A 69,017-nucleotide genomic window follows, 5' to 3' on the forward strand; every position below is an offset into this window, starting at 1 on the left:
TACAATTGCTCATAGTATTTTCTTAAAATTATTTGTGATTCTGTGGTGTCCATTGTCACTTCTCTTTCATTTCTAATTTTATTTGTGTCCTCTATCTTTTTTCTTGATGAATCTGGTTAAAAGTTTATCAATTTCATTTACCTTTTCAGAGAACTAGCTCTTAGCTCTTGGTTTCACTGCCCCCCCCCCTTTTTTTTTTTTTTTTGCCTCTATTTCATTTATTTCCACACTGATCTTTATTACTTCCTTCTTTTTACTCACTTTGGACTTTGTGTGCTGTTCTTTTTCCAGTTCCCTTAAGTGTAAAATTAGACTGAGGTTTTTCTTGTTTCTTTCGGTAGGCCTGCATTGCTATGAATTCCCTTCAATGACTGCTTTTGCTGTGTCCCACAAATTTTGGGTCATTGTGTTTTCATTTTCATTTGTCTCAAAGTAACTTTCGATTTCTTCCTTTATCTCATTGTTATCCCATTCATTGTTTAGAAGCGTGTTATTTAGCCTCCATGTGTCTGTGTGGTCTTCAGTTTTGTTTGTTTGTTCTAACTGATTTCTTGTTTCATACCATTGTGGTCAGAGAAGATGCTTGATATGATTTCCATCTCCTTAAATTTATTGCGAGTTGTTTTGTGGCCTGACATGTGGTCTATCTTGGAAAATGTTCCATGTGCACTTGAAAAGAATGTATGTTCTGCTGCTTTGAAGTGAAATGCTCTAAAACAATTCCATCTGGTCTAGTATGTCATTTAAGGCCTCCGGGCAAATAGCCCCCTGGGCTACTTGGTTTAAAATTATTCAGCTACAGTGTCTCTTGAAGAAATTGGTTTTATAACCCACAGGGCATTCTACAGGATTCATCACCATCAAGTACCACTGTCCTCACATTTCTAGATACTTAAGATCCCCAATTACTAATTTTCTTAAAGACCTTCATTGTTTTCTACTAAAAAGCACGTTACCTCTTTACATAGAATTTCAATCCAAACTTCATGTCAATGTATCATTTCTTGCATCCTTTCCTTCGGGATGCAGCTGCTATTACAAAAAGACTTATTATCTTTTGTAATTTTTCTTCTCCAGATATTTTCAGAGTGATTAGAATGGTATCAAGAAGCAAATCTGAACCATGAAGTGAACAACTTATTAGAGTCACGGAATAGTTGTGTATCATGATTTCTCTTGTTGCATTTATTGTATTTACACCATTGATCATCAAACATATCAGATCCTTAATATTCAAGGGATGTTATAATAAAATCGGTGGCTGTTTCACAAAGAAAAAAAATCTGTCACTTTGTGAGTGTTAAACAATTGCAACAATTAATAGAAACAAAAGCCTGATAACAAAAACAAAAACACACATAATTTGAGGTGTCAGAGTCTAAGAAAAGCAAGGAAGATTGGCACAGTGGTGAGGCTCATATCAGATTGTTGAAGCCCAGGGAAGTTGAGGCAGGTGCCCATGGCTGGGGGTAAAAGGGGTGTGTTGATGGGTAATGGCAAACCAGCTAGGGATGTCAGAGTCTGGGTAGTGTGAGCAGAATAGTCTCATGGGAGACTGCAGCAGCAGTGGGAGAAGGGATACATACAGAGCAACTAATCTAATAAAATGGGAGCCAGGTTTCTCACTGTTGGAGAAGGGAGTTACAAATACATAAAAGGAAAAAAATAGAATAAACTTTGTGGTATTGGATTGAAATTGAAGGTAAAGATGTGAACTCAAGATTTTTAATATAAACAGATATGGAAATATAGATGTAAATGTGAGGATAGACAGACAGACAAATATTCCCTACCTCTGTCCACTAAGAGGACCTCAGAACAGCAATACCCCAATATCAAAGAGAACAAGTAGTCTCCAGATCTTGACTTCTAGATACTTTTCTCCACTGGTCCAGGGTTCCTTGGAATAATGGGTGATTTCAGCACAAGGAAAGTACATGAGCCTAGAAGATCTTATTGCTCAAGTAAGGAAGTGCTTAAAGAATATTGGAGAAAAAAAGAATAGTAGGGATATGTCAAAAGAACACAGAAGCCATTTTGAAGTGGTTTCCAATGGATAAATATGGGATAATGTGAGCATTGAAATAAATAATTATAGTAATGGATTATAACCCATTGAATGAAATAGGAATCCATAAGTTCACACTGAATACATAAATTGATTAAAATTGTGATGAGGAATGGGATACTTACATAGTTTTAAAGTACCTCTCCATGAAACACCTATTAATTACAAAAGGGAAAAGAATAATGTTACTCTGGAAAAGCCCTAGCAGATATCATTTAATTCCAATGATCAAAGTAAACATAAATAATGGGGCAAACTACAATAATGAGCCACCAGATATGATGTAATGAGAACAATTCAATGTCTGTAATATTCTGGGAAAATATTCTTAACTCGACTATAACCATAGGAAATATCAGACAACCCCAAATTGAGGAAGAGTCTACAAAGTAATCTTCAAAAGCATCGAGGTCATTGTGGCAGACAAACCCTAAGGTAAATACCAATAACCCATGTCCTTTGGTATTTATGCCTTTGTGTAATCCTATCCCTTGAGTTTGGGCAGGACCAAAAGGGTATGACAAAGGTGATGGGATGTCACTCTCAGGATTACTTTATGATACATGTAAGACTCCATTTTGCTAGCAGAGGTGTTAGACTTAGCCTCACTGTCCTTGAAGAAGTAAGCTTTCATGAAATAAGTGGTCCTGTTGGAGAAGCCCACATGGCAAGGAAATGCAGGAGCTAAGGGTGGTTTCCAGCAATAAACTGAGGCCTCGGTTCTGCAGCAGCAAGAAAATGAATTTTGCCAACAATCTGTGAGAGCTAAGAAGCAGATCATTGCCCAGTCAAACCTATGATGAGGCAAAAACACTGGCTGACACGTGGATTACAGCCTAGTCAGACCTGAAGCAGAGAATCCAGCTAAGCCATGTCTATACACCTGACCTCCAGAAACTGAGATAGTAAATGTGTGTTGTTTCAAGCTGCTAAATGTGTGGAAATATTTTATGTAGCATAGAAAAGTAATGCCATCATTAAAGTCAATGAAAGACAAGAAACTCTTCCTGACAAAAGGGGACAAAAGAAATATGACAACCATACAACTAAACTATAGAACAACAACCATCTCTGAGAATTGCCTGAAGTCCAGCTGAACAAAAGTCCTATAACTAAGGATATACAGAAGAAGCCATGTCGAGACTGGTAGGAGGGACAGAGATGCAGAACAGGTTGTTCCCATACCCACATGTGGCAGTTAAAAATAGGGAGATATATCTTGGCTGAAGAAGTCCCCACTGAGGAACAAGGGGTCCCAGCCCCACATTAGGCTCTTGAGGCCAGAGTTCCAGTGCTGGGAAGAGAAGTCCCCACAACTTCTGGCTGTGAAAACCAGAGGAGATAGTGACTGAGTGAGACAGAAGGAGGCTAGAGTCCCAGGTATTCCTCTCAAAAGGCCTGTGCACAGACTTTTGCCGATGGACTCACTTGTTCTGAGCTCCAGCACTGGGGTAGCAACTTGAAAGGTGCCGGGGACATATGCTCATACATGGAGAACCTGAATTATATGGCGTCAGAACAAAAGCTGGAGGGGCAACTTTCTCCCAAACAGAATTGCTTGCAGAAGCCACTGTTCCTTTGTTGAGCCCTCTCATCTCCCAGCATTCAGACACAGGCAGATACCATACCTGAGTCTCCATCAACCCAGCTAACACACTTCACTTTCCCTGGTGATTCTCTGAAACCCTGTCTTACCCAACTTGTGGGCCCACACAAAAGCCGCTTCCAGTGGCTTTTTCATACAAATGGCCTATCTTGGCTCATGCTGCAGACTTTCCGAAAATCTTTCAAAGGTTCACAAACCCCAACAGGCAGCATGTGTCCTTGGTGTGCCCCGTACCTCTTGTTGAGCAACCCTAAGCCTGGAATTAGCAGCAGCCAGCCTCAGTTGGGCTTGGCCTCTCTCCAAGCCCAGCATAGGTGGTGGCTCTCTATGGATTGCTTTGTGGCTCATGCCACATAGCTCCAGGCAGGGCACAGGCTGTGGCTGAACTTGGCCTGTACCAGAGCCCCTCCCAGGAGGCCTCAAGGCCAGCAGGCTTAGTGGTCAGACTGTGCTGGAACACCACCAAGCCATCTCCACAGATCACACTCCCAAAGGGAGGTCTGGGCAGGCACCAGAGCCCTGCTAAAGCAAATCCTGTTCCATAGGAGCAGCCCCTGCACAACAGCTCCTGCACTGCAGTCACAGCCAGTCCTCATAACCAATCAGTCCAAAGGTAAATTCCTCTCAATGACACGCAAACAGCAATCAAGGCTCAAGTACAATGGGAGAGCAAACACAACCCACACAAGGGACACACCTTCAGCACCTGGCTCAAGTAACCAGGGAGACTGTGCCAATGGGCCCCACAGGATCCCTACCATATAAGGCCATTCTATTGGGAAACATAGCAGAGCTACCTAATACATAAACAAATGCAAAGAGGCAGCCAAAAAGGGGAGACAAAGAAACATGCCCCAAAAGAACACAATTCCAGAAAAAGAACAAAATAGAGACAAGCAATCTACCAGATGCAGAGCATAAAACACTAGTGATAAGGATGCTCAGTGATCTCTGTGAGAACTTCGATATGAAACATAAAAATGGAAATAGAAAACATAAAAAGAACCAGTTAGAAATGAAGAATACAGTAAGTGAAATAAAGAATATATTAGAGGGAATCAACAGTAGATTAGATAAAGCAGAGAATCAAATCAGTGATTTAAAAGATAAAGTAACACATACAGTAATCAAAACAGCATGGTACTGGCATAAAAACAGACACATAGATTAATGGAACAGAATAGAGGGCCCAGAAATAAATCCATGCCTATATGGTCATTTAATCTATGACAATGGAAGCAAGAATTTACAGTGGGGTAAAGACAGTCTATTCAATAAATGGTGCTGGGAAACCTGGACAGACACATGCAAAAAAATGAAGCTGGACCACCTCCTTACACCATATACAAGAATAAATTCAAAATGAATTAAAGACTTAAATGTAAGATCTGAAACCACAAAATTCTCTAGAAGAAAATATAGGAAGAAAGTTTACAGACACTATCTGGAGTAAGATTTTTACTGATATATCACCTCGGGCAAGGGGAGAGAAAAAATAAACATGTGGGATTACATCAAACTAAAAAGTTTTTTCACAGCAAAGGAAACCATCAATAAAACAAAAAGGAATCCTACTGAATGGGAGAAGATATTTGCCAATGATATATCCGATAAGGGGTCAATATCCAAAATTTATTAAAAATTCAGTCAAATCAACTCCAAAAAAGCAAACAACCCAATTGAAAAATGGGCAGAGGACATGAAGAGACATTTTTCTAAAGAGGACAAGCAGACATATGAAAAAATGCTCAACCTCACTAATCATTAGAGAAATGCAAATAAAAACCACAATGAGATACCACCTTACCCCAGTCAAAATGGCTATCATCAATAAATCAACAAACAACAAGTGCTGGTGAGGATGTGGAGAAAAGGGAACCCTTGTGCACCGTTGGTGGGATTGCAGATTGGTGTGGCCACTATGGAAAATAGTATGGAGGTATCTCAAAAAACTGAAAATGGAACTACTTTATGACCCAGCAATTCCACTCCTAGGTATCTATCCGGAGAAATCCAAAACTCTAATTCTAAAAAATGTATGCACCCCTATGTTTATTGCAGCAGTATACACAATAGCCAAGCCATGGAAACAACCGAAATGCCCATCGGTAGACGACTGGATTAAGAAACTCTGGTACATTTATACAATGGAGTATTATGCAGCCACAAAGAAGAATGAAATCTTACCATTTGCAACAATATGGATGGACCCAGAGAGCATTATGTTAAGTGAAATAAGTCAGACAGAGAAAGACAAATACCATATGATCTCACTTATATGTGGAATCTAAAGAAAAGAATAAATGAATGAACTAATCAGAAACAGTCTCAGAGACACAGAAGAAAAATTGAGAATTGCTAGATGGGAGGGGTGAGGATAAGGGGGAAGGTGAGGGGATTAGATAGCACAGTAGGTAACCACAAGATGGCCACAGGGATACGAAAGTCAATTTGGGGAATGTAATCAATAAGGTTGTAAAGATTTTGTAGGGTATCCGATGGACACTTGTTTCATTAGGGAGACCACCTCAGGGATGATGTAGATGCCTGTTCACTGCACTGTACACCTGAAGCTGAAGCTGAACAATAACGAATGTCAACTACAATTTTATATATAGTTACAAAAAGTGGAGAACAGCATTAGGAATAGAGACAATGGAAATGTAATGGCTGTGTGTGATGTCAGAGGGATAGTAGATAGGGGGCAGGGGGTTATCACTGTGTGAGGGATATAAATGATAAATGTCTAACTATTACATTGTTGTGTACACATGAAACTAATTTTAAAAAGAAAGAAAGAAAGAAAGGGCACCCTGAAATAAATAAATAAATAAATAAATAAATAAATAAATAAATAAATAAATATAAAAAGTAAAAGATATAGTAGCACAAAACACCCAATCAGAACAGCAAAAAGAAAAAAATAATTTAAAAAAATAATGAGGATAGTTTAAGGGGCCTCTGGGACAACATCAAGCATACCAACATCCACATCATAGGGGTACCAGAAGGAGAAGAGAGAGAGAGCAAGGGATTCAACTAGTTTGGGATTCTCTGCACTTCTTGGGCTTGTATATCTATTTCCTTCATCAGGTTACGGAAGTTTGTAATCATTATTTCCTAAACCTACTCATATTTCAGGAAATAATGATTACAAACTTCCCTAACCTGGTGAAGGAAATAGATATACAAGCCCAAGAAGTGCAGAGAATCCCAAACTAGTTGAATCCAAAGAAGCCCACACATCATAATTAAAATGGCAAAGGTTAGACAAAGAAAGAATCCTAAAAGCAGCAAGAGAAATGCAGTTAGTTACGCACAAGAGAGCTCCCATAATACTGTCAGGTGATTTCTCAACAGAAACTTTGCAGGCCAAAAGGGAATGACATGAAATATTCAAAGTGATGAAAAGCAGGACCTACAACCAAGATTACTCTACCCAGCAAAGCTATCAGTCAGAATTGAAGGACATATAAAGAGCTTCCCAGACAAGAAAAATCTAAAGGAGTTCATCACCACCAAACCAGTATTACAAGGAATATTAGGGGGACTTTTTTAAGATGAAAACAACAACAACATCAACAACAATATATATATATATGTATGAATAATAAAATGACGTTAACTACATATCTATCAACAATTACTTTAAATGTAAATGGATTAAATTCTCCAATCAAAAGACAGAGTGGCTGAATGGATAAGAAAACAAGACCCTTACATATGCTGCCTACAAGAGACTCACTTCAGATTGAAAGAAACACAGACTGAAAGTAAAGGGATGGAAAGTGATATTTCATGAAAATGAAAACAAACAAACCAAAAGATGGGATAGCAATATTTGTACCAAACAAAATAAACTTTAAAACAAAAACTACAACAAGATACAAAGAAGTCCCCTGAAATCCCACCGCTGGGTATTTATTCAAAGAAACCCAAAACACTATTTCAAAGAGACATGTGCATCCATATGTTCATTGCAACATTTTTTATAGTAGCCAAGATATGGAGGCAACTTGGGTGTCCATTAATGTATGAGTGGATAAAAAAAAAAAATCAGTACATAATATATAATGGAAATTACTCAGCCATAAAAAAGAATTAAATCTTGTCATCTGCAACAACATGGATGAACCTGGAGGGTATTGTGCTAAGTGGAATAACTCAGACAGAGAAAGATAAATGCCATATAATGTCACTTAAATGTGGAATCTAAAGAACAAAATAAATGAACAAACAAAACAGAAACAAACTCATAGATATAGAGAACATTTTGATGGTTGCCAAAAAGGAAGGGAGTTGGGCGGAATGGGTAAAAAAGGCGAAGAGATTAAGAAGTACAAATTGGTAGTTATAAAACAGTCATGGGGATGTAAAGTAAAGCATAGGGAAGATAGACAATAATATTGTAATAACTATGTATGGTGTCAGATGGGTACTAGATTTATCAGGGGGATCACCTCATAAGTCATATAAATGTCTAATCATTATGTTGTACATCTGAATCTAATATAATATTGTATGTGTACTATAATAAAAAAACAAAAAAATTATTACCAAAAAAAACCAAAACTCCACAGACTCCCTGGTCCCACCCCCAAAGCTTCTCATTTAATTGGTCTGGATGGATCTTAGGCACTGATATTTTGTAAAAGCTCCTTACCTGTATTTCACATGCAGCTAGGGCTGAGAATCACTGTGCTAGACTTTATTTTTTAAACATGGAAAAAACAATAATCCTGTCTTCAAAAAGGTCACTACTCTTGGAAACTGGGGGAATGGCCGGGGGCTGAATCCACAGATGTGGATCAAAGGGCCTCAGCTGTTGAAGAGCCAAGGAAACGAGGCTTGGCAGATAGTATCCACTTACCCTAGTTCAACATGTTTTAAGTGCATTTTAAAAACAATCTTAGAATTTCAGGCTACGGTTATATTAATAAGGTTGTAAGACAGGAAAAGGAACCAAAAGAAAAAAGAAAAAAAAGAAATGAGAAATTGCAGAACTCTAATTTTTTAAAATAAATTTTGGGTTTTTTTTTTTTTTTTTTTTAAAGAGGAAGTTCTCGTTCACTGGTTCCTTTTTCACTTTTGGGAAGCCTTCTACTCCACTTATTTCGTGAGATTGTCAGTTACTGCTGGGGAACATGAATAGTTATTAGGAGCCCTCTGCGGTGCTCTTCCAGGGTCTGAGACCTTTCCTTCCAGGGTCTGAGACCAGCATCATGCCTCCTTTCCTAAACCCCTCAGAGGGTGAGAGCACGGAGCTGAAGACCCGCCTGCCGCCCAGCTTTGGAGGCCCAGGGCAGGTCAGCCTTCGCTCTGCAGGCCTCTTCTGAGGGAACCAACAGAGCAGCAGTCTAGAGGAAGGGTTTCCTTTGCTTACTGAGAGGGATCTTCCTAGAAACTTTCTGCAAGGCACAAAGTGTCCCTCTTACTGTGCAAAGGTGAGGTGTGGTTAGAGTATGCAAATTTAGTGCAGAGATGGGTGGCACCAACAGGGCCTTCAAAATAAGAGGCACTTACTAATGGTTGATCTGCAGTCACACTGCTGCAGACCCTACGATAGCTGAATAATCCTATTTCATTTTTATAATATCACAAAGTCCTGTTGAAATCACTGCTAGATAATAAAATATGACTTTATTATAAATGGTAATAAGCTCACTGATCTTCGAGGAGCACTGTTAGTGATTATGCTTGATTGTTTCCACTAAAACTCCCAGGTGGGGTCTTGCTTACGGACGGTACTTTCCTTTCTCTTTTACTATGGAAACCTTTAATATCCACTTTTGTTCCACAATTGGGTGAGAAATCTAGAACTAAAATTTAGCTCTCAAAGATCTTCTTGGGACTCCCTTGCTTCTCAAATCAGAGAAAACAAGTGCAACATAATAAGGAAGTAAATCCAGTGAGGTGTGGGCCAGCTGTCAAGGAGTGAGGGCAGCCTGGGACACAGGGACACGTCTGGGAAAGCCAAGGCAGCAGCCATGCAGCAGAGCTCTGCAAAGGCCCAACCTGCAGCGCTGGAGGGAGAAATTAAAGAATGACTGTATTGTGAAAGTCGGGGTGGGGAGAATATTCCATCATAAGGATCTGGAGCCAATAGGGCAAAGTCCAAGTAATGCAATACCGGAGACTATCAGCAAAGTGAGTCACGCTCGCTGGTACGAGGAAATGAGTTTTCTTACAAGCTGCCTCTCACTCTTTCTGGAGCCTGGCACCTCCGATACAAAGGTAATTAAATGGGGGCCATCTGTAATATAACTCAACCCTGAAGAAAACACTCTTTCAGCACACTAAGCTGCAGACTGCTCTTCGTGGTCTGAAAGATCTGATGGCATATTAGGTGTTTCAGTAGTGCCCTTAAGTCCAGACAGAAGGCGTCACTCCTCTGTGCCCTATGCCCTAGAGGGCCTGGCATATCACAGACCTACACAAATGCATTTATCCAAGAACACACAGGGGCCTCTGTCCAATGCTCAGGAGCAGCACCGCGCACCCACAACCATAAACATCTGATTTCACAATTCACATCATTCGGGCCCCCAAAAATGCCTCTCCGTATCTCTTGCTTCATGACTTCAAAACAAAAGAGAAACACACTGAATTCTGTGCTAGTTTGTGGATAGTACCTCTGTTGAAATCAGAGACAAACACTGATTAAGGTGGGGAGTGTATGAATGGCAGAAGTGCTTAGGTTAGAAAAAAGACAAATTAATTAACTTGTCAAATCCTTCCTCTCAGATAAATAAATGCAATAGATACTTGCATAATGAAATATAGCTTCCCAGGAGTGCCATGCATCTATTTTCCTGCTTCTCTTCATATCCCAAATCTTAGTTCCAGAGGTACTTATGAATTAGATCAGTTTTTTAATATTCAACATAGTTTTTAAGAACTATGTTGCAATATTGAACATTCCATGTTAGCCTTAAATTTGTGTATATTTATTGTGATTGGCCTTTTGGCACTTAGATGAAATGTGAGAAGTGTAAAAACTCAACATGAAAATTCTTAAGGTTCTATTAAATGTATAAAAAATAAATTAAAATAATTCAAAACTTTAAATAATTTTTAAAATTTTTACATTTATTGTAATTTGCATGTTTCCTTTCCATTATGTTAGATAAATTTGATAATATTAAAAGTTTAATAAATATCTTGTTAATTTTTAAAAGATACATGAAAAATAATTTTATTTAAAAATTTTTACATTTCTTTTAATTTAAATTTTAGATTAAAATGTGTCTAAATTTTGTACTCTTTACATGTAACTGTGTTTGGTACTTAGTATTCATTTTCTATTGCTACTGTAACAAATAACCACAACTCAGTGGCTTAAAACAATACAAATTCATTATCTTACCATCCGGTAGGCCAGAAATCCAACATGGCTAGATTCAAAGACTGGATTCTTTCTGGAGGCTCTAGGGGAGAATCCATCCCTTCCCTTTTCCAGCATCTAGAGGCTGCCTGCATTCCTTGGCTCCTGGTGTCCTCTTTGCCTTCAAGGCCAGCACTAGCAGTTTGATTTCGCACATCACATCTTTCTGACACTTACTCCATGGCCTCATCCCTCTCTCTCTCTCTCTCTCTCTTTCTCTATCTCTCTCTCTTTCTCTCTCTCTCTGCAACAGAAAAAGGTTCTCCACTTTTAAGCATTGATAATTAGATTGCACCCACCTGGATAATATGGGATAATCACCCATCTGAAGGTCCTTAACCTTAATCACCTACGCAAAATCCCTTTTGCCATGTAAAAGGGTCCAAGGTTTTGTCCAAGGAGATCTTTAAGGGGTAATTATTGTACCTACCACAGTCACTGAGAATTAATACAAATCAAGATTATAATAGCAATAAAATATTATATGAATATGAAGCTCAAAAAGAAAGAAAAGAGGAAAAAAAAGAAACTGAAAAACTTTAGAGACAACAGCCTGCTTAAGTGTTAAAAAACTGAAAATAATGGGAATGAAGAGACATTTGTTGAGCATGACACACTGAAAATTTGTGAAGAGGGCAATATAAATTATTTATATAATGGAGATTTAATTACTGATCAAAAAATATAAGCAAGAGGTCAGCCCGGTGGCTCAGATGGTTGGAGCTCCATGCACAGTGAGCTGTGCCCTCCACAACTAGATTGAAGACAGCAAACTGCCACTAAGCTGCCGGAGGAGCAGCCGGATGGCTCAGTTGATTAGAGGGCGAGCTCTTACCAAAAGGTTGCCAGTTCAATTCCTGCAGGGGATGGTGGGCTGCATCCCCTGCAACTAAAGATTGAAAAAAAAAAATACAGTGACTGAACTTGGAGCTGAGCTGCGCCCTCCACAACTAGATAGAAGGACAACAACTTGGAGCTGATGGGCCTTGGAAAAACAGACTGTTCCCCAATATTCCCCAATTCAAAAAAATATATATATATGGTGTGTCCTCATCCACCTTATTCACCTGATCTGGCACCTTGCGACTTCTGGTTCTTTCCCAAAGTCAAAATGACCACAAAAGCAATTTTCAATTGATTCAGGACATCAAGGCAGCCACAACAGCACAGGTAAAATGCTCACAAAAGAGGACTTCCAGAACTGCTTCAGAAAGTGGCAAGAATGATGGGATAAGTGTTTTCAAAGCGAGAGGGAGTATTTTGAAGGGCATTAATGGCAATGTGTCTTTTACTGTAATAAATTTTTTTATTTAACCATTCACTGTATTTTTTTATCACACCTTGTATGCCTTGGAGAAATAAATATATGTATGTATGTATGTATGTATGTATGCATCTATGTATGCATATAAAATACATGTATGCATATAAAATAGACCTAGGGAAGAATTTGTAACCTCTAGTTGACCTTCCTCTCTCTATATATACATATAACTCATTCTTTATAAAAGTTGCAGAGTATTCCAAAATATGGATGGGCCATAATGTATTTACTCATTCCCCTATTGATAGGCATTTAGATTTTTTCTAACTTTTTCGTAATTAAAAAACTATACTTCAATTAACATACATACATCTTTGTGCATCTTTACGTATGAGTATTTCTTTAGTATGGGTTCCCAGAAGTGCAATTGCAAAGAGGTCAAAGGGTTTTAATATTTTTCTTTTGTTAAGAACAGTTATAATCTTATAATGAACCAAAGGCTGTTAACAGTTTACATTCACATCAACAGTTAAGAGTGTCACTATTTTATTGATTCTTATCCTCACTTGTTATAGTCAATACTTTTAATTAATGCCAATCTGAGGAATGAAATATCCTATTGTGGTTTTAATTTACACTTTCCCAATTATTAGTGAGGTTGAACACTCTTTCTTTTGTTTTATGAATCATTGGCTTTTCTTCTGTGAATTACCTGTTGATAACCTCTGGTTTCCTTCTCTTGAGCTGTTATCTTTTTATTTTTTATTTATATGAACTCTTTATTTATTTGGGACATTAATTATTTATCATATATATACATATATACATATATATGTATATATGTATATATATACATATATACATATGTCAAATATTTTCTCCTGGACTAATGCTTTATCTTTGTTTATGGTATCTTTCATCCTCTGGATATTTTATCTTTAGGTTGCTTCACTCTTTACGTACATCTTAATCACATCTAAGTTACTTAATATCCTTAAAGCCAAGTTCTACATACACATTATTTCATTTGTATTCCCTGGGAAATACATTTTTAAAAAAGACTTTAAAACTTTGTTTATTCCTTTTTAGGTGATAATCAATCACTGGAGAATTTCACAAAATCATCTTTAAAAAATTCTTCATGTTAATAACGGGCATCAAGATGTTTCTTAGATCAGAGCAGGGGTTGGATAACATACTCAGGAGCAATGGACTGGATGGACGCAGAGCTATAGGTACTGAGAGAGACTCCAGTTAGATATGTAAATAGTTCCTGATGGTCATCAAGGCAGACCAGAGGAAACACGGGCTTGGGGCCATCTGAGATGAGGTGACAAAGTACAAAAAAAAAAAAAATGAGTTCCATATGGTGAATGCCAAGGCAGTACTGACAGGACCAGTCGAGCAGGTGGACTGGCACCCACCATCGGAGAGGTGTGTACCCCAGGGACAGGTTCAAGGCTACAGGTAGTCACGAGGGTGGAATGAGCGGGAACTATGTTCTGTACCAGTGCTTCTCAAACATGAACGTGCATACGGATCACCTGGGAATCTTGTCAAAACCCAGATTCTGATTAAGCGGGTCTGAGATGCAGCTGAAGATTCTACATTTCCCAAAAGGATCCCAGGTGATGCTGACACTTGCTGGTCCCTGAACCACAGTTTGAGCTGCAGGGTTCTAGAACACTTGTGTCACTGGGCACAGAGAAGGCCCACTTTTCAGATCAGTAGCAAACAGGATAAGAATTTGAAAAGTAATGTAATACAGTCGTCAGAGTATGAGGCAGCCACCGTCCCTCCGAGCTATATTCAGGATGGCTTCCTAAAATGAGGGTAGGGCTGATCCTGTGTATGGGGGTCCCTGGGCTTAGGCCATGGAAAGAACAGGACATCAGAGACTGGGAGATAATCAGCAGGGACTGTGGCATCGACTGCTTTTGAATTTGCACATAAAGCAGTAAACTGCTGCTACACGACATCCGAGATCTCAGCATCGTGGAGCCTTTACACATATTGCTACTTCCATTAATGGGGCCCTGAGTGGCTATTTCTACTTTTCCCTCCAGCTATCCTCATTTCGGCTTTTCACACCTTCATCAGAAGGTGGCCAGAGGAAATAAAATGTACTAGAATGAAAACATGCTCATTCGTCTACTTGTTGCCAACACTGGACAGGGAAGAAATTGAAAGTATTTCTATGGGAAAGATTTTCAAACTTCCTTGTGGTTTATTTAGGTAAACTAAAAGACCTAAGACCCACCTACAATATGAGCTCCCACTTTTCAAAAGAGAAAGAACTGTGCTTTAAAACAAAATGAAATTTAAAAAAAGAGAAAAGAAAGGCAAACATACTGAAGATGGTACATGTACCAAATTTTTGTATCCTATAAAATATGCAAGTCAATCATGATTAAGTTGCTTTCCGTAACATACAGGGTAGATTACAATCTACATAAATTTGCATTATTTTCTTACGAAAACAATCACCTCATGGCCCGTCAGGAATCACCTCATGGGTCACAGGCTCTGAGGATCTGAGGTCGAGGCTTCAGAACTTTGTTCTGAGATGTCTTGAGGCTCCTTGGAGGTTCCTTGTGGCCTAGAGAAGTGAATTTCCAGGTTCCAGCCCTTGTTTTAATGAAAACCACTCCACGTGCATCAGAATAATGAACAACATCAGGTTTAAAGAACGGTCAATGCAGAGTTTGGGAATCACTGATTCAGAGTTAAATTTTTGTGTATTATCTTTGGATGTGACTTATTCACACTATACCATCACCCATAAATACAGATAATACAGAGTTAACTATTAGTTTATTGAAGGGATGTTTTCAAATTACTTTATAAGGTAAACTTGGGCTGCAAATTACTTGGCTCAAAAACTAATACACAAACGCTGAGAGCAGTGTAATAGGAATAATATATACACACTAATGAAGCATCTTGAAGGGGAAGAGCCTCAGGTAGTCTGAGAGGTTGGGCATTCAAGTGTAACGATCCTGGCTTTGACTGTTCTTGTTAAACACAATTTCATTGCGGAGCATCCACAAATCAGCGTCCAGGAGTATGAAGAGTTTCAATAGTAAGAATGAAATGCTATACATAATGGGAGTAAATGAGACACTATAGGAAATGATATGTACTTTCACATCTTATTGTTTGTGGGAAGAGACCAAGAATGCATGGGATAAAATACTAGGCCAACGACAATGACTGATGTTTTCCAGACTCACCTTCATAACCAGCCACAAGGTCAAAAAAGAAAGGTTCTAATAGTAAAACGATCAAAGTACAGGAACTGCAAAGGTGAACCTGGAAGTTTCTCCGCCTTCTCTTTTTCTGCAGTACAACAGCCTAAACAGTAAGTTGGCAGAAGGGTAATGTTTATGAGGTTTTCTTAAGGTATCATTTTCCAATTAAAATGTATTTCGCAAAAGACCTACATCCTTGCCAGCCTTTTGGGAGAACAATTGAGTCAGCCTCTACTCCAATAGCAACAATAAGTGAAGTTGTCACTGTCAGAACCAGCTGAGCATTCGTGAGATATTTTATTTTGACTTTACCTGATGATTATTTGTTTCGTGCCTATCCAGCCATCAGACTGTTCAGACTGTACGTTTGAAGACAACTGGACCAACTCTGTATTCACCATTGTGTTCTCATTACCAACACGGTGCCTGGCACGTGGTCATCCCATAAATATTTGTTGAGAGCACGACGTACTTACGAGAACATCTGACCTCTAAGTCCAAGTTCAAGGTCCCTAATAACTTCAGCTGCAAGGCTCCTTCTCCTTTTGGTCCTCTCTTATACATTTCCTTGGCCTGTTATTTATGCCTCCTCCCTACCCCTAGGTTTGTTTAAGGGCAGGATTTTTATTTTTAAGGAGGGCGCAGTTCACAGTTGTCCATGCGGGGATCAAACCGGCAACCTTGGTGCTATCAGCACCATGCTCTAACCAACTGAGCTAACCGGCCACTGCCCAGGCCTCTTTATTTTTATGGGCATGTATACGCTTTGAAATACCTAAGACGATCCTCTGCAGATAACAGAGCCTCAATAAATATTAAACAAATCAATGAGATTACTAGGTATTCTCAGATGTTACAGCTGTTCTGAAGATATTTAACACATTGAAAATAAAACTACACTTAACTATGGAATCCTGGATAGAAACAGTGGTCCTTTTGTTATTTTTATTAATAAGAATAAGCACATATGTGTTATGAGTATGCACAATTTGTGATATGAGTCTGTTTTGCTTCCCTGCACATGCACCACAGGAATCCTGAGAAACAAACTGCCACCCCAAAGCTAGTATCTAACGTGGGTATTTTTAATCCTTGAGGTTTTTCAATAACTAAGCAATGTTTTTTCAAATGCAATAATAGTGATATGCAGACATATTTATTGTCCACTCACAAAGCCGTTCCTCAATATAATTACAATATGGCTCCCCGGATGTCATTGAAAACCAGGGTCTTCTTTTTAGGGTGGGTTAGCTGAAGGTCAGCATGACAGGGGGTAATGGGAAATCCGATTTCTCAAGGCCCCGTTAGCCTTGCATTCTGTGCTATAACCTTGCCAGGGCATTGCCAAGTCAACATATGCTTCTCACAAAACCACAAGGTCTTTTGAGTAACTCGTGCTGTTCTAAACACGTGTTCCCAGGAGTTTAATAAATATTATTTTTGCAACTTGTTTAGTGGCAAAATAATGAGTCCTTGGTGTATTCTTATCCTCTTCTTTGCTGTTAGCGCAGATAGGTTCAGAATCAAGGGCAGAAAGCAATCCTTTAAAAACTGTTAAAAGTCAAATATTTGGTAATGGTATGTGCATTCCAGAAAAGGCTATTATTTTAAATGATAAATTGTACCTTGTTGAGGAATTTCAAATACCATTTGAATATATTAATAACTGAAATGCTCCCAAGTTTACAAAGAGTTCTCAGTGAAATCACGACCTTGTATAGACAAGCACCCATGGAGGAACAATTTTAAAACCATCTCTTTTTTATTTCCTCATGGGATCTACAACAATGTTATAGATTGTTGTAGCATTAAAGCTGATGAATGGATCACAATGCAACTTTTCCAGCCTTTCTTCCTTTCATCTCTCCATATATCAATCTTCATGGGAATGACAGATTTTACGCTTTACCTCACTGTCCTCTGATTGCTTCCTTTGCTTCTTCCTTTGCCTAGTGAATCTCTGTTTACTTGAGGAAAAAGCCACGTCTTTGTATCCTGGTATTTTAATTTCACTTATGTCATAGATTTTAATTCAAGTTGCTATAAAGTCATCAATTATCAACTTTAATAATTACATTATAATTTATCATTTGGGTACATCATCAGTTATTTAACCATCTCTTATTGGACATAGCGTCATTTAAAAATTGTTGCTATTTGGATAATGGTTCAATGAACAATTTCATGCATACAACTTTTTCTGTTAAGTTATTTCCTAGGGATACATCTCAGGAATGTAATTATTTAAAAGGGTAATCACTCAGAAGGGAAATAATTCAGCATATAATCCTAATAAGACAAAACAAAATAAGTGGCCAATCTTAACCCAAAAAAAGTTTGTATTTACATTTGGATTTAGAGACCATTTGGTGGTTATATCTTCACCAAATTTTTACAGAGCCTATTTTTAACTAGCTAAGTGACTGTTTAAATCATTTAATCTCACTGAGTTTTAAATTCCTTTGCATTGGACAAGACTGGATTGTGTATTCCAGTGTTCCAGCTCTTCAGACTTAGATACAAACCAACGCACCATAAAAGTGAATTCATATGAGGCCCATTATTATTGTCTGGAAGGTCAACCCCCCTCAGGTGACCTCGTGTATACAATGACCAGAGACCAACCTCGATTCACTGATTGAAGAAGTACAATATATGCTGGAAATACCACTGAACTGCCAGGATCATCTGCCTCTGGATAAGAGTATTAATGGATAAAAGCTTACTGACAGAGCATATTGAAACACCCAATTACCTGGTGTTTGCTCAAACAAGGAATCAGCCGTCAAGATTTGTAAAAGAGATGATGGCCTTGGGAGGGGCTAACCTACTGGACCTCTTAACTGGAAGCAAATGGGCTCAAGAAAGAACCTTTCAGTGGGATGCAGCTATGGTTCAGATTTTTGGTCCAAAAGTAAATAATTCACAGGAATAACTAAGACTAAAAATGAAGGAGTATTAGTGAGAATTAATATAAGTCTGAAGAAAATTAATATTAAAGAAGCCTTATGGAAAACTAGTATTTACAAGGTCAGACAATTAAGTTCACAAATTCAGCCTAGAAAAAGTGCTACGTACCTCATTGCTGAATATCACTACGGTCACCTTCGAAGTACTCCCCTGGGGAAGCTATGCACCAAAGCCAACACCTAGTCCACCCTTCAAAGCAATTTTGCAACTCTTTCTGGAATGGCCATCAGAGCTGTCATCGTACTACCATTGATATCCTGAATGTCATCAAAATGTCTTCCTTTCAGTATTTCCTTTATCTTCAGGTAAGGAAAGAAGTCAGTGGGGGCCAGATCAGGTGAGTAGGGAGGGTGTTGCAATATAGTTATTTGTTTACTGGCTAAAAACTCCCTCACAGACAGTGCCGTGTGAGCTGGTGCATTGTCGTGATGCAGGAGCCGTGAATTGTTGGCGAGAAGTTCAGGTCGTTTTCATCTAACTTTTTCATGCAGCCTTTTCAGCACTCCCAAAGAGTAAGCTTGGTGAACTGTTTGTCCAGGTGGTACAAATTCATAATGAATAATCCCTCTGATATCAGAAAAGGTTAGCAACAGCGTTGCAGCAAGTTCACAAACTTAATTGTCAGACTTCATATACCCAATTCAAGTGCATCATATTATAAGGCAAAACACTCTGGTCCTGGCTTCTCCCTTCTTCCTATTTTTTGGTTCTTGGGGCCTCAGGTTCGATGTTAATCTTAAAATATGGGCACCTGGAAAATTGGAACAGTTGAAGATATTCAAACTCTAATAAATATACTGGTAGTAGTATATATCATGAAATATAACATAGAAACAAAGATCCCTACCCTCCCCCAGCCAAACTTTCTTGAAGATCTTTTTCTAGGCAATGGAATATAACATTAATGAGAAAAGACAGAACTTTGAGGAGATTGGGAAAGACAATGTGTGCAATATCTGGAAAAGGTTTGCATAAGTTACTTTGGTTCAGGTTTAAGATAAAAGTCTAATGTAGTCCTGCCTTGTCACCAGGCATAAGGTCGATAAAACCTTCAAAGATTCTTCAAGCCAGAAAGACCTCTGTCTTCTTATGTTATTCTGGGATCCTAAACTCTTCCACCTTTCATACTATTATTTTGTCATATATAATACTATACTCTTAATATTTCAACTATGATGATTCGTGTCCCAAAGACATTGCAAAATTCATGACTTCAGGTTTAGGGATTAATTTATAGAGTTTAGTCAGATTTTAGAGAGTTAGACTCCCTGATTTCTCTAACAATATTGTTTGTCCTTTTGTATATTAAGGATTCTTTTTCTGTCAAAGACAGTAGGAGGTAGATCAGAAGAGAACTTGATTTCAAAATATCTGGAATGTCGAACAGCCATAGCAGCATTTGGAGTCCCCATAGGAAGTGGCAAATGTATACCTATTATTTGAAGAACTGAGGATATAATACAAAATTAAATGGCCTCTGTTACCATTTATTCCTCAGAATGGCAAATTAGTGGCAGAACACTCTTTATAAATCCCTTCACAGAATCTACTGAAATAAGCTTGTGCTTCCTTAAACTGTGTCTTTTCAGTGGTCTTATTTCCTACTACCTTGGAGGAAATAAACTGCTTAAAAGATTAACAGAGACTATACACATTACAATTCTGTGGCAGAGACAATACTCTGTATTGACCAAACCACTCCCTTTTCTTCCTGGAAAAGAAGGATTACTCCCATCCCTTTCAGCACCAAGGACACTGCCTTAAACACAAAATACATTTTACATTCAATAAAAACTTGCAGAATGGTAAATTCATTAATAGATGCCAGCGTTAGCCACAGGCAAACTAACGAGGGCCCTGTTTTATTCCCTCTGGTGCCCAAGGCTCTGTGTTTCCTTTTTTCTATCCCCTATGAAAATCTACCCTCAAGGGAAAAAAAATTTCTTCCCTACTCTATACACTCAGGAATAAAAGTCATGTTTCTCAACCTATGTATGATAAAGGACCCATTGAAGACCAGTACTTTTGCAAAATGTAATACAAATTACTAAAAAATGAAATTTAAAAATCAAAGATGTACAAAATACAAGTCCTAAATTTCTTATTATTAGCTTTAAAAGACTTAAAATTGCATTCCAAAAGATAAAATCACAGCAAACATAATATAGGGAAAAAATAAGCATCGCAGACTGGCCCAATCTGCAGACTACACTTTGCCAAACACTGGCATAAATGACTAAGAAACAAAATCTTCCCCTGTGGCCATTTCCTTTTCCACTGACAAAATATGCAAGCAAAAGGAGAGCTGCCTTTGAATTAGAATGCCAGTCACTGACTAGCTAACGGCAAGGACATGTTGAGACAATGGCACTCCCCAGGGCCCCGAAGTCCATGTCCACGCCTGCGCTGAGGATGGGAGCTGGCCAGGGCATGGGCAGCAGGCATAGGTCCAGAGAGAAAAATGTCAGCAGCAGAAGCTTGACAGAATTTTCACACTTCAAACACAATAAACTCCCAAGCCCCCCATTTGAAGCAATGTGGGTACTGACTTGTATTTTTGCTTTCATTGAACTGGCTGTGACGTTAAGACCCTGTTGTCCAATTTACATTCCCACCAGTGAAATATCTTAGATGGAAAAGGACAAGAACCACATGATTTCACTCATCTGTAAGATAAAAAACAGAAAGCAATAAATGAACAAACAAAACAAACTAATAGTCAATAGACAACAGAAGCGTGGATACCAGAGGGGAAGGGGGTTTGGGGACAGGAGGAAGAGGGAAAAGGGGGTCAAATGTATGGTGATGGAAAGAGAACTGACTCTGGGTGAGCACACAACGTGATATATAGATGATGTATTACAGAATTCTACACTTGAAACTTATATAATGTTATTAGCCAAGGTCACCTCGATAAATTTAATAAGAATAAAAAGACGCTGCTGTCAAAATGCTATTAACATGTCAAAATCACAAAGGTTAAAAATGTGGAAATTTTTAAATGTAAAATTAAGCCAAGTTAAGCCATTCTGTTCAGTAGCGGGGGTACTTGCTTTCATATAGTGAGAAAGTTAACAGAGAACTAAGATTAACATCACCAATAAGAAACAGAAACAAGACTTTAAAATTAACTAAATAGGTCATTTAGGGACCAATTGAGAGATTCTTAATAAACGTTGTAAGATGTGTTAAACATTACGCTGTAGGGAGATAACATTTGTAACTTTAATGTGACAATTTTATGTGACGAGAAAAATCTTGGACTTTGACGTGTTGTTTATTGGCACAGTTTTAAAAATAAGTCCAGCATTCTGACTCTGAGACCTTTGCCTTGAATTAAATTGACGAGAAGGCCAGAAATAGTGCACATCAGTACAGTGCTCCTAAGTTTGTAGAATAGATCAGGTTTGTATTCTCCTCCTGCCTACCCCCATTTTAGCACCCCTGACAGACTAGAACCCCCCTCATCTGTCCCTATATACTTCAGGTCCTTCTGCCCGGTACTCTCCCGGGTTTCTGTCCCCACCCCACAACCTTCCCTCCCTTCAATTTTACAAGGTATTTCTATCCCAGTGGTTTGGTTTCAGCTTGTACAACTGTGTCTTTGCAGTTAGGAAATCACCCTGGAGAGCCTAGGCATCACGGTTGGGTCCCATGACCAGGAGACTTTGCTAAGACTTTGGCCAGTCTCTGCTAGGAAAATAAAAAAGAACAATGAAGGCAATTATTCCATTTATTTCAGCTATAAATCCTAGTTCGCCTGAGTAGCCTGAATGATGAGTATTCCGTGAAAATGCTCCTCTCAAGTGCAAAAGAATTACAAACAATGTGCACCTATTTCTTATAACACAGCTCCAAGAGTTCAAATCTAACCAAAAAAAAAAAAAAAAAAAAAAATATATATATATATATATATATATATATATATATATATGCTAATTGAATCATAATGTAAGTATGGAGAAAGGGAAGGAAATTTCCAGCACTAGGATGCTGTCGTGAGAGTAAGTTTGCTTAAGTAATATCATACTTAAACAAGGGTCACTGATAATGTTAGCAATCGATTAATATGTAATTACTAAGAGCTTACTATATACTCGGGAATAAAGTGTAAAGACAGAGGACTATGAAACTTCCAACTCCAGGAAGTTGTTTGCAATTTGGTCCAGGTGGAAAGATATGAAATAAGAAACTCCATGTTTGAGAGCTAAAGAATGTGGTACGGACTCTAAACCTGCACTGTTCAATACAGTGTTCACTAGTAATGTTGAGCACTTGAAATGTGGCTAGTCCAAATTAGGATGTGCTGTAAGAATAAACTATAAACCAGGTTTCTAAGGCTTAGAAAAAAATGAAGATATTTCATTAATAATTCTAAGTTAATTATATGTAGAAATAAAAATATTTGGAAATATTAGAACAAGTAAAATACGAGGTGTGATCAAAAATTACGGTGAATGCTGCTGCCAAGGGCCATACAACGGAAAGGCAGGGATCTTTAATATGGGAAGAGGCACACCGAACCTTAGTAACAGTGTGCGACAAGTTTCAATTTGTTCGGTGTAGTCAGTCAGGTGTGAGCTACGGTTGAGAGAAGGTGTGTTTTAAAGTGGGCTGTAAATCATCCTCCATCGTGACAATGCTCTGCATCACACATTGCTTTTGATATATGGCCATTTCTGTCAAATAAAAACATTATGGCGTGTCCTCACCCACCTTATTCACTGCATCTAGCACCATCTGACTTCAGGCTCTTCCCCAATCCCTCAAGTCAAAATGATACAGGACATAGAGGCAGCCAGGACAGCACAACGAAAGACACTCACAAAAGAGGACTTCCAGAACTGCTTCAGAAAGTGGCAGGAACAGTGGGATACGTGTGCCCAAAGCAAGGGGGAGTATTTTCAGGGGGATGAATGGCAATGTGTCTTTTAGTGTAATAAATTTTATTTAAACATTCACCATATTGTTCGATCACACCTCATATATTGTTAAAATTCATTTTACCTGTTTCTAGAAAATATAAAATTATATATATGGTTTGCATTTTATTTCTGTTAGATAACATGGCTTTCAAAAACTGTATTTCAGAGGAATGGGAGCTCAGAAGAGAATGGAGTAATCTGGGTCCCCTGGAGGAAACAGAGCTCGAATAGGTCTTACGAACTTGGACAGGCAGAGAGAGTAAAAGGCAAGTCAAATCTGGGAAATGCACTAAAGGAGCGAAAGTTGGGAAAGAAGATAAGAAAAGGGGCAGAGGGAGCAGAAGGTGCACTCTGGGGTGGATTACAGAGAACAGCCTGACAAGGATGGAGGAGGAAGACAGAGGGGATGCAAGGAGATAGAGTCTTTGAAGCCAGGCACAGGTGTGGGGATTCCTGAGAAGGCAGCCCTTGACAGGGTCTGAGTTAGGGAGATTTCAGATGAAAGCTGAAGGAAGAAAATTCTAGTACTGGATTATTTAAACCTCTCATCACATTAGAAAGTTCTTATATAAGCATTAAAATCAGATTTCCAACCACAACAAAATTGTACAGCTCAGGCACCCAATTCAGTAAGAAGTAACAGCACATTCTCACACATCCAATTAACCTTGGCCTTTAGTTCAAGTTTTGTTGTTGTTGCTGTTATTTTCAAATGCTATCATACAGAGGTGCCGCAAATCCTAATAGGGAGGGGAATAAAAGAATGGAAAGCATGAAGGAGGTTTGAAAAAGCTTTCAGATGATGCTATCTGAATTAACATTTCCCTTTCTTATCTATACAAGAATATGCCTTTTCTTGAAAGCTCTCTGCAATGAAATACTCATTGATACACATCAATTCATTTTAAATCAATTCCTTTTAAAACCAGTTTGTCTTCCTCTATCGCGCCCTTTATGTTGGTCCAGAAAGTGATTGTCACAAATATCTGGGTGAACAAGATTGTGAAATGTGGTCATAAAATAAGTGATTATTTCTAAACTCGGCTTTGTCACATTGTAACGCTCCACAAAGCACCTTTCCCTGGGCTACGTTTCATTTTAATTGATCCCATCAGCGCCACATCTCTATCCTTCACAATACCCTCTATTTTAAGAGAAGCCAATCAGGTTATGGGTTTGTTAGTAATAAAATTACCAAGGAGCAGTTTGTGGATGGTAAGAGCAATAGAAATTCTAAAGAGAAGTAGAAAGAGAAATAATGAGCGCCCTCCTCACTTCTTGGAAGTGAACAAATCTGAGCTCCCTGAAGCAACACTTAACCTACGGTATTAAACGGTAATGGACAAATATTAGGAATGCCGATGTCAGCTGTTAGACACTGTTGGCATCAAAGTGTCATTTAAAAGTTAAGTTCTCCCAAGTATTCTTTGTCAGGTTTCTTGCTACAGTATTCTTTTCATACGAGGACAGAACCGTAAATCCCAGAATAGTTTTGCTCTGGTTTTAATTATTTGTGTACTGGGTTGATCCCAGAGTGTGAGCTGGAAAAAAGGGAAGTGTCATAAATAGACCTTTGTGCCTCCCGATTCCCCACTGTGTCATTACTGGTAGCACTTCCCATTGCCGGAATGATTTGCAGAACCTAGTAAAGGAGCATTCTGCAAGCTGCACCAACTAAAGCACAGGCCTCACACATTTCAGCCTCACCCCTCTCTCCTTGGGTGTGTATCCACTAAACCTTTATAACATATCACAGAGTGAGGAAAGACAGAACAGCAGCTCTAACTACACAGGCAGCGCTTCTTCTCTGTGTAAACAAGATGAATTCGTTAGACTGGAAGGTGGTTTCTTTTGGAGGAGTGAGAAAGAGGTGACAGAATCAGAGAAGCCTGAGAGGGCTTCCTTTTAGGAGACTGTTACAGGATAGAAACTAAACTTAACGAGTATGATTTACGTGAAGTGACTTGGGGGAGCTCTTTTGAGGAAGAAGTCCATGTGGAACGGGAAGTATCTTGCAAGAGGGAGATTCTGGCAAGTGAAGAGGGCTTGGTGAAGGAGGCAGGAGCTACGTGTGGTCAAATACACAGGTCCAGCCTTCTTCCCTGCCGGCTTGGAGCAGGCAGGCAGTTTCCTCAATCCCAGTTTTGTTAACACAGCCCTTTTCAGTAGAGGGATCCTGGCACCACTGCCAAGAACGGGCATTTGCATTTGAGTGAACCACATTTGCCATACTTCAGGCTTAAAAGGAACCACCCATTTTCCTTTGCAGCTTTTCAGTAGAGGGATCCTGATGAGAGAGTGGGAGGCGGAGGGGGTGGGGGAAAGGAAGAAAAGGGAAGGGAAGAAGGAGAGGGAGAAGAAAAAGGCAAAGCTTCAAAGGAGAAGGAAAGATGAACAAGTTGATACAGTAAGGATATAATTATAAAAATAGTTGTCACCCTGAGTCCCTACACTTGAAATGTGCCGGGTATTATAAGTGCCATGTCTAACCCCCACGATAACCCTTTGTAGTGGGCATTATTATTTCCCTTTTTGTTGTTGTTGCTGAGGAGACTGGGACTCAGAGAAGCTACGTGATTTTCCCCAAACCAGAGAACTTATAAGTAGCAGAGCTGAGAACTCTGGTTCCCTGATTCCAACACCCAAATTCACTCTTCTAATCCATTACCAGAGTGGGAGATGGGTTTAAAGGTACGCATTTATTTATCTTTTATTTATGCGAAGTGATAGTCATTTTCTATTTACAGAAGTGATATAAAATCTTCCTTTAAAGTAAATTTACATTTCAAAAATTAACAGTGATTTTAAGAAATAGCTCAGATATTTGCAAGAGTATGTATGGCAAGGGACACTGCATGAAACAGTACATCCATTTACCGTAAGTCAAAGTGAAGCAGCTTGAAGTAAGTGATTTTTACTGACCACTCCCTAAATCTCACCCAAAAGAGGTAGTGCTCAAATTTAGACATACAAGGTGAAGAAACAGCTTCCTACACCAGCCACCGGCTTCTCTTCCACACTCTTAGGAAACTCCCTCTGTGTTAATCAAGCCCTCACTGGCCTTGGAGGGAGGTTTCTATTCTCTGTAAACTGAGACTGAGGTTGGGAAATTAAGAAGCATCTGTCTTGTACTTTATTATCTCAAGGTCAGGATCTGCACTTCTCATAGCGACAATTAGCTAACATATACAATTAGGCCATGCAGATGAACTAAGCGAAGTTAGAGGAGACATCCAGGAGCCAGTTTCCTTTCCCAGGTATCTTCCAGGAACAATGGTGGGGTTGTTATGCTGGTAGGAAGGAAGGCGCGATACTGGGACAAATGTTTGAGGGCAAGTGGAGTTTTTGTAGAACTCCTGAAATGACATGATGCACAAATGTCCCCCTTACCTCTAGAGGGTAGCCGGTTCCTACGTCCAGTAACACTGATGGACAGCAATGTAAATTTCTAGAGTGACTTCCTGACTTTTTTTTTTTTACTTATTTTTTATTTTTAGAGAAAACTCTATCAACTTACCTCTAGCCAATATCATCTGCTGATATCATCAGCAAATGACACTAACGTGATTCTTGAATCCTAAGATGCATCTTTCTCCCATATTTCTGAAACTGGACTATATACCTAACTGTCCATTTTGTTTTGTAGCTTAATTTATCCAGAGGGGAGTGGGGAGGCAGTGGGAGGGGATGAGGAGAGGGAGGGAGGGAGGTGGAGAGGGAGAAAGAAAGAAAGAAAAAAAAAAGACCCAACTGTACATTCATTGCGGTCTTTATTCTTCTTCATCGCATCTCATACCTGATTTCCCCTTAGAATTGAGTAAATATATTGCTCACGTGTGTTTATGGGCATTAGGGTGAGTCCTAATTTTAGAAGTCTGTCACCAAATAGAAGCCTCTCTTCGTATCTGTGGCTTTGAAGTCCTTTCTTTTTTAAACTATTAAGTACTACAACAGCTTTGTTAGGGAAAATGCATTTGAACAAAAGACCAAGCTGGTACAAAGAATAGAAAAACTAATCAAAAGAATGTGACTATGTCCCAAAGGTTAGAGTCACCTTACTATCAAGAAAGGCTAGAGCAAGGAGAACCAGATAATTCGGAAATTGAATATTCCAGGGCTCATTTATCTTTATTTTTAATAATTCCATTTGCGTGCATGTGTTAGATCACAAGGTCGTGATGTTACTCTTCACGCTGACTTCTCAAGTAAATCACAAACGAGTTTTTATGATAATGATTTATGGGGTTAGCTATTTAGATTCCCAACAGAGAGTTTCCTACAAAGGAACAATTATTTGACTTCTGAGATGTGACATCATTCATGAAACGAATGGTTTCCAGATGCTTTGATTAAAAAAAGATTAAAGAATATATGCAACATAAAATTCCAAAGCAGGTAAAACTAACCCTGTGAGCGGTCAAGAAAAATAGTGGTGAGAAGGGAGGGGGTCGTGATACCACCAAGGTGCCTCCTGGGGAGGGGCCGGCTGGCAATGTTCTCTTTCCTTGGCCTGGCTGGTGCTTACACAGGTGTGTTTACTTTGTGATAATTCACTGTGCCGTGTACCTAGGAATTGCGCCTTCTTCTGTATGTGTGCTCTAGTCTTCAATTTAAAAAGAATTTTACAAAATAAATGCAACAGATATCGGACTCCTTGTATTATTTGTTGACAAAAAGGGGGGGTTTCCTCTCCCTTCAGGTACACTGTACTGCGGCTTGACTATTACATTGCCTACGGGGTAGGCGCTCCCCCTAGAACATTAATCTCAATGTTCTCCCAAGTCATTATCTGCTCTCTAGCATTTCAGAATAGAACATAACTCCATATAAATGACAATTTCTGGTCATTCTCGAAGAATAACACTAAGCATGAAAATCTGAAATATTGATCTTGTGCCGCGTAATGATGTTTCTATTGATGTGAAGTAGTTCCTATAAAATTGTAGACTTGCTGTCTCAACACACGTAACTGGTTCTGGAATCGCACTGTTGGGTAGACACCCATAACTGGAAATGACTTTCTTCAGTAAGCAGGTTCCCACAGGACACTTCAGGGGTATGGCTGCTGTATTCTTCCGTCTCAGGTTCCCCAGATTCCTGAGGACAGAGGAGCTCAATAAGTTCTACCCTCTTCCTGCCCCGACAGAACAGGCAGGATTCAGTGAGTGGGGTTCTGAGCAGGGATGATAAGAAAAGGATGGAGCAGAAGAGGACTTTTGTCCCTGGGAACCAGTCACAATGGGAGCATTGAAAACATGTTGGAAATTCTGGCACCCATCAACGTGTGTGAGGACATGAAATTGACTCAGGTATCAGATTTGCTCGCTTCACCACGGACTGGGTGGTGTCTGTTCAAGACGAGAACAAAACCCCATACCATCCCCCAACTCCCAGAGTGAACAGATTCACGGCAGTGAGTGGGGGATGGTGATCCCCAAGAAGGCTTTGTATTCCTGTTGAATCATGCCTACCCCCTACCCCCCCGCCCCCGCAAAGATACATCCATGTCCGAATCCCTGGAAACTATGAATGTTTATTTGGGGGGGGGAAGAAGGTTGGGGGTTCTTTGCAGATAGGATTAAGTTAAAGATCTTGAGATGAGAGAATCCTGGACTACACAGGTGGGCCCTAGACATTTGTCAATGACAAATGTCCTTATAAAAGATAAAAGAGGAGAAGGCAGGGTGAGAGACCAGTGGTACAGGGTGGAGTGATGTAGTAAAATCAAAAGACAAATAAATAAAACACTGGAAAATTGTTCATCTACAAACAAGGAGTGAATCTCCTTGTAATATGTAGTAAGTTGCTGGAAATGAAAAGAATGAAAACAGTGTAATAGGAAAAAAAAATGGGCAAAATAAAAAATGGGAAAAAAAGAAAATATAAATGATCCTTCAACATATGAAAATATTTCAATTGTAGTCACAATATAAGCAATGCAAAAATAATACCACAGCCAAACCTATGCACTCTTTAAAGGAATTTTCTTAATTTGTTCTTGTTTCTGATGGGAACTTAACTTAAATTGCATTCAACATTTATGGAGAATCTAACATAAGCAAGGCACTATGCTTAGGCCAAGGGGCCTTGTCTTCAGGAAGCAGTCTAGTGAGGGGACAGACTTATATTCCCCCTGTGTTAGTAAAGCAGAAAGAGCTCTCACCTGGTTGCTCGCACACAAAGGTGTTAGTTGAATTGGTTGACCTTTTTTTGTTGTATGTATCAGGTTATATATTACAGAATTGTTTGTAACAGCAACAACCCAGAAGCAACTCACATGTCCATGTAAAGGGGACTGGTTCTACATCTTTGGTTCAGCCACAGAAAGGAGTATTCTGCAGCCCCTAAAAAGAATGAGGAAACTCTCTATGTACTGGCATAGAAGGAAGACAGATGGTTGAGTGAAAACAAGACAAAACTGGCTGCAGAGTATGAGACTTTTTGTCTAAGAAAGGAAGGTGACATGAATTTACATTTTCTTGCATTTACATAAAGAGATAGTAGAGAGACACAAAAATTCAACAGAAGAAAGTGGTTTCCTACAAAGGGTAGAAGGTATAGGATGGGAGAAGACTGGGGTGGGAGATGGACTTCCCAGTGCGTTCATTTGAACATCATTTTGATTTTTTAACATGTGAATTTATTATTCATGCATAGAACTAAATTAAACTTAAGACTATTTATTGGTTGCCTGCTATGTAGAAAGCCTTGTGGTCAGTACTATAGTAACACATTTAAAACAGCCTCAGTGAGTGTTTGGGAGCGTCTGTGTGCTAGACATGGTGTTCTGCAGTGGTTGGTTGGGGTGGTGGTTTATAAGTTAATAAATTATATTAAAAGTCCCATCTTTGACTCTGTACCTCCCTCCCTCAGGGCCTAGCATAAATATGATCTTAGGGGAGATGGAACACATTTGAATAAAAAGATAAATTTCAATAGTGCAGAACAGTGCTGAATAAATACTGAAGGAATAATACTCTACATTAGAAGAGGAAAACATCCAGAAAGGCTTCAGAGAAAGTAAAACTTAAAATGGGCCTCAGGAATCATGTAAATTAAATCTTTTCCACAAAAAGTTCTTCTACAGAAGAATTTTTTCTACAGAAGTTTTTCTGTAGGAAAAGAGTTTTTTACAACTTGCCCGACGACACTGATCTTCTAAAGCAGAGGTGGTGGTAATTTAATTCCATTAAATTATCAAAAAGTAAATAACCTTGCAAACTTAGTTTATCCTGGTCATCTTAGTCCTTCCTTAAAACAAAAGTAGTACACGGAAATGAGCTGGATTGCCACTCACAATTTGAAAAAGTCTCACTTCTTTATTTTATTCCTTTTGAATTTACAATTTTAAATCATCTCAGGAAGCTTTTGTCTTTAACAGCTTTCACAGACAGTTTCTCTCCATGGACTGGCCAGAATCAGCAGAGGAACTGCAAGTTTCTGTTCCTGTCCTACACTTTACAAAGAGGTTTCACTTGGCTCTTTGGGCCCTACTGGAGAAAAGGAGTCATCTGTCACAAGTCTCAGGCTTGGAACCGCCCCTCTATTGGCTGAGTGGGCTCTGGCACAGCTAGCCCACCCCTGAAAGCTTACCCAGAGGAAATCACTACCACTGTCATCTTGATGCAGCTATAACCGCCAAGAAGTTCTTCTGTTGAGATGGAAAATCTCGTATCTTCAGCCCACTGGTTCTACTGTTAGCCTCAGAACCCTGCAGAGAAGACAAATTCATCTCAGGAGAGTTAAACTCAGAGAGTTAAAGAATCATTCTGCTTTATATTAGTTTGGAGTTAGGATGTGGGGGTCGGGTGGGAAAGGGGAGTGAATAATGTTTTCTTGCTGTTGTTAGTTTGGTTCTAAACAAACCTTTATAACGTCTGTTAAAAGGTAACGATATTTAGATTAATTCCAAAATATGGTATCATATTATATTAAATATGCTATTTAATCTAGTTGACCAAATCACTTGAAAAGTAACATTTTCAAGAGTGCATCTTAAACACGTAAAATGATAGGTAGAGTAGTAACTGTCTTCTAAGCATGCACTGAAGTATTTCAGTAGCCCTATTATTGTAGGACCAAGATGTTCAAATAAACAAGATTTAGTACTGTAGTAGTAAGAGACAAGCCTAATTCTCTTCCACCAGAATTATGGTCACACAGAAATAAGGTGTCTGAACACTTTTCCTGGAGAATAAAAATTGTTTTGAATAAAGTGCTGTCACCTAAGTTAGCAATACCCCAAGCAAGTTTTATGGCTCTGTAAGGAAAGAACTGGCCTACTCATTTGGGAATTCAGTGGGTTTGGAATGCAGAAAGTGACAATGAGGTTGGAAATGGATTGGCTTTGGGGTTTATTCTGCTTTGTACATAAAAATAATAAACCTTTTCCAACATGAAGTAATGTAAAATGAAAAAAAAAATCTGTCCCTAGAGTATACAATTACCTCATAACCCAATTTGCATTTCTTTACTCCAAGTGCATTTTCTGTGAGTTCTACTTAAAAAGCGAAAGCTGCTGTGTGGTAATTAATTTTAACAAGCATTTGGCAGACTGAGCTGGACAGTATATGAGCTGCCCTATACCAAGTATAAATTTGAACTGCACTTTTCATGGTGTTTTTGTTTGTTTGTTTTTTCCCATAACAACATTGTTTAGGCATTTAAAAAGCATCTGGTCTGCAACTTTACTTGTTTTTTCTTTTTATTATTCATTTGGATTTTTTTCTTTTAATTCTATTTGAATACACTAGCAGTCTATAAAAACTGTTAAGAAATGCAAGAGATAATTGTATCTTGGTGTAGCAAAACTGGAAGGGTATCAGGTATTTGCTATTCATTAAGAGGACATGTTTTTATTTTCTTTCACCCCCGGTGTTCAGAAAAGAAATGTGCACATCTCCTGATTTATAATGTCGAGTTCATTACTGGGAAAAGGGCTATAGCACTAGATCCTTATATCATTTCCCATGCAGCATTTTCATTCTTAAAGCATTCTTTCGCAAAAGCAAGTGATAGTCTTGAGATGTGCTCAGCAATGTTCAAGCACTAGTTCTCTTTTCTATCCCTATATATGGAATATGGGCAAGCAAATAACGAGTCATTTCGAGCAGGCAAATACATTTTGAGACAATAGTATAGTTTGAGAGCAATAAGTTACCTCGCATCTATCCATCTAGTTTATTGTTCTATACTAACTTATTTATGCATGTTTCTATGTTTATAACTTACATGTAAAATTGCAAAATCTTAATTATGGCAAAAAAGACATCCTGTAATTTCCCAAGCAAGCTGCTAAGAAGATGAATAGCTCTCTACATATTTTAAGATGAAAAACAATGACATGACAATTCATCTATTTTTACATTTTTGAAAACAGACTTACAGTCTGTGACTCAATTGCTTGCTCTCACAGAGTCCTAATTAACTTTCATGACAACAAATCATCAAATGTCATTGCTTCTATAAAGGCAATGCTTTCTTATTTTTCATAATCAAACTTTAAACTGATTAAGGTCATGGGTACAATTACAGGTTAAAAACAATGTGTCTGAATTTCTCATCCTTTTCTCTTGGCAGTATATCAAATATTTACTATTAATACCAAGAAATCTTGAAGCTTAAGTGGCCTGCTGTTTGTGTTACCTGAAAATACAGTAACGTTCAAATTAAGTTTTTCCTTATTAATGTCACTTGATCATGTGCCATTTGGAGCTTAATAAAAGCACATTTGGAGCTTAATAAAATTCTGCAAAGCTAAACCTATGCACTCTTTTTTCAATTTGTTCTTGTTTCTGATGGGAACTTGCTTAGGTTAAGCAAGAGAATCTAACATAAGTTTATGGAGAATCTAACATAAGCAAGGCACTATGCTTAGAGCCCAAGGCAGAGAAAGGTTCCTCAGACAAGGTGCCTCGTCTTCAGGAAGCAGTCTAGTGAGGGGACAGACTTATATTCCCCCTGTGTTAGTAAAGCAGAAAGAGCTCTCACCTGGTTGCTCGCACACAAAGGTGTTACAGATCTGTCCCAAACTAAAGGTGTGACCTTGAGGAAATCTCTTTTTTTTGTCCTCTCAGTATCTTCATGTGTAAACTAGGAATTGGGACTAGATTTATTCAACAAACACAAACTAAGCATCTACCATCTGATAATAGTAGCCAACCTTAACGAGCAATGACCAGGTGGCAGGTATCAGGGTAAAGATTTTAAGTTGAGTGTCTCCTTTGATCCTCAGAGCAATCCCATTTTCAAGAGGAGGAAATTGAGGATGTTGAGTAACTCCCCCAACGTGATAAAGTGGTCGAGGCAGGATTCAAGCCTAGGATGATTCAAGCCTAAAAGCTGATGCCTTTAAATCCTACATTGTGTTGCTGCAACCATCTCTAATAGCTTCTAACTTCCATATCATATGACCACTGTTTGCCCTAAAAATGAAAAGTACACATACAAAGTTTGGTTTTCACATTAATAGAGGAGATTAAGGGTACGTAATAGAATGACACATTGATTCCAACTGGGGAAATCTAGGAAAACTTCCTGGGGAGGCCACATGCCGCCGAAGGTTTCCTCACACAGAACTGGAAGGGTAAGGATATTCCAGGCTAAGAGAACTATGTGAGTGGTTACAGAGTAGTAAACACTCATGGATCTGCAGGGAACAAGGGGAAAGGGCAGTGAGAACGAAGCCTTGAAAAGTCGGCTGCAACCAGATTGTGAAGCCTTCAGAGTCCTGCTCTGACACTAGCCACTACAGGAAATGGGCAGCTACTGAAAGCTGGAGAACATGACTGTGAAATAATTAGTCCCCTTTTGCTTTGGGCTTATGTCTTTGTTTGGTTGGGGGTTTTCTGTTGTTGTTGGTTTTAATTATTTACAAGCAATAAGAACATTTGGCAAGGTTGCAAATACAAGATGAACATACAACACTAGTATGACTAAACACTAACAACAAGTAATTTAAAATCTCATTTTTAGATGAAACAATTTTCAATAGCAACACAATTAAAAGATAATTTGGCAAAATCTCGCAAAAGATGCAAAGTGTCTCTTCTGAGAAACTTACAAAACCTAATCAACGAATATGAGAAAAGTTGTAAGTAGAAAGATATACCATGCTCAAAAATGTTAAGACAATAAATTCATCTATAAATTCAATGCAATTCCAGTGAAAATCTCACGAAGGTTATTTGTGGAATTTTACAGGCCTGTCATAGGAAGAGAAAGGGTCAAGCTTGTCAAGAAAATTTTGAAGAAGAGAAAGAGTAGATATCAAAACCTCTCAGGTGTCAAAACATTTTAAAACTAAGTGGCCAGAGATTGGTCCAGAGACATTAGCTGTGGTTTTATATTTCTTAGTTGGGTTAAAGAAATAGCACGGAGAAGAGAGATAGGAATGATACCAAGGACAAGAGAGAGACAAGCCGCTCCACCGCACCTCACCCACTTTAAGTCAGAGTGACCCTGATCCTTAAGCAGAGTGACTGGATCTTTTAAATAAAGACAGAAGCTATTTGCAGAAGAAATACTTGCATCACAGAAGTCTGATCTAAGGATAATAATTCTTGGCAGTTGGAGTAAAGTTTCAATCAGGCACCTGGCATTTGTCAATCATCTGATAGGTGCTAAACACAAAGGGATCAGATGATGAAATTGCAAGCACATCGTCCTGGGTCTCAAATAGCCTATGACAAAACTGAGAAGCAGCAGTCACACATGAAATAACTAAGGAATCTACTTACGAAGTAACACACTAGTGAGTAGAATAAAGTATAAGAATAAATGCAAAAAACATACTGAGAGTTGCAAGTAGAGGTAACTATAGGCAGATGTGCTCGGGGAGATATCCTGAGGTGGGTCTGGAAGTACATGGCTGGAGAGGGAGTCATTGTCCCTGAGAGCACTGCTGCTCAGCTGCTGTGGGTCCACCGTGACTCAGGCATACAGCGGGGCAGGACCAAAACCGTCAATGTGCACTGCTGACTGCGCCTAAATTCCGTCAAATTATGACCGACTTATCAGGATACAACTTCAAAATCTGTCTTCCTCTGTAAGAAATTAGCTAATGATCCTGTAGAAGATTTAAGAAAATGATAGGCTTGTCTTCCTGCTTCTTGTTGTCTTTCTTGTTGTGTTTCATGACACTGCAATGAGCTAATTTCTTCTCCTGGGGACTCTTTATTTGGGGCCTTAGACCACACAACTGTTGCTTTCCAGGTACAGAGCACCAGCATGGAAGGAACACAGGTTAATACCTGTGGAGGACGTGATTCCTCTCCTTGAGAAGCTTATTGATTTACTGTTTATACAATCATTCCTCCCCGGAGAACCTGAAAGGATATACTGGGGGTGCCAAAAAAACATATACAAGTGGACACTTTGGTCAGCGTTGCCCAAGCAGTAGTTCGCCGTAATCAGAAGAGTCTGGACACTGATGGTAACCACTTTGAGCACCTCTTGTCATTGCAGAAGTCAAACGCAACTTATATTCATCTTTTGTTATCGGTATATATTAAGTATTACAATTTTAATAGTTTGTTCCTTTCTTAAAATGGGTGTACAATTTTTTGGCACCCTCTGTATATTGTATCCTAATGATGTCTCTTGCAGGGCGATTGCATACACTATACATCATTAGGACTACGGACTTTTAGCTTCAGACATGGACCCCACTAGAGCTTTCTAAATCATTTATTTCACACTAGCTCACAGAACTAACTTTATATATCCAGGAACCAAGATTACAACCGGAAGTACCTTAGTTGGGTGTTGGCTCATCCATCTTCCAACTAAAAGGTAATGTACCATGACGCACATATTGGTAAGTCTGTAATGGTTAAGACAACCACATAAAATCTCATTACTTAAAAGAAATTAAACTCACTGTGGTTTGTATAGCAACATCCCTCATCCATGTACAACATCAGAGTGTTCACATGACGGTCAGTTAAATGTAATTTGCTGTAATCTTGGTAAATGGGAGGCAATCAACAAGTCTTCAGCTCCAGCTCCAAAGCAGCACATAATACATTTCTGAAATACAGTAATAAAGAGAATGGGGAAACTGCTTCCTGACAATAACTGATACTTGTAGCAAGAAGGTTCCCTGAGTTTTGATATACTTATTGGAATTATAACTAGATACATAGTGTAAAAGGTTTGTACGTCATTTGTTATAGCTTCTGTTATCCCTGTGTAGTTACTAAAATTGAGATGAGAGCCACCATCACTTGAATGTGCTGTCTAAAGTCTTTGCTTGATCTCAGGTGAGCCTCATAACGCTATGAGATATTACCCTGCTTGCCATTTTGCAGTTGAGGAAACTGATGCATGGAGAAGTACTGCCCAAAGTCTCATAGGCAAAAATAGTACTTATACCAGCTCTGATTCCAGAGCCCAAGCTCTTAACCAACTGCTTCACTGCTCCCCTAGTTGTAGAGACTTTTTGTATGATTGTTCGTTAATTGTATGTGGATAGCTCAACAATTTCTAAATCAGGTTTTAGGGTTATCATTCTGGCTGGAAATGGGGGACTAGGGCTCTTGCTTAAAGGTATATTTCAAGAGTGAAACTTATTTGTTACTTAGAAGGTACAGTTATTTGGGGTGGTTTATTTGGGCTGATTTAACAGAATTTGGAGGAGAGAAAGGTTAAAGCCTTCCCACGCCACGCTTTGGAACTGCTAATATGGATCACATCACTACATACTGAATGTCATTTTCTCATTCAGAGGAAAGGGATGTAGGGATGTATGCCAGGATTTGTCCTCTTCTTTTACACCTTTGGCCTTATATGTACTATGGACCACAGTATTAAGTCATAATTACTTTCTTTCCTCCTTATTTTTTGGTGAAAGACATACAAGCTACTGCTACACAATGCCTAGATAATTGTTCGATTAGATGTGGGGGAAACATTCACATTCACTAGCTACAAAGTATCGTGCATACAGAGCCACTTCACATATCTCATTTCTCATGGTCTTGCAGAATTTAGACCTTGGTGTTTGGGTGTTTCTCTCTTAGGAAGCATAGTTCTGCGTTGATATTGCACAAAATCAGAAAGCTGTTGAAGACAAAAGAAAATTATTTTGCCTCTAGGCAAAATTTTGAAGTAGAAAAAACGATTCTTAGTGTTGTAGTCCACTCCAAGGCACTTCATCCGAGTCGCAATCTTACTCTGAACTGCAGGGTGTTATCTGAGGAAGGCTGTCATTAACTCTATACCAGCCTGGGGTCCTCAGGACTCAGTGGGTTCTGAAAATGCACAAAACTGGCCTGAATCAGCCAGCTGTGTGTCCGTGGGTAAATAATTTAATCTCTCTGAACCCCAGTTATAGCCTCTGTGAAACAGAGATGACACTCTGTATATCCTAGAGGTTAGGAGGATTAAGCATAATTCTTTATGTAGACTGAGGAGCAGGGTACCAAACACACAGTGGGAAACATAAATAGCACCTGTTTGGTGTTATGATATAAGCATAGAACAATGAGTGATGGGTCTAGTCCTGCAGAGGGTACAGGTTTGAGGGAGTCATTTGTGTATTTATTCCTCCCTTTCTCTGTGAATGATTAAGATGTGCTTCATGATTTTTAAAAATGAAAAATATTAAGTGCCACTCATCCATAGCGAATAAGCTGAATGCACAGTCGCAGACCAAAGGCTGATTTAATTCCAGGTTTAAAAAAGTCGTGCAGCACATCAAACCGAACGGTAGAGTACATTTAAAAATGTTTTTTTTTTTTTAATTTACTTTGTGCAACTAGCAAAAAGGACGCTTAAAGATGTGAAAATCATGCTTGAGAAAAATGTTTACATGTAAAGTGAAGAAGACTATGTTATATGGGAAAAGGAAATTACACACCCGGACTTGGGATAAGTTAGAGGGTACTTAATTGTGTCATAAGAAAAAAATAAATACATTCATTCACCAAATATTTGTGGAGCGCCCACTACCTGCCAAGCACAAACAAAACCACTCACACCACCAACGGCTCGGGTCCCAGCAGCCTTCCCCAGAATGAACAGCACCGACTACCTCAGTTAACACCTTAAGCCAACATTGTTCGGAGCGCGTCACTCAGCAAAGGGACAGAGCGAATGGGCCCCGCCCTTTCACAGACCACGTGTACTTACGTCACCGCAAATCGAAAACGCCGAACAGGTACCTACGGTGTCGCACGAGGAAATGGAGGTCCCGCGTGCAGCGACTTATTCCGCCCACTTAAAAGATGGCGCTCGCCGCGTCAGTCATCCCGGCTGCCCAGCTTCTTCCCTTCGGGGGCGGAGTCTAGAGAGAGCGGGAGGTGTGCGTTTCGGAGGTGTGTGTTTTGTTTCTCCCTCCCTTTCTTCCCGCCCCTTGCTCTCAGAATATTTACTGAGGGCGAACGAGGAAAGAGTCCACAAAATTTACCCAGAAGAACACGAGGCGGGAAACAGTTGCCGCGTCAAGAGGATTCGGGGTCCGGTCAGTCGCGAGGGGCGGGGCTCGGGGCGTGGCCAGAGGCGGGGCGGGGGCGGGGCTGCGGTTGCGGTCCCTGCGCCTGCGGCGGCGGCGGCGGCGGCGGCGGGGGCGCCTGCAGTGGCGACGGGGTGAGTGAGAAGCCCGCGGACGCGCGGCTGTTTGGGGTCCTGGTATTGAACTGTGTGGGGGCGGCGGCGGGGGTTTTCCCCGGGGTTCGCGTCCTTCTCTTCCCTCCTCCTCTGTGACCAAAGCCCGGCGTTGGGTTTCCCAGCCCGCGGACTAGTGGAGTTGCCTGCATCTGGGCCCTGGGCTCAGCAGCGGTGGCGCCGAGACCAGGGGATGGGGATCGCGCTTCTTAGCCGCTTTTTCTCCCGCAGCCCCCGAGCCTTCTCTTTACCGGGGACCCGGCGTGAGAGCCAGAGGGACCCGTGGGACCCGCTGTGCCTCGGGCTCCGCGGAAAAGAGCTTTGGGCACCGAGAGGCCTGGCCCCGGGGAAGGCCAGAGGGCGAGCGGCGCGCGGCTGCTCCGGACCCGGTTGGGGTCAGAGAGATGATGCAGGTTGGGATGGCGGTGTGCACGTAGTATACGCGTTACAGAATTGAAGTTTCTGAGGATTGCTGATGTCTTGTAAATTCGGGCCGCAGTTCTAGGTCGGGTGGTGCCCGCGTTCTGTGAGGCATGACCTACTTGCCTCACAGCTCCGCGGTTACACAGGCTTCCGTAAAGGAAGGGACCACTGTGACTTGGGCATCACTAGACTGATGGTATCAGTTGCAGAAAGAAGTGCACTGATTACGGGTCTGCCCTGTCCGCACCGGGTCTCCCTGGCCCCGGTGAACTCTCCCAGGCGGATGTATTTAGGAGATAGAGGGAGGTCATGCACTTGCCCAAGAGAGGTGGCCCTTTCCGAAACAATGGAGATTGTTGGGCTCTAGCAAAGTAACAGTCCGGTCGTGGCCAGTGGATGAATTCCCGTTCAGACTCGTGCCATCCTTCACCTGTGATGCAGCGCACGGGGACACGATACATCTAGTATTTTACTTTGTACAAAAGTCTCTGAATAATACTGTTAGAAGCGCTACTTCACAGACTTTGGAAAACTTTTAATATAATGGGAACATCACAGAAGCAAGAATATCATATATGGGAGATTAATAATATGGAGTCAGAATACTTGAAATACGGTGGTGGTATGTGACAGATACTGCTGCCAGCACCCTGCCACTCTAGTAAAGGAAATCAGTTGGATTTCCCTCATGATAACTGTGCTCTTTATATATTATAGATAGATAGATAGATAGATAGATAGATAGATAGATAGATAGATAACAAAAATAAGATAAATTATAGACCACATTGCAGATTATGCAGTCAGCTAGCACTAACCTCCAGGAAACAATTACATAGGGGCTAAAGATTTTTTTTTCCCTTATAAAGTTGATAAAATAGTCTATTTGGCTCTGTTAGCTACCCGAAATTTTCCTTACAGAGAAAGAAGTAGAAAACCTACAAAGACTCCTATCTTTCAAGCCAGCCCTTGGGTTCTATATTAAGTGTTTCAGAGGAGTGGTAGGTAAGTTTGCCTGCCTGATCTGAGACATTTGAAGCTGTGAGAGCTGGCCTGATAGTGGTATCTTGAACATCTCTGAGTCTTGCCTGATGAAAATTTAGAGTGTTGCAAACTGTCTTGTGTTACTAGCAGTTCACTCAAAGTCGGTCTGGGAAGCTTCTGTTTCGTAAGGTGGGCTGATTTAGGACCCAGCTCTTAGGGCTGGGAGGAAAATAAACAGAAAGCATGGTTACAAGAAGTGTGGGCCTTGTGATGGTTGAATTCTGATTCACAACAGCAGTGGACCAACCCACTTTCTAAATATCAGTCAGAGAAGAGATGGCTGATTTTTATTTAGCAAAGGTTTGGGAAAAGGCAAAGCTTCAGACCCACCACTCTGCTAACAGTTTTAACAGATGATAATTAATATAATCTGCATATGTTGGATTATTTTCAGAAAATATATTGGTTACATCTCATGAATCCTATTTTTTGTTTACAGGAGTGGCAGGCCACTGTGTCCCCCAATTTGGATCCTGGCTTCCCTCAAAAGACTCTTAAGGCTAATGTTTGATAACCCTGTGGAGAAGCCAACACTACATGTAAATAAGATATGCAGATTTTTTTTTAAAAGGGTGCTAGTTTTGAACTGACTTTTTTTCAGTCACATTTGTATATATGGATCTTCTTCACCCAAATGATGACTTTAAGTGTTAGTAAAATCATTTTTACAACTCTCCTAATTATACTTCTCTATGACATTTCATTTCTCAAGTTACTTCTTCTGTCAAGACTTAAAGCTAAACAATTCAACATGATGCTTGTCCTGATTTCTCTCTAATGATACTAAGACTGAATGTAATTAGTGGTCTAGAATAGTCTAATTTTCACCATCAGGTGAAAGTTTTCCCATAATCCAACCAGATTTTGCTCTAGGGCTCAACTCAGTTTTAAGAAATGCTTTTTACATTCAGTATAATGATGAAATGTTTGAGCTGCAATACTGCCTTTATTGTTATTCACCTGTTTTACCCAAAAAGAAAGAACAAGAGAAAAATATATGACAGTATTATTTTATGGCTGTGTGCTTAATTCATTTCCTTGGCCTCCAGTTTACCGTTGTTAATCATGACAATAACATCATTACAATTTGAATTCAAATTACATTCCTGTATTCTGTCATTGTAAACTCACTGCTTAAATTGTATTTGAAACAGTGGATGTTTTAAACAAACTATACAGCTTATATCCACTTATAATATGATGTAACACATTAAAAAGTAAACAAACATTCCCTAAATGAATTTCTGAAATAGTAGTTACACGCATAAGACCTGTCTTTGTGTTAAACCATTTCTGCACATACTTACTGTAAAAGCCTTTTGCCAAGCTGTGTGTACCTATTGACGTCATGATAAAAGTGCGCATCTCATACTCTAAAAATAGAAGTCCCTGCTTTTCATCAGTCCCTGAACTCTTGACAAGATGTAGATAAAGTCCTTTAAGTAAAAGGATTTACTTTGACAAGAAATTAGTTACAGATCAAATGTGTTCTCCCAAAGCAATCATATATGCAAAGATATGTTTATCATCCTTCAGGTAATAGCTGCTATCCTTTTACAATTTTGATGAATAGATTCTACAATTTTAGACTTGTTTAAATGAGATTGTCATTTTTTTTCATTTTCAGTCTTTGAATACAATATTCAATTTTAACATTAAGCAAAAATGATTCATTTTACACAAATATCACAAATAGAACGTACACTCAGAGTGATGTATGTAAGTAGGTCAAAATATACAGGAGAGCACAGTTCGTTCTTCTATTTTCTCTGTAGATTGAAAGGCTTGAACAAAGCCCATCCAGTCGTGTTGTTTTCTACATGTTTTAAATAACTGAAGCTTTTTTATTTTAACCATTTGCATAGGACTCTTCTTTTTAATGAGAAAATGCTACACTGCTTTCTTGAAATGCATATTAAATGTTTTATCTTTGTCTTGGTGTTTCAGTGTTACTTTAAACACCAGTAATGGGCTTTCATACCCTGATACACAGGGAGTTCATTGAGAATAACAGGATCGTTTGTTCACGTTGTGTTATTGTTACACACAGTTGAGTTTTTGCAATTTTTTGTCTTTCCCCCCCCACACACCCCCTTTTAGCAGCTTTTAAGGTATTTCTACCGTCAGGTGTTTTACTAGTTTCCTAAGACTGCCATAACAATGTACCACAAACTGCGTAATGTGAAACAACAAAAATTTATTCTCTCACAATTCTGGAAGCTAGAGGTCTGAAATAAGGTATTAGCAGGGACATGCTCCTCTGAAGGCTTGAAGGAAGACTCCCTCCTCACTTCTTAGCTTTTCTCATCAGGGCTACCAGCAATCCTTGGCATTCCTTGGCTTGTAGCTGCATCTCTAATTTCTGCCTCCATCCTTGCATGGCCTGTTCCCTCCGTGTCTGTGTCTCCAAATCTTTCTCTTATAAGGACGTGAGGCACTGGATTAGGACTCACCCTAATCTAGTATGACCCCAATTTAAATTGATTACGTCTGTTTCCTAACAGGTCACATTCACAGATACTGGTGGGTTAGGGCTTGAACAAATCTTGGGGGGAGACAGTTCAACCCACAGCAATCATCAGTGTCTGTAACCGAGCCCTCCCCTTTCTCATTTACTCCTCTAGTTGATACAGTTTAGGAACCAAATACCCAATTATAGTAGAATTGCACATTGACTGGATATTTGGGAAGAGTGAGGATCTATTTTATGAGCTTTAGTTTATAATTCAAATGAATGTTCAGGGGCCCTTTTTTTAGTTCATTATTACTTTGGATTTCTAAGTATATTTCTGAATATAAGTGACAAGTTACTATGTATTGTAAAATTGTATCAGCAGACAATGTGCACCTGCCATGCTAGGTGGATGTGTCTATCCTGATAGGACACATGCTTCCGAATCTTTCTTGACACAAGAGTAGAAAACGACATTTGGGTTTTAGATGGATGACTTTAAAATTGCTGAATCTAACCGTTGGTTTTGTGTGCCCTGTTTAGATATCCCTGGAGCGTTCGGATAATGTGACAGTTGCGATGCAGTGATGTCGACTCTCTGTCCACCACCATCGCCAGCTGTTGCCAAGACAGAGATTGCTTTAAGCGGTGAATCCCCTTTATTAGCAGCCACTTTTGCCTACTGGGACAACATTCTTGGTCCTCGAGTAAGACACATTTGGGCTCCAAAGACAGACCAGGTACTTCTCAGCGATGGAGAAATAACTTTTCTTGCCAACCACACCCTAAATGGAGAAATTCTTCGAAATGCAGAGAGTGGGGCGATAGATGTGAAGTTCTTTGTGTTGTCTGAAAAGGGAGTAATTATTGTTTCATTAATCTTCGACGGAAACTGGAATGGGGATAGGAGCACATACGGACTATCAATTATACTTCCGCAGACAGAACTTAGCTTCTACCTCCCACTTCACAGACTGTGTGTTGATAGATTAACACACATTATCCGGAAAGGAAGGATATGGATGCATAAGGTGAGTGGTTTTTGAGTTTATTAATCATGATAACTTAGCCATTGAAAGTGTATCTTTTGATACATTTATACCTAATTTTTAGAAATTATATGCAATTAGCTTCAAACAGTAGCTATTATTTGCCTCTACCCTGTTAGATACAGATAGATATAGTCTGATGTCTATGATATTCATAATAACCCTGGAAGGTAGGAGATGATAGATGATAGCTCCACATTACAAAGAAAAAGCTGAAGCTTAGAGAAATTAGGGAACATAATACGTTTTAGAGTCTGTATTTGTCTTGAGATCCTTTGACTCAAAGTTTTTTTTTTCTTTTGGAATTGCATGACTACCTTTCACTTAGTACTGTGTGTGGGTACAAGCATTTCAAAACAATTGTTTCATAAGCAGTTGGCCATAGAACCTTTGGTCCCTTTAACTTCTTTGCCAAGTTTCCATATTTGTAAAATGAGGAGATTGCACAAAATGGTTTCTAGGAGATATTCATTTCATTTTCATATCATAAATGATATTCCTATTTATTTCATTCCTTTTGCATATTGAACTAGAGGAAATTATTGTTATCCCCTAAATCCTATAGCTTAATATATAGTAATATTTATATTTACATATACTTTTGGCAGATCTGAAGTACAAATTTTATTCTCCTTTCTACTTTGCAGTTTGATGCTAACATGGAAATCCATTAAAGCATTATTGACTTTATGAGGTTTTTATCAGAGAGTAAGGAAAAATAGTATCTTTTAAAAGAGTAATTTCTTACCATATTTCAGGCTTGCCTCCTTATTTTTGACATGTATATGAAAATCATTTAAAATCAGGAAGCTCTATATTCCCTAGACTCAACTTAATCTTATTTAATTTGAAAAGTGCAAATCGTTACGTGTGAAACTATACAGGTGTTACATTGACTGGTTTCTGCTAAATTATCTATTTTTAGCTGCAAAAAAAAAAAAAGCCTTTATTTTATTTTGTATTATCTAGGAGAGCATGGATTTGTTTGGTTAATTTCTTCCCCCCCCCCCCCCCGGCCCCTTTTATGCCCTAAAGTAGAAAGTATTTTTCCTGTGAGCTAAATTCCACAGGAACATGTCTGCTACTTAACTGTATTGTAAAAAAAAAATTAAAAAACAGCAAAATGTTTTTTTAATTATCTTAATGAATTTTTCCCTTGCTTAGGAAAGGCAAGAACATGTCCAGAAGATAGTCTTAGAAGGCACAGAGAGAATGGAAGATCAGGTAAGGTGCAGATAGCATACTCTTAAACTCCACCACGCACACGGCATGTTTGTATAAGGCCGAGGGCTACTTTTGTTAAGGCCTTGAAGCCATATTAGTTTGACAGAGTGAGCCTGAAAGGGAGCAGAGTCTTTATGGAGATGTATGGAATAAACTGGATAAAAACTTCCATATCTTAGACCTGAGTAGTTAAATGTAAAGGATAATATTAATAGCAATTACATCTACAAATAATATTTTGTTACCTTTTTTCTGTATGCACAGAGTAAATTTTGAGTAACTTGTTTATAGTCTTGATTAAAAATTGTATATGAGATTTTTCTTTAAGGTGTTGCTTCTCAAACATTTCCACAGAAGTGGTTGTAACAGGAGAAAAGTGAGATCTCCTGCTGTATCTGTGGGTGTAGGCACAGCTCTAAGTATTTTTCTTTGAAGTTGTATGTTTAAAACACCTGCCATTTACGTTTTATTCTATGATATATCTGTTTTAGTATTATGATTTGCCAGTGATATTCCTCACCTTAATACTGATCAGGCTTCCAGTCATCTCAGGTCTCTCGGAAAATGTGCCGTGTTTATCCCATGACTTTGAATACCCTTGGGGAGCAGGCACCAGAGTTTGAGAAGTAATTGCAAAGATATGGCTTTCCTTGTGGAAATGAAGTGCAAACCGTTTCCGTGTAGGGCAGGGAAGTTCTGAAGGGGACTCTCCAATGGAGAAAGGTTCTTTGCTTTTCCTCCTGTTGCCTCTGGCCACCCTCATGGCTCCTGTTGAAACTCCAGTATAAACATCATGGCTGGATTGCCTTTTCTCTGGTTCTCCTTAGCATACCTGAGATAGAATGGCACTGTAAACAAAAAGTTTTCTAAAAATCTGTAAAAATACAGGGACATATTAAACACAGAAAATACAATCCCCCTCCCCCCTTTAAAATGACGGCTGTTATAAAATTGTTATGTCTGTACTTTTGTAAATAAGTTTCCGGGCCAGAGGAGGTAATTCTGGGGAAAGGTCTGAGATTTAAAGGAAAATGTTTCCCTTTACCCAGAGAAGCCCAGCCTTTGTTTGCCAGTCAATGAGCAGGGTCTCAAGGAATGGTTAACCAACTGCTACCGAAAATAAGACCTAGCCAATCAACTCTAATGCGTCTTTTGGAGCAAAACTTAATATAAGACCTGGTATTATATTATGTTATGTTATGTTGAGATGTGATGCAATGCGATGCGATACTATATTATATTATGTTATATTATATTATACCCAGTCTTATATTAATTTTTGCTCCAAAAGACTCATTAGAGCTGATTGTCTGGCTAGGTCTTATTTTCAGGGAAACGCGGTAGTTATGAAGTAATTTGTTAGAGTTATCTCAACATAAGGAAATTTAGGACCCAGTAAAATCTGCTATTACTGAGACTTTTTTTCAAACCAGAAGCCTGTACTTATAAAATTAACCACTCTTAATTCTGACTCTCTTTTAAGCGCGCTTGTTGAAGATGTTATCCTTCCCCTTCTATGTCAGAAGGAAAGTATACTTGGGACAAAGGGAGTTTTTAGAGGGGAACATTCTCTTGCTCAGAAGTTCAAGTTACAGAAGTTCAAGGAGGAAAAGTAACTTGAGGGATTTTCTTTTAGAGCCTCTTTGTTCAGCCTGTACGATTTTTTTTGTTAAGCTTCACTGAGGATATCCGTTTGCTTATGATGATAAATGTCCGATATTGCACATAGGAACTACTATTAATACATATGCTAAGCCTCAGGGAAGGTGTTTTCCTACAATTACCCTTTCTGAAAAGGAATTGCCTGATAATTGAGTTCTTGCAAATCTCACGTGATTTTTTTATTATTATTATTACTGAATTTATTGTAAACAAGCATTTAAAAATTAAAGAGCAGAAGCAATGAGTGGTTATTTTGTGGAGGTTATTACAGAATGAATTTTTTTTAATAATAAAACTTTGATACAAGAGGGCATATGGCTTAGAATAAAATTTCCAGAGACAGCATCACATTTAAATTCTCTATTCAAGATGGTCAAAACCCTTGGGAGAGTGGTGGTCATAGTAAATAAATGAGGGATCACCCAAATTTGAAACACTTTACATTTGTGGTGTTCTATGTTCTTTTCGTTCAATGTCATTGTAGAAACTACAGATTTCAAAATTACATTTTTGAGATGTAAGAAGTAGTAGTATTATCTCAAAAGAACTCTAAAGGAAATGTGTTTTATTGATTCTTAAAATGGACATATGTGATGATTTTGATTTGCTTCTGAGTGGATTATACCTTATGAATGTGGAGGTTCAGTGTTGATTCAGGCTTTACAACTGAACTGTTGCTGAGGATTTCAGCCTTTTTCCATTGGCTTTCCTCATTTTTAAATATAAAATACTTCGATGACCTTTAATTAAAGGGTTTTTATAGCTCACATTTCAAAGGAGATCCTTTCTAAATTTGATGTGGTGATTTAATTATTAAATGTAACAGTAAATGATAAACCAATTATTCTCTTCTGACTAAAGAAGATTATTTCCAGAAGAATGAAAATCAGTTTTAAATAGCATGTAAATTTTTTAGAAATATTTTGGAGTAGTAGACTTGTTTGGAGCTATGTTTGAATAAGGCATCAAATATTCCTATCTAAGGATGTTATTCTTTGCTTTCAGTATTTATTTTTTTTATTGTCCTATATTGTGTGATTTTCTTTACCTCATTTTACTTTTTGGGCAGGGTCAGAGTATTATTCCAATGCTTACTGGAGAAGTAATTCCTGTAATGGAACTGCTTTCATCTATGAAATCACACAGTGTTCCTGAAGAAATAGATGTAAGTTCTTACTTATTTTATTAAATAGGAGCAATGATATTCTTTATCAATTTCTTTGAGTTACATTGCTATTATGTGTATTAGTAATATTCTAATTTTAGTATGCATTTTTGTCATACATGCTATTCATATGAAGTATTAGCCACTTTAACAGACACACTTAAAATCCTGAATTCAAAGGCTTTTTGGTCAGTAATAGTTATAACATTAAATTTATTTATTTGACCACTTTTGTATTTCCTAGAAACAGGAGAATTTTGGACCTTATAGAAGCAATCAGTATTTAATGCAGTACTTTTAGTAACAAAACAGTGTATATATCAGTGGCCCTTAATGGAAGTTTACTCATATTCACTAATCTAATTTCCTTAATCATATGTGGAGGACATTTTGAATGTATAGGGAAGTCTTTAGGAACTGTTCTTGTTGCTTTCTGACATTTTTGTCGTTAGGATTTGTCTCCTGATTTTGACAGCTCAGAGAGGAGGTTGTTCTTGTAAAACTTGTTGCTTAACCTGCCTCACCAGCTTTCACATTTGTTCTTCTGAAAGTGTATGGTAGTGCTCAGAGATTGTTTTATGGGGATTCTTGATGTTCAGAAATGAGGGCAATGTGTTATATTGGACCAAGACTTCATAAATCTTTTGTATTAAAGTATTATTTCAATACTGTGTTATACTAGAGTAATTTTTTTTTTTGGTGCATTTTAGATAGCTGATACAATTCTCAATGATGATGATATTGGTGACAGTTGTCATGAAGGCTTTCTTCTCAAGTAAGAATTTTGTTTCTTTTCACTGGATGAAGCAGATACAAATCTTATGCTCAACTGTGAAAGGATTTGGAAGGAAGTAAATAACAGAATGCCCACTCCAGATTATTTTAGGGACAACATTGCATATTTGAACTTAGCTTTGTGTTATTGTTTTCATTTATTATATGTCTGTGATATATTTGCTGTTACTCTTTTTAATGTTTTAAAAAGCTGAGTTTACTCATTGCCCAGACAAATCTTGTTCCCTTATTTGGTTCAGTTTCTTGTTTTACTTCTCATTAAAGCTGAAACTAACAAAACTTTCAAATTAAGTTGCATTGCGAATGGACTTGAGTTATTGGTCCTAGAAAAGAAAATTACTTATATTTATATTCATCCTTTCTGTCTTACAGTAGATTTTAGTACTTAAGAGTGTGGGCTCTAAAATAAGATTCCCTGGGTTACTGCTGTGTAACCCTGGGTGAGCTACCTAAACTCTGTGCCTCCATCTGTAAAATGGGAATGATAATAGTATCTACTTCATGGGATTGTTATAAGCATCGAGTGAGATAAATCATGTTAAGCGTTTAAAACTGCCTGGGGCACATAAAAGCACATAATAATAGCTAACATTTTCTACCTGTATTTCTTCTAAGGGAAATGACAGTAATAATAGCCAACATTTATTGAATACCTCCATGTTAGTCCCTGTGCTGAATGCTTTTTCTACATGTATAATCTCATCTTCTACTTTAGTGTTTCTTTACAATTGCAGATTATCATGAAGTTTTATTTTTTAAAATGATGAATGCAAGGATGAAGTATTTGCTTTCATGCTCCACAGTCTTTTCCTTTAGGTTCATGATGGAATCTTAGAGGCTTGAGTGGCTTGAATCAGAAGTGCCTCACTCCTGATTCTGTTCAGTGTTGGCCATTTCTAACATCATTTGACCTCCCTACACCTCAGTTTCTTCCACTATCAAATGTTGTTGTTTTATTAACTGCGTTGTTAGAGGGTTCAAGTGAGAGAATCTCTGTGAAAGGCATGTGGGAAACGTAAAGTGTAACACTACAGAAATAAGATGGCATTATACTTAGCTTTGGTGTTTTCCTCACGTAAAGCTTTTCAAAGTTTTGAAGCTCACTTGCCTTTATTTATTTATATATTTATTTTAGTTTGTGAAATTGTTTTACAGCCAACATTTTTAATCTCTTCAATTTACAGTGCCATTAGCTCACACTTGCAAACCTGTGGCTGTTCTGTCGTGGTAGGGAGCAGTGCAGAGAAAGTAAATAAGGTAATTTATTGTATAATCCAGCAAATAACCTGACTTTAACACTGCTAACATATCATGGGTTATAATGAAAGGTTATGTCGTAGTCAAGATGATCTAATAGTATAAGGAGGAAATATAATGCGACCAAATTACTGTGACACCCTGTGGCAAAAATGAGTTTAAAGTAAACTGTTTGAATAGGAAGTCATTACTTAGTTTAATTTTGATAACTCGTAAATACTAGTCTCAGTACTGTATAAATGGTTTTGAGAATATTTTAAAATCAGATATTTTAAAAATATTTGTCTTCCTTTTCCTGATGTTATCTTTAATAAATATGAAGATAGCCATATAGTTTGGGTAGTAATTCCAAAGAAATGTTATCTGATCACTTTGATTTCATATTCTTTCTTTTCCCCCTAAATTTATCCCTTTTAGGGACCTATTGCTATTAAGTGGTGGATGGAGATTATACTTTATTCAGTAATGTCTGTGACCACTGCCTTCATTGCTACATGAGTTAATGAAGAATTAGTGAACAATTACCTTTCCAAGCATTAGGCAATTAACTAAGGGATCTTGCACTTTTTTTCACTGACCATTAATTAGAAAGAGATAAGTATACATAGCTATAAATTTAAGCAAACCTTTTTTTTTTTTTTAAGTTTTACCCGGGAAACATGTTAGGAGTGATTATTTACTTGACAAATATATTTGTACTTTTTTCCTGTATTAGGCTACTCTGTATACTTACTTGACCCTTAATTTACCAAAATTACATTTCCCATACAACCATTTATGAGAGATCAGTTTACCTCTATTAGTATGCTGCATCTCATGACTAGTGATATTATTTCTGGTGCCCCAAAAAGGTAACTTTCCATCTGTGTCCCCCAAAGCCTTCAGGTTCCACAAAGGACTTCCCAGTCACTTCTTAGAGGGAGAAAGGCTCTATGGGACAGGCTGTGTGTTTTTTAAACATTTTTCTCATCCCATATTGTCCTCTGGCTTAATCGCTTCCCTTTTATCTTTTTAATTTGGGAAAAAAGTTGCCAGTGCTCTAGGTTGTAAACCACTGTTTTAGTAGAACAACTCAAAAGTAGGAATTCAATATAGTCTGAATTCCAACATAGTTACATGGTATAGGGGAGGAAAAATAATGTTCCTCTACCCTTGGTTCTTGTCTGAGGCTCCTTTATAATAAGACAGATTAAAAGGAGAAAAACAGGGTGGCCGGGTAGCTCAGTTGGTTATAGCGTGGGCTCTGAACAACAGGGTTGTCAGTTCGATTCCCACATGGGCCAGTGAGCTGCGCCCTCCACAACTAGATTGAAGACAATGTGCTGCCACTGAGCTTCCGGAGGGGCAGCCGGATGGCTCAGTTGGTTAGAATGTGAGCTCTCAACAAGGTTGCCGGTTCTATTCCCACATGGGATGGTGGGCTGCAACTAAAGACTGAAAAAACAGCGACTGAGCTGAGCTGCACCCTCCACAACTAGATTGAAGGAGGATAACTTGGAGCTGGTAGGCCCTGGCACACTATTCCCCAATTTAAAAAGACAAATAAAATAAATAAAAGGAGAAAAACAAAGAAAAGTTTAATAACATGTATACCTCCTCTATTCATGGGAGACATGCAGGAAAACTGAGTAACTCCCCAAATGGCCCAAGCCTTCCCCTTAAATACCATCTTCAGCTAACCACAAAAGATGTTGGAGGGTGGGGCTGGGGGACAGCCTGTTGATGGGAGATAAGCAGGAAAAACACAGTAATGAGGGTATGGTTATGTGTCTAAGTCCTCACCTTCTCCAGTGATAAAGAGTTTCTAGAAATTTAGGCATCCTGCTCTTCCTGGTACAGACCAGACCTGCACAAATGGAGATTTCCCTCATAAATTTAAGTGTCTGTTACAAAAGGGTAATTCTCAGGGTTTCTCCTGTGTCTGCTGTTTCTTAAAAATAATCAGCCTAAAATAATCCTTATGCCCAAGAGGATGTTTGGAGGTGGCAAATTCTGCTCCCCTTCAGTGATTTTTTTACTTTCTCTTACAGATCTATAGATCAAATCCTGTTAGAATCATAGGTTTCTAAACCCCAACCAATTTGGCTTGCTTATTTTAAATCAAATTTGATAGAATTAATTATCATTCTATTAAAGGATTTTGATTCGCTTTGATTCATTATAATGGGATTTCACATGCAGAACTGTTAAATGAAAGCCACAATTCTGCCTAATTTAACTGTATTTAGTTTTCTTGTCCCAAATTGTTTGCTTGTTTGAAAAGTACTTAGTGCTGGGTGAAGATACAGTCAATAATGATTATACTAGGTCATTGCTTCCTTCTGAAATAAGGGTTCCAGGGTCAAATAAGTTTGAGAAAGTCTGCATATGATATCATGTGCTCTGGAGAGTCACAATATGTATTCAAATGTCAAAGGTTTTGAGATGTCATGCAGTAAATTTACCAGCATTTCCCAAACTTACTTGACCATTGACCACAGAATCCCTATTTTAAGCAACAATTTTTACAGCCCAAGGACTATTCTGGGTGACTAAGGAATACTTATTCCTCAAGATATATTTTATTGGCAAAAACAATTTAAATTTCTGTTCTAATTGTTTCATAAGGAAACCAATGGCGGGGATTTCTTTTTTTTACATTTTTTAATGCTAAGATGTTTTCTTTTACAGATTGTGAGAACATTATGCCTTTTTCTGACTCCGCCAGAGAGAAAATGCTCCAGGTTATGTGAACCAGAATCAACATTTAAATACGAGTCAGGGCTCTTTGTCCAAGGCCTGCTAAAGGTGTAGTTTCTACTTGTCACAAGTGACAAGTTTTTGAGACTCTTTAGAAGTGTATTTTGAACATTAATATTTAATGTGTTTCATGTTTATATGCCAAGGGGCTGACTTCCTTTACACAGGTCTGAGCATAGTGTATATATAAAAAATATTAAAAATTTTTCAAATACAAATTATATTCAGCTTTTGCATTTTCAATAATGTGCATGCCATGTGCTCAAAAATTTTAAATATAGAAACTACTACTTAAGGGAAACTCTTCTGATTTGAATTGTACAAATCTAAAAATTAGAACTTCTTCCTATGAAAGGCATAAGGAATTTAGTACTTTTATATCCTTGTCACCCACTCATTTAATTATATAATTTTATGCCTGAAAGGTCCTCTACCAGATGCATAGAAGAAAACTTGAAATTATAATTTAATGAAAAAAATATTTAAGTATTTTCCATGTAACTATAAATTGCATATAAAGCCTTTCAGAAAATGCTTTGACATTATATATCAGGAGCCTTACAGATGTTGAAAGACTTAACCTACTATTTCTATCTATGGAAATCTATCCTAAGGAAGCAATTGTATATGGAAAAAGGTTTACTTGTAAAGATTATCACAGCATTATAAAACAGAAAAATTAAAAATAGCCTTTGTCTTCTGCTCTCTTCATAACACGTAGCACAGTTTCTTATACATAGTATATCCTGTCCTGTGGCAAACCAACTGACTATGCCTAGAAAGAAGTACATTTTTCACTTACTGTAAAAATGCATGTATTATTGAGACTTAAAAGAGCATAGGAGTAGTCAAGAAGAAGAAAAAGTCACTTGTGATCTCATAATCCAGTGAATAACCACTGTTAATATTTGGCATGAATCTTTCTAGTCTTTTTTTTCTTCTGTATGTATTTTTTCACATATCTCCCCCCTCAAAAAAATTGATGATACTCTGCATGCTCTAACCTGCTTTTTTCACAATATATTGTGAATATCTTTGATTATCAGCACAAACTTCAGCAGCTTAATTTAATCACTTCTCTTTTTGGATGCTTAGGTTATTTGGATGCACTGTAACTTCGCTTACAATTATGATTAATACCTGAGTATAAATTTCTAGAGATGCATCTGCTAAATCCAAGCCAGTTTTTTTTTTTAATTTAACAAATAATTATTCATATAATTTGGCATGTAAAACGGTAAATCTTCCTTTCACTATTACAGGATTCAACTGGAAGCTTTGTGCTACCCTTCCGGCAAGTTATGTATGCCCCCTATCCCACCACACACATAGATGTGGACGTCAATACCGTCAAGCAAATGCCACCCTGCCACGAACATATTTATAATCAGCGTAGATACATGAGGTCAGAGCTGTCAGCATTCTGGAGAGCCACTTCAGAAGAAGACATGGCTCAGGATACTATCATCTACACAGACGAAAGCTTCACTCCTGACTTGTATGTAACGCCCTGCCCTTTGATACTGGCATTGAGCAATAGTGTGAAATTACATCTTTTATGAGCAAGAACAAAGCAGATGGGTCTGCATTTAAAAGGAGAATTACACTAGAAGAAATATTTGGTTAATCAAGCATTTTTTTCTTAAATGTGTTTTTCTTAATATAATCTTATAATTCCTATAAAATAGATTAATTATTTCTTAAAAACAAATATTTAAATGTTTAACACCTATATGTATATATTGAGCCCTACGCACAGTACTAGGTGTTAAGGGTAATCGTGGCCCAACAGATAGCCCCGGCTTGAACACTGCTTATAGTTTAATGTATAAGAATCACTAAAAAGCTGATTAAGTAAACCAGAGAAGGAATTCTGAGTCTTTTCTTTCTTGATACGTGAATATAAAATACAACAACACTGTCAGAAAATATTAATAGAGCATTCTTTTACTATGCATTTTATATTGTATTCATTTCTTATAAAGTCTGATCAGCAAATTAAGACGATAAAAATTATAGATACAATTAGAAAAAAAAAGTGACGATAAATCTGAATTATAAAACACCAAGAAAACACTTAAATGATATTCCGAAATCAGGAAAAGAATTGTAGTGTACTATTATGGCTCTCTTTAATCAATTCAAAGTGCCTGGCACATAGAATGTGCTCAGTAAATGTTAGCTAGAATAATACAGCTTTCAGTATATAAGGGAGCAGTAAAATGGGAGCAAGCAACCCCATCCTGTGTTTGTTAGAAAACTGAGCTGAGGCAGCAGACGTGTGGAGCAGTAGGATTCACACAGACGGTTTTGACCAGAATCAGAACAGGAAGACCGCCTCCAAGGGCTCCCAGGCCTGCTGCGTCGTGAGGTGCAGAAACATGACTTCATTAGGGCCCATCTTTTCCCAGCTCTCCAGTGTTCTTGACGGTTCCTTACAAAGTTTTAGGGGAATTGGTTTAGGAAATGAATTGGTTAAAATTGGAATTCCACAACACTAAATTTTCACATACGGTATTGGTAATTTTTCTACACATGTAGAAATTCTCTGAAATAATTTCTTCCTTTAAGCATTTTCTTCTTTCCTAAAGTGTTTAGTGTTTTTTTTTCTCTTTCTTGATTGGTTGCTTCAGAGCTCATTTTTGGGGAATTTGGTGAACTTTACAACCACCTATTTTTTTTTCAGAGCTGATATATGTATACTTTAACATTTCTTACTCATTTTATCCCATTATGTTTGCTTCACTGATTTGACAAACTGTGATCAGCCAGCTATTGTTTTGCTGATCATAACAAAGTAATGTTAAGAATTTTAAAATTTCTTTTCAGCTCTAAGTAAATTTTTTGAACATAGAATTGTCCAAAGATATTTTTAACAACTAGATTGTATATTGTTAAATTTTATGTATTTAGACATATTTCATTTTAGCTTATTTTAAACAATACTACATTTTTAAAGATATTTTTAATTTTAACTTTTAACTGCCAATATATGAAAAATCAGTTACTGGAAATATCTTTTAACACTTTGCTTCATCTAATTCACTATGACCAAGACATTCATTCAGTGAAACAGGCATATTCAGAACATTGGACTTAAATAGCCTATTATCTCTCCAAAGCCAGAGAAGGGGTGCCATCATTGTCCACATTGGCCACCAGTTGGACAGCCAGTAATTGTGAAATACTGATTTCTTTTCCCCCTTCTATATTTCCTTCTTCTTCCTAAAGCTACGAAATTTTAGGTACTTTACTATTTACCTCTGTACACACATCTCTTTTCCTGCCACTCCCGTCAGTTATATGATGATCCCTACTGTTCTCAGTCTTTCTTTTCAGTTAAAAATCACTTAATCTTATTAAATATTACCTCCTCTGACTTGAGTAGAGCATAGCTTCTCAGTAAATTCCTTAGGAAAGTAGAAAACCAGGGGGAGGAAGAAAAGAAAAGATTAAAGGGAGTTCAGACCTGGAAAAGGAGCAATCTGTTTTTTTTTTTTTAAGCACCTACTATATTCCATCCTTCGTGGTGTGTTAGGTAAACATTCTCTCAAACATGCATTACGTCTTCATTCTGTGATCCCCGCCAAGGTGGGTAACACGGTCCTAGAACACTAGCTCATTCCTGTTACTCGCCAGGTGATGGGCTTGTTGATGCAAACTCAGTGGTCATGACATTGCAGATAGTCGTCAAGAGGTGGTCCTTAATTCCACTTGAATGAGTCTTAGCATTCGTCCTTTTACCTTTTTTCATCTTAAAGTGCTTATTAGAAGTTATTAGTACACAAAGTTAACCTTTTGTTTTGGTTTTTGGTGGTAGCGGTATGTGTTTATTTTTATTGCTGTTTTATTTTTGAGATGGCAGGGATTGGTAATTATATTATTAATTGCCTAAGGCTCTCAACATTTTTTTTTATATGATGGAGTTACTAGAATAGGTTGATATATATTACGTATCAGTCTTGAGACTGTTTATATCTTTAAGAGAGAAATAATTACATAGTGGCTAACAAAGTCCAGTAATATACAAATGTATCCCTTAGTTAAAATAAGTATATATTTTGTATCTTCAAATATATACATCTAATTTAATAAATATATTTATAGATAATATCCCATATATAAGAATTTAATTTATTGGCTAACGTGTAGGGTTATAGAAAGTAGCATTACATAGCCATTTCAGCATTTGGACTTTTTTCTTTTCTTCATAGGAATGTTTTTCAAGATGTCTTACACAGAGACACGCTAGTAAAAGCCTTCCTAGATCAGGTAAATGTTAAACCAGAAATTGTGAGAGTGAATGATATGATACGATTTTTTCTTTTTAATATATCCTATAATGCCTGTACTATATATGAAGTGTGCTCAAAAAACACAATGAATGTTTAAATTTTTAAAAAATATTATCACAGTAAAAGACACATTACCATTAATCCCCCTCAAAATACTCTACCTCGCTTCGAACACACTTATCCCACCATTCTTGCCAGTTTCTGAAGCAATTCTTGGAAGTCCTCTTCCTTGAGTATCTTTAGTTGTGCTGTTGTGGCTGCCTTTATGTCCTGAATCAGTTCAAAATGTTTACCTTTCATGGTCATTTTGACTTTGGGGAAGAGCCAGAAGTCACACGGTGCCAGATCCAGTGAATAAGGTGGATGAGGACACACAGTAATGTTTTTATTTGACAGAAATTGCCATATACCAGAAGTGATGTGTGACACGGAGCCTTTCCATTTTAATCAAACAATACAGTGAATACTGCTTCCGAGAGCAATCCCACAGAAAGGCAGAGATCTTCAATATGGGGAGTGGTACGTCGAACCTTAGTAACAGTGTGTGACAAGTTTCAACTTGTTTGCCACAGTCAGTCAGGTGTGACTACGTACGCTGGAGAGAAGGTGTGTTATAAAGTGTGCTGTAAATCATCCTCCACCATGACAACCCTCCATGTCACACATCGCTTCTGGTACATGGCAGTTTTTGTCAAATAAAAACATTACGGTGTGTCGTCATCCACCTTATTCATAAATCTGGCACCATGCAACCTCTGGCTCTTCCCCAAGTCAAAATGATTCAGGACATCGAGGCAGCCAGGACAATGCAAGATACTCACGAAAGAGGACTTTCAGAGCTGCTTCAGAAAGTGGCAAGAATGATGGGATAAATGTGTTCCAAGCAAGGAGGAGTGTTTTGAGGGTAATTAATGGCAATGTGTTTTTTACTGCAATAAATTTTTTAATTTAAACATTCACTGTATTGTTTGATCACACCTCATAACATCATAGAATTAAGTCTTTATCTTTTTGTAGTGTCTCTGGCCTTTCTTAAAGTGTCTAAATGATTTTTCTTTTGAGTTATTAATGATGAGTAGCCTGAATATTGACAATTAAAGATGCATCGTTCCCCAGTTCAAATAATAAATGTTTAATTCTAAGCACTAACCTATAACTCAAGCTGTTTTCTTTCTTAGGGTGGGAAAGAGGCTATGTAAATGTTTTTTAATTGCCTCAATTGAGCCAAAAATGTCTTTAAAACTTACGTACTTCTGTTTAAATGATAACATCTTTATTGTATCATTCTTTTGAAAAAAATCTTAATTATACATTTGATGCAATTATAGATTGTATGGGACTTCTTAATATAACAGCTTTGTTTTGATATCATTCTGGGGATAAGGCAAGGAAGCAGTGTCGTAGATGTAGCTTTGAAATAATGAGATGCTTAGGTTAACTAGAAATTTTTGATCCAGGTCTATGTGGTCTGTCACATATTTCAAAGTTCAAGGATGATTGGTACTCATCTAATTCCATACTTCTCAAGCTGAAATAACATCCTTCTGCCACTACACCTGCTAATAAAATAAATATGCATATATTCTGAGGTAGAATGCAAAATTTGGAAAATTAAATAGAACTGTCAGATTGCTTCCAGACTCAGTATTTCCACTATACTCCTGCCTGATTGGGGGATGTCAGTGGAAATGATTGAGGGGAATTGTTTGAATGTGTGTTATCTGCCAGGTGCTGTCAACGCTGTGATAGAAACATGCTGTATAAGTAGAACGAGAGCAAAATATTTATTAAAATGCTTCATTTTCCTGTAGATCTTTCATTTGAAACCCGGTTTATCTCTCAGGAGTACTTTCCTTGCACAATTTCTACTCGTCCTTCACAGAAAAGCCTTGACGCTAATAAAATATATAGAAGATGATACGTAAGTAAAACTATATGGAAGAAAAGCCTTTGTGCATTGTTTTTTGTTTTGTTCTCTTTGGACATTTTCTATATTACATACATTTTTTTCATTATTTATAGGCAGAAAGGGAAAAAGCTCTTTAAATCTCTTCGGAACCTGAAGATAGATCTTGATTTAACAGCAGAGGGCGATCTTAACATAATAATGGCTCTAGCTGAGAAAATTAAACCAGGCCTACACTCCTTTATCTTTGGAAGACCTTTCTACACTAGTGTACAGGAACGAGATGTCCTAATGACTTTTTAAACGTGTAACTTGTTAAGTATTTTCGTTATAATCCCAATTGCTGCTATAATAGCTCAGTGGTGTGGAACACATCAATCCCTTGGGTCATACCCCAGAGTCCTACTCAGCAATGGCAGTTAAACTTAGTTACACTACAGTTGTCACAAGAAGTCTGCAAGGGGATATCAGGTATGTTGTCAACAATGGATGCATCTTGTCCTAGATGTGCTGTCTTGGGATACAGACTTATGTTTACAATGATAATAAATGTTATTGCTATCTTTTAAAGATATAATGATAGGATATATGCTTGATCACGACTACCGTGTTTTTAAACTTGGGATTCATGGTTTACTTGTATCAAAGTGAAATCTGACTTAGCTTTCACATATGTAATACCAGCTGACTTTTCATCTTTTGGCATTTTTTGGTTTATGGAATTACTGTAATACTGTTGTAATCGGCTGAAAATTAGAGCATTTAAATCATTTTAGTTCCATAGACAGAAAGGTAACTTGAACCTAAGGGTAAATTTTAGAAAGAAATTACTGATCAAGCAGATGTTTGATTGAAATTATTAGATCTACTTTGTATGTAGACTTAGTCCTTCAGATTCAGTCTGTGTAAAAATGTCAAGCAGTGTGTATTGTCCTGATTATGATAAACTACAATCAGGGTGGTGGTTGTCTGTTTTTTGTCTGTTAAGCTCTGTCAGAAAATATAACAGATTGGATTTTATGTTTTAGTAGCAGTCATCAACTTTTAAAAGTAGTTTTCATTATTTTTGAGCCAAATGAAAATGTGTACCTTTGTGCCTTTTTTTTCCTTGGAAAATATAAATACTTGGAAGAAGTTCAGATTTCATAGTCAGTCATTTGCATCGTTTTCCTCTTGTATAGTCTTACCCTGACTTGGCAATCACTGTATTAATAACTTCGAGATTATTAAATGCAATAGAGAATGTACGACTAGTAATATCTGTTTTCAGGAATAGAGAATAGTATCTTGTTTTCTATTTATATCTCTGTGCATATTTTTGAAGTTGTTGCCGTGTCTCTGCCTGCATCATATGACAAATAGCAGGAGAAACTTCACTGACATGCTGTTTTACTAGGTGCTACTTTAGCAGAACTAAGTGGTCTATTTCTTTTGTTTCCTTAGTGTGTTTAGACCATTTTGCCAGCTATGAAATAACTGATTAACGTAATTCTGTGCTAGAACATTGTTGACATAGTAGCATATATATAAGCATAAAACTTTTTTTTTAATTCAAAACTGTGGAAGTAACACAAAAGGGAAAAATATTTATGAGAAAGGGATAAAAGTGATAAGAGTCCCTGTGCCCTTATCCATACACCAGATTGCACCAAAAACATGTTCTGTCATGAAAGGTCCTAACGGCCTTTCACCTCACTACTAGAAAGGTGTAGGCATCTTGATTCTTAGACACACACCGAACCAGATGACTGATGCTGTGTAGCTCAGTCATGAAAAAATGTAGGTACCACCATTTTGTACCCCTTACTCAATGTTTTTTTATATAATAGGTTATTTAAGTGCTGACTGATTTTTGTTTTGCTGGTTTATTGTATTGTTACAGAGAATGCAAGTTGTACAGTGAAATAAGTTATTAAAGCATGTGTAAACATTGCGACATATATTTTCTCCTAGAAGGAGAATTTTGAATAAAATATCTTTGAAATCTTGTCTCTTACATTTATTTGTTCAGAAAAGCCATGCTATGACACTGAAAGGTTGATTGGTTTCCTGTTCAGTTGACAGTCATATGGAACCTAAACTATTTTATTTTTTTTTTCTTTTGAAAGAAGATACATTTAAAGGTTCTGTGTAATTCTGGTGAGGGGGACCTGAGTTTGCCACCCCAAAATAGGCCTTTTGGGATATCGATTATTATAAGCTGGTTATTTTAAAGAAACAAAAGACTCAAAAAGAACCTTTGACCTTCCCCCTAACTGCCTAAAAATATTTAGATAGCAGGCTCCAGGAAAGGCAATATCATAGATAACTATGATTTAACATGAACTAAGTGAGGAGGAACCTAGGAAAGCCCTTTAGATTAAAGTCTGTGTCCCTTAGTTAAAGCTGCCCCAGCAAACATTTATTTACCAAACATTTGTTTTTCCATCTCCATGTGAATTGCTTTCCTGCCCTTTGAGGTCCCAAGTCACAACCTTTCCCTCCCACACCACCCTTTCTTCTTAGCTCAAAATGACATATAAGCCTTAGCTGCTCTATATATCCTGGGGTCTCAACATATTCTTATGGAATCCCCGTAGGTACATACAAAATAAATTTGGTTATTTTTTCCTGTGAATTTGTCTCATGTTAATTTGATTATTAGTCCAGCCATAAGAATTTAGAAGGTAGAAGGAAAATTATTTTTTCTGTGTCCACACTGGAACCTTACGTTGTTGTTGTTTTAAAAAGGCTTTCTGCTTTACTGCCTGGATTGTATTTTGATTTTTAAAATTTATATATTAATATTTCAAACGTAAGATAATTGGGTAAGTTCTTTTTTTAAAATTCCTATTATAATAATATAACCTAAACTAAAGTTATATCTCCAGGTATCCAATACAGGTGGCCAAAATGAAAGTGGAAGGTTTTTAAAACCTTTAATCTGGAAAACAAATAAGATTTGACATTTTTACACCAGGAAGAAAATTAATTTATAGATATAACAGTTGAGTTAAAAGGTTTTCTTAAAAGAAGACTGATTTATTGCATTGCTAAGATTTTCAGAGAAGAAACCAAAACTTTTTATGATTTCATTTTATCTCCTTTGTTGGCTTTTTAGCTGTAACTCTTTGTTTCATTTTAGTGATTGGTTTAGGATTATAGCAAGTGATACTACGACTTGACATAAAGTATAAATATGTAGTTAAGAACCTTGTAATACTATACTTACATTTCTCATTTCTCACATTTATGCTGTTGTGGCCTCACATTTTACTTCTACGTGTATCATAAGCTATTATTTTTGCCTAAACAGTCAATTATCTTTTAAAGGGATTTAAATATAAATATCCAACACATCCTAATTAATAAGCAGATTGTCAGATTGGATTTAAAAAAAACAACACCCAACTACATGCTTCGAACAAGGAACTCATCATAAAAATTAAGGACAAACAGATTAAAAAGTAAAAGGATGGAAAAAGATACACCGTACTAATACTAATCAAAAGAAAGCTGGAGTGGCTGTATTATTAATATCAGACAAAGTAGATTTCAGAGCAAAGAATATTACCAGGGATAAAGATAGTTTCATAATGACAGAGGGATCAGTTCAGCAAGAGGACGTAATAGACCCAAGTGTCCACCTAATCATATGTTCAAAAATACACAAAGCAAAAACTGATAGAACTGTAAGGAGAATAGACAAATTTAGCATTATAGTTAGAGATTTGAATACCCCTCTGTCAATGTTCGATAGAGCAAGAAAACATAAAATCAGGACATAGAAGACGAACAAGACTATCAAGCAACTTGATGTAAGTGACGTTTATAGAACACAGCAGGACCCAACAACAATAGACTACACGTTCTTTTCAAGAGCACAAGGAACGTGTTCCAAGATAGACCATATTCTGAACCATAAAACGTCTTGATAAACAAAAGGATTCAAGTCATACAAAGCATTCTCTCTGATCACATGGAATTAAATTAGAAACCAATTCCAGGTATCTCGGAAAACCTCAAATAGTTGAAAACTAAATAGCACTTTTAAAAGATTAGATAATTTCTAAATTGTGTGTGTTTGGGGGATGAGGAAATGGATTAGAGAACAGAAAGGGGGGTATCAGTATTTCGGAACGATTTTTATGAGGAGTGGAACTCACCCTGCCTTTGATGTCTCCTCCCACCCCACAAGCCATTCTCCACATGGATAACACCATGGTCTTTCTAAAATTAATGATTAAATTGAGGATCACTTCAGTTCCATGTCTCTATATATCATTTACAAAATTAAATAAATCTGCAACACAGTTTCTGTTCATGTGTCTAACGTCACTTCTCACTTCCTCACTTCTCCCTTCCTTGTACATTCTTCTTTTGTTGCATCTATAACGCTGTTCCTTTGCTTGTCTATGTCTCCACCACTAGGCTATAGAACAAAATCCATGTCTTTTTCATTTTTGTGTCTCAGTGCCGAGCATGATGCCACAAGGGCAAAAATCGAATGAATATAATGAGTATATTAAATGTTATTTTCTTTATCCTCTCCAAAAAGCATCAGTTCCTGCAAATTAAGGGAAGTGCTTTCTTTATGTAATCAGGACCCTCCCAGAAAGTTCTTCATTAAAATTGAGCTTATGCAGAACCCAGCTCTAAAATTTCAAAGACCTTAAGGCGGTGAGTTTCAATCTTCCAAATAGTAATATCCTATCGTTTTGTTTCTGCATTTGTGCCTCACTATCATGTCTTGCTGAAATGTTGTTTTTAAATTAATAGCTCGATAAAATTGCTAAGCAGTTTTCATCAGACCAATTAGGACAATGTTAAGTATCCATCTGTGGAGTGTGGATATTTAAGAAATCCGATCCCGTATGTACAAAACCATTCCTGAGCTCAGAGTTGGTTCCAACTGGCAGCGTCCTGGCACTTGCTCGTGGGCGCGGAATGTGGAATGCTTTGAAAGCTGAATGGATTTGTCAAGTTTTGAAATACCCTTATGGCTAAAGGAAAATAGCATTCATTGTTTCAAAACACCATTGTTTGTTTTTTTCTGCTTTTCTGTTCTTTGGAGCCCGAATCTGCAAAAACATTCACACCCAGGATTTTGCTTCATGTACCTCTCCTAATACATTTCTGGAGATGTGAGTGGCATGGAAAACTTTTTTTTTTTTTAATGATCAGAACAAATTGACAAAGTCCGCGTTTAATGCTTCTATTGATTTCTGTGGAGAAGGAGCATATTTCTGTCATTATAGGCAGAGAGATAGGACTAAGGGTCCTGGAGTCAGATTTCCAAGGCAAATCCCTGTTTTTTTACTTCTCAGCTGTGTGACCTTGGACAAAGTATTCAACCTCTCTGCTATCTCAGTAGCCTCATCTATTAAAACAGAAATAGACCTACGTCAGAGGGTGTGTGAAGAATAAGTGGGTTAATGCATGCAGCATGCTTGGAAGGGTAACTGCCACAGAGCCAGCGAACAATAAAATTTAATTGCGGCCGTTAACATTTTGTTGTTATCATCATTAAGCAAATGAGGGTAGAGTTCCCATATCTGATTATTAAACCACAACAATTCTACAGTCGTGATTCTAGCTGATCCTCAGGAGCAAGGTTGTTTTATTAGTTTGAACGCATCCCTCCCGTGTTGCTCTAGCAGAGAGCATTGCCTTAGGAGGAGGCCCTTCTGAGCGAGAATACTTGCGAGGTCTTGTCCAGAGGTCTCATCCTGTTTCCCAAACCTGTCTGCTTCCCTGCATCTCCGCTGCCGCTGCTAGGACCTCATCATTACTCATCCTGACTAGCTGAGTAGCTTTTCCCTGCCTGCGGTCCGTAATTTCACCCACTAACCATCCTCATTCCTGCTGCCCTGTCCCATTTCTCCACGGAAAGCAGAGTGATCTTTCTATTTTGATCTCCTCACTCACTTGCTTTAAAAAACCCTCAGTGACAACCTTTGACACAGTATAAAGCCCACAATCCATGGGGAAACACAGGGCTTTAGCGATCTGACCCCAGCAAAGCTCTCCACCCTTTCCTGTCACCGCTCACCCCTCTTGGGGAGCCCTGATGAACTAACTACCTGTTTCCTGATACACCTTGCTCATCACTGGATCATACACATGCTGTTCCCACTTCCTGAAACACTCACTTCCTTCACCTGGGTGAACTTAGACACCCGTCAATCGGGAGTCACCTTAGGTGGGTGTCCTGTTCATCCAAGCCCCTCCCTCAACTTCAGATTTAAAGCATTCCAGAATATAAGCTCCATGAAGCAAGGACCATGTTGGTGCAATATCTTATCCCTAATTGCCCGGCACATAATACATTGATTAAATTTGTGTTGAATTAATTAGCCTCTATTCAGGGCTCTTACAGGTTTCTGGTATAGTCCCACATAGTAGTTCACTCTTTATGCCACTGTTTATTTGCCTCTCTCTCATTTGGGGTTTATTTGTCTCTCATTACACTATGAGCTCCACAAGGCTGCTCCTTGTCTTACCATCATCATACGTCCAGCTTGCAGCATGGTGCCTGCCATGCAACAGGAATGGTGAGTTCTGAATGAATGAATAGTGTCTCTATACCATTAATTCCAGATTCTGAAGCAAGGGGATTTAGGGGCTCCCTTGCAAGTTCTTCGATGTTACCCCAATGATACTTTTAAGCAAAAGTTTGCATGTATGTGCGTATTTCTGAGTGGTGGGTCCATAGCTACCTTCAGATTCTCAAAGGGATTTCTGATTCCCCCGCAGGTAAGAAACTACGTCCTAAAGAGTTATTTTTACAAAATTGTTGTGAAGTAAAATGTTTGCAAGGTAGTTTGAGAATCAGCCCATTTGACTCGGAGGAGGTAGCAGGTTCTTGTCTCTTCAACCTCCAGCAGTCTCACTGGGAAAAGCAGTCGGCTGCAGTGGGTGTTTCTCCTGGATCAGTATCCATCTATGCCGCCCTCTCCCTCACACGCCTGTAGGAGCAGTTGGAGACTCATTTACATGGCTTTCCTGGTTCTAGAAGCTTCAAGGATTTCAGCCCCTGCGGCCAGTACTGCACAGCATTTTAACCAGCATTTAGGGAGTAGGGGCTTTTCTGTTCAAATTGAGACCCTTGTTTGATCCACTTTGGCTAGACATTTTCTCTGGCTTCCATCAATACACTCGGCATTGTTTTCTGGCCTAGACCCACACAAACAAGAGGAGACTAGAGATTCTCTAAGAAGCTTAAAAAAACACATTTTAAAAATAACTTAAGCAAATGAATTCATTCTGGCAAAAGAAAGCCAGCTATGTAAAATAAACTTTTTTAGAGTTTCGCAATAGCAGGTCCTGAAAATGTAAACAGCCCCAAGGTCCACATAAGCTGAGCCATTTGGCTGAACAGAAAAGTCTCTGGCCCAAATTCTGCCTGAATAAAGAACACCTTACAAAACTAGGAGTCGATGACCATCACATGTGAGAACAAGATGGGGGGCGGGTCAACCCAACCCAAGGACAGTGAGAAAGTCCCATGACTAGATACTCAGAATGCTGGCTTTCCAAACCAAAAGCCTGGATGGTGAGGGTTGGGGCGGGGTGAGGCAGGGAGGCCACCGCCTCTGCCTCAGGCCCTTGCTCAGACCTTACCAAGGCCCCCACTTTCCCGAGGGAAAGCCAGAGTCCACTCTCTCAAGTCAGGAAGCCCCTACAGGTTTCCCATGTGTTCTGTTGACAATATAATGGTTCCATTGAAACTGTAATAACCTATTTATACTTGGCCAAAGGAGCCCACACGATTATAATAACTTCATACCCAGCCCTAGTTTTTTGAGAATAATAATAATAATAATAATAATAATAATAATAATAATGTTCTTTCTAATGAGGCCTGTGCGGTTCTAATGAACTTACCACTGGGTTTATCTGTGTACTAGAATAATACTTGCTATAAATAAGAAACACGGTGATCATCATTTTATCTTTGTATATGCTATCCTTCGGAACAAAGTCCTTGCTCATCCTTTAGTAGTAATCAGGTTCTTTCTATGTGAGGATCACTGTGCTGGAATCATATTTTATTTTATTTTTATCTATTTATTTACTTTAAATTAAAGTTTATTGGGGTGACAATGGAATCATATTTTAGAACGGACAGAACTTGGAGAAATTCAGAGAAAGAGCACAGAAACTATTTTTTAAAACTAGAAAATGCAACTTATGGAAAAGGGTTAAAGAACTTGCTATTATGTATCCCAGAGATCTGGGAAATATTGGTCTAAATCTTAATATTTCGGGTATACAAAGAATCCTGGTTAGAAGAGCAGCATTTGAGTAACGGCTACGACGAGTATGTGCCGGGGGCTTTATGAGCAATTTCTCATTTGACCCTCACAACAACCTCATAAAGTGGACATCCTGTGGGACACGAAGAGGACACCGAAGCAGAGGTTTAGTGGTTGTCCAAATGTGATGGACACTTTTCACAAACATTCTGCTGCTTTTTCTCTCTCTCTTTTCTCACCTAGAAGTTGGATTGTACTTTTTCCCTTTCCGGGGAACTCAGACATGACCACATGAATTTCTGTGGCCAATGAAATTTGACCAAGTGACAGGTCACTTTCAACAGGAAGGTTAGAAGGACGCTTTGTTTGTTTCCATGTCTTGGCCGCCATAAATGGATAAAGAAGATGTGGTACATATACAAATGGAATACTATTCTGCCATAAGAAAAGAAGAAACAGTGTCATTTGAGACAATATGGATGGATCTTGATATTATACTAAGTGAAATAAGTCAGAAAAAGTCAAGAACCATGTGATTTCACTGACATGTGGAATATAAAACTGGAAACAACAAGGGAACAAGAGAAACAAACTTAGAAACAAAAACAGATAGACATAGACAATAGTTTAGTAGTTACCAGAGGGTAAGAGGGGAGGGGGGAAGTAGAAGAGGGAAAACAGGATCAAATATATGGTGATGGAAGCAGAACTGACTCTGGGTGGTGAACACACAATGTGATACATAGATGATGTATTACAGAATTGTACACTTGAAACTTATGTAACTTTACTAAGCATTGTCACCCCAATACACTTTAATTTAAAAATATATAAAAGGAAGGTTAGAGAACCAGTTTGAGCTTTGCCTCCTTTTCACTCTGCCACGGCGATCATTAACGTGCGGGAGGTGGCTGCGGTCCGGCCGTGGGAGCCACAGGAGCAGAGCCCCTTTCCCCACCCCCACCAACGGAAGACGAGCGTGTGGCATGAGCAAGACATAACCTTTGTTTTAAGTTTTAAGCTTTGGGGTTAAGTTTTAAAACTCAGTTTTAAACCACTGAATTTGGGAGATTGTTTCTGTAGCGAAACCTAACTGATGGACCAGGTCACCCAGCTGACTTGAACTTGACCTGCCTCTATGGCCCACAACTCAACCAACATGCTGTGCTGCCTTCCAAGTGGAGAATGATGTCTAAGTATCTTCTGCCTAGTTTGAGGAGCAGGAAAAAAAAAGGTATTATCTCCGGGGATAGAAATTGAGATTCCCCAGTGGGCAGGCAAGACGGATGGATAAAGAGAAGAGAAGAAGATCAAGGAAACTTCCACTGAAGATTTACTCAGACAAAAATATAGTTAATGTTTTGATATATTTCCTTTCAGGCACGTTTACTGAATACTTTGCATACATTTCCTCAAAGAGAGTTCCAACTTAAGGGGAAATTTCTTAATAGACGAGTTCCTGGCTTGGAATTGTTTTGTCTGTTTCAAAATCTCTGTCTGGTTTAGTCTGAGCTTATTTTCGTACAGGTCTCACAACACAGGCCTCTCCTCTCCTAGTCAGCACACAAAATGGTCTTTATTTCTAGTCTACCAGGAACTCAAGGATCTTGGTTTGGATTCCCCCCAAAATGATAGCCTGAGACAAGGATTTGAACGCAGTTCGTTTATTTGGGAGGTGATTCCAGGAAGCGAGAG

At 38.2% G+C, this 69,017-nt stretch overlaps 1 protein-coding gene and 1 long non-coding RNA gene across 12 annotated transcripts; one reads left to right on the top strand and one right to left on the bottom strand.

The window, feature by feature from the left end:
• Positions 1 to 19,070: 19,070 nt before the first annotated feature.
• On the bottom strand, positions 19,071 to 38,567 carry LOC117032083 (uncharacterized). 4 transcript variants are annotated; one of them, XR_004424678.1, is made up of 5 exons: positions 38,448 to 38,567; positions 36,349 to 36,497; positions 31,062 to 31,179; positions 21,093 to 21,209; positions 19,071 to 19,294 (listed from the first exon to the last, which is right to left on the bottom strand). It is a non-coding gene; the product is annotated as an uncharacterized LOC117032083 (long non-coding RNA). The 4 variants fall into 4 exon arrangements; XR_004424677.1 differs by lacking the exons at positions 19,071 to 19,294; positions 21,093 to 21,209 and adding an exon at positions 27,243 to 28,565; XR_004424676.1 differs by lacking the exons at positions 19,071 to 19,294; positions 21,093 to 21,209 and adding an exon at positions 30,785 to 30,958.
• Positions 38,568 to 38,886: 319 nt separating this feature from the next.
• Positions 38,887 to 60,637, top strand: C9orf72 (C9orf72-SMCR8 complex subunit). Of its 8 annotated transcripts, none has more exons than XM_033123249.1 (12): positions 38,887 to 38,931; positions 40,981 to 41,080; positions 43,537 to 44,024; positions 45,207 to 45,266; positions 47,998 to 48,093; positions 48,804 to 48,868; positions 50,073 to 50,145; positions 52,816 to 52,932; positions 54,147 to 54,382; positions 57,099 to 57,156; positions 58,991 to 59,100; positions 59,202 to 60,637. In XM_033123249.1, the coding sequence occupies exons 3-12, from the start codon at positions 43,581 to 43,583 to the stop codon at positions 59,386 to 59,388; spliced, it is 1,446 nt and encodes a 481-aa protein (XP_032979140.1). In that variant the 5' UTR covers positions 38,887 to 38,931; positions 40,981 to 41,080; positions 43,537 to 43,580; the 3' UTR covers positions 59,389 to 60,637. The 8 variants fall into 8 exon arrangements, with proteins under 8 accessions (XP_032979140.1, XP_032979145.1, XP_032979143.1 ...); XM_033123248.1 differs by lacking the exon at positions 38,887 to 38,931 and adding an exon at positions 39,000 to 39,056; XM_033123251.1 differs by lacking the exon at positions 38,887 to 38,931 and adding an exon at positions 39,080 to 39,098.
• The last annotated feature ends 8,380 nt before the right edge of the window (positions 60,638 to 69,017 follow it).

Source organism: Rhinolophus ferrumequinum, chromosome 12, assembly GCF_004115265.2.
Source record: "Rhinolophus ferrumequinum isolate MPI-CBG mRhiFer1 chromosome 12, mRhiFer1_v1.p, whole genome shotgun sequence".
NCBI classification, from domain to species: domain Eukaryota; kingdom Metazoa; phylum Chordata; class Mammalia; order Chiroptera; family Rhinolophidae; genus Rhinolophus; species Rhinolophus ferrumequinum.

Bases quoted from the DNA above. Each gene is read 5' to 3' on its own strand.
- C9orf72 (XM_033123249.1), top strand. From the start codon at position 43,581: ATGTCGACTCTCTGTCCACCACCATCGCCAGCTGTTGCCAAGACAGAG. The intron at 44,025-45,206 runs GTGAGTGGTTTT...TCCCTTGCTTAG, and splicing joins GAAGGATATGGATGCATAAG to GAAAGGCAAGAACATGTCCA. The intron at 48,869-50,072 runs GTAAGAATTTTG...TTCAATTTACAG, and splicing joins CATGAAGGCTTTCTTCTCAA to TGCCATTAGCTCACACTTGC.